The sequence below is a fragment of the Impatiens glandulifera genome, chromosome 1 (assembly GCF_907164915.1).
Source record: "Impatiens glandulifera chromosome 1, dImpGla2.1, whole genome shotgun sequence".
NCBI lineage: Eukaryota > Viridiplantae > Streptophyta > Magnoliopsida > Ericales > Balsaminaceae > Impatiens > Impatiens glandulifera.
Window position 1 is genome coordinate 49,464,471 of NC_061862.1, and position 72,089 is coordinate 49,536,559.

The following is a 72,089-nucleotide window of genomic DNA, read 5'->3' on the forward strand; positions in this document are numbered from 1 at the left end:
CTTATATCATTATATATGTTATATTTTATTATCAAGAGATAAAATATATTTAAGAGAAATAAAAGTTTATATATATATATATATATATATATATATATATATATATATATATATATATAAAATATGAGAGAAAAATATAAAAAATAATATATTATTATTATATATATGGTAAGAGTGAAAAATAAAATAATAATAATAATAATAATTAATTTTTCTCTTTAATTTATTAAAATATTTTATTTCTCTTTATATATATTTATATATTGTATTTAACTTTACGTCCCTTTATTAATTTTTTTCTCTCTCATTATATATAAATTATAGATATTCATTTTTATTATCTAGAGAAAAAATATATTTAAGAAAAATAAAAGTTTTTTTTATATATATATATATATATAATTTGAGATAAAATATAAAAAGTAATATATTATTATAATATATATTGTAGGAGAAAGAAAATAAATAATAATAATAAAATTAATTAAGAAAGATAAATTTTTTTAAGAGACAATATTTATTAGTTTAGGAAATATTACTTTCTTAATTAATTTTTTTTTTATGTTTCATTATTTAGTTATTATTTGATTATTCATGGTTAATATCAGATAAAATAAATAAATAAAATAATAGATTATTTTATTAGTTTAGAAAATATAATCAATGATTGTGCATGCAGAGTGCAGTAAATTTCTAAAATATTAGATTAGACATTATATAGATTATATATGTAGATAAGAACCAGAGTTAGAATCCTTGCAAATGAGAAGTGGTTAGATTCGATTGGTAATGAACATAATAAGGTACTTCTCTTCGCGAATAATTACAGCTCGGATAACATTGGATATATATATATAAATAATAATAATAATAATAATAATAAAAATGGGATAGTTGGGTTGAGACACGTTGTTAATTTAGATTTTAAGGAAAAAGTAATGAGTCAATTCGTGGATCGGTTTGAATAATAATATAACACTTTTTATATTTCTTGTTTTATTTCTGTCTCTAATTAAAGAATGTATAAATTATCATGATTTGATTCATGAAGTAAAGTGCATGTGTTATTTGAGATATTGGGATTAATAAAAAAAATTATTCACTTTAAAAAAAATAAAAAGAAATATCTTAATAAAATTTATGTTACTGAAAAGAAAAATAACTCAAATTTAATATAATTATTCATGTTGTTAGAATAATTTTTCAAACCAAATTAGACTTATTTTAGATTCACACAATCTTATCCATAGTGTAGACCACATCTATTTATTCTTTTTATTTTATATTTTATATTATATATATATAATATGAGAGAAAAATATAAAAAATAATATATTATTATTATTAAATATACGGTAAGAGTGAGAAAATAAAATAAAAATAATAATTAAATTTTCTCTTTAATTTATTTAAATATTTTATTTCTCTTTATATATATTTATATATTGTATTTAACTTTATGTTCCTTCATTAATTTTTTTCTCTCATTATATATAAATTATAGATATTCATTTTTATTATGTAGAGATAAAATATATTTAAGAAAAATAAAAATTTTTATATATATAAATAAATAATGAGAGATAAAATATAAAAAGTAATATATTATTATAATGTATTGTAGGAGGAAGAAAATAAAAAATAATAAAAAAAATAATTAAGAAAGATAAATTTATTTTAAGAGAGAATATTTATTAGTTTAGAAGAGATAATAATGATTGTACATGCACCACTATATAGTAAATCTCTAAAATATTATATTAGACATTATTAAATATATATATATATATATATATAATTATATATGTGTATATATATATATATAATTATATATAGATTATATTTGTGGATAAGAATCAGAGTTAGAATCCTTGCAAATGAGAAGTGGTTAGATCCGATTGGTCATGAACATCGTATGAACATTGTAAGGTACTTCTCTTCGCGAATAATTAGAGCTCGGGTAACATTGGATATATATATATAAATAATAATAATAATAATAATAAAAATAGGATAATTGGGTTGAGACACGTTGTTAATTTAGATTTTAGCAAAAGAGTAATGAGTCAATTCAATTCGTGGATCGGTTTGAATAAGAAAACATATAACACTTTTTATATTCCTTGTTTCATTTCTATCTCTAATTAATGAATGTATAAATTATCATGATTTGATTCATGAAGTAAATGTGTTATTTGAGATATTGGGATTAATAAAAAAAAAATATTCACTTTAAAAAAAATTAAAAAAACATCTTAATAGGATTTATGTTACTGAAAAGAAAAATAACTCAAATTTAATATAATTATTCATGTTGTTAGAATAATTTTTCAAACCAAACTAGACTTATTGTAGACTCATTGTAGATTCACACAATCTTATCCATTCATGTGTAGACCATATCTATTGGGTCAAATTATTTTGACTAAGTGTTGAAATAATTTAACCATTGAGATTTTGATGATGAAATGACTTATGAGTTTTGATGTAGGTGTATTGAAATCATATTTAATAAGACTTTGCTCTAATGAGGGTCATCAAACCGATTTTGGCATTAGATGCATAGAATTAGACATACAGTCTAACACAACGGAGTTAGACGTGTAGTCTAATGAATGCATAGAATTAGACGTACAGTCTAACTCAACGGAGTTAGACGTGTAGTCTAATGAATGCATAGAATTAGACGTACAGTCTAACTCAACGGAGTTAGACATGTAGTCTAATATAGTTGTAATTAGACGCAAGTCTAATGTACTCGAAATTAGACGTACAGTCTAACTCAACGGATTTAGACGTGTAGTCTAATATATTTACAATTAGATGGACAGTCTAATATATTTGGAATTAGACGTGCAGTCTAACTCAGCGGAGCTAGACGTGCAGTCTAAAATATTTATGCGGAATTAGACGTGCAGTCTAACTCAGTGGAGTTAGATGTGTAGTCTAATATATTGTGAATGATTAGACGGATAGTCTAATTAAATGAAAGTTAGACGTGAGTCTATCTCCTTTAGACAAGTCTGAGGTAGAACCGGAATTAGACGTGTAGTCTAACTCAGTGGAGTTAGACGTGCAGTCTAACTCAGTGGAGTTAGACGTGCAGTCTAACTCAGTGGAGTTAGACGTGCAGTTTAATGGTTATTGGATAATTAGACATGTAGTCTAATTAAGTGAAAGTTAGACGTGAGTCTAATTCCTTCAGATTAGTCTGAGGTAGAACCGGAATTAGACGTGCAGTCTAACTCAGTGGAGTTAGACGTGCAGTCTAATGGTTAGTGAATGATTAGACGGGTAGTCTAATGCAAAGTGAAAGTTAGACGTGAGTCTAACTCCTTCAGATTAGTCTGAGGTAGAACCGGAATTAGACGTGCAGTCTAATGGTTATTGTAATTAGACGTAAGTCTAATTCTATTAGACCAAACGGTCTAATAGACTCGGTTATTAAAAGGAGATGTTTGATTTCATTAGACTGATTTTCACAATCCGTCTAACTAAAATACGTCTAATGCTCATCTTAAGCAGTATGCTTGAAGCTAGCATTCACCTACCCACGTGCTGTTGCTGTACCCTACTCCTGCTCCACTTTCTAGTGAAGATCAGTATAACAACTATATGCAACCAATCAACGAATGCCATGTAAGAGAATTTTCCTCATATTACTTGTTTTGCAGGTACATTCCTGATGGAATATTCGGCGCACTACCAGTGATGTACGGCCACGATCCTTGTGCTCAGAACCTGCTGTGTACAATGGAGGCTTTCCAATGGAAGAGTGCCACGTATCATTCTTGAAGATTCGACCGTTTGTCTCTGCTCAGTATTTAACAAGTCTAAAGGACAACGGACAATCTGCCTTATGAATTTTGCCAAACACAACGAACAATCAATCTGATTTTACAGAGAGAGAAACTATTTGATCATCTTGCTTACTGAATTCAAGCCTTTGAATATTCATATTGTGAAGTTGATTTCTGATTGTATTGTGTGTGAATCAAGAGCGAACTAGAATCAAAACACACCTTTAGGTGAGTGATATTCTTCATCTTGTAATTGAATAGAAAGTGTTCTATTTAATAGTGAACTAAATGTGTGTAAACTGTATTTGATTTGAATCATATTATAGTGAATCCTTCCGATGGTTGGAAGAAAGGGTGACGTAGGAGAGTTTCTCCGAACATCATAATTTTAATTGGTAATACTAAATCATAATTTTATGATGCATGCATATATTCTCTAAGAAATGTCATATCATATAAACTTAAATTAGAGAGATTGAAAAAAATGATAGAATCTCAATTTTAAAATAACAATTATTCTGTAAGCTTTTAATAAATTATAATTAGTAAGATTATTATTAATTAAGAATATATTTTATATATATTATTTCAATTATATACATATAATAATAGTTAAATTACTTAAATATTGAATTGCCATTTGAATCTTAGCGTGACAATAAATGCAGGGTGTTTGAATTTTAGTGCGAAAGTAAATGGGCTTGTATGAGTCAAACCGCGAGTAAGTTTAATAAGAAAACGAATAAGATTTTTTATAATTCTTCTTTAATTTCTCTCTAATTAATAAATAAAATGAATTGTCAAACATTAATAATTTAATACATTTTAAGAATAAAAAATAATTTAATTATATTAGAATAATAAATGTTTATTAATATATATATATATAACATTTTTTTAAACTATTTAAATTAATAAATTAAACAAATAATTAAAACTTTAAGAATTAATCAATTTTAAGAATAAAAAATTAATTTAATTATATTAACACATATTATAAAATTTATAATATATATATATATATGTATATATATATAATTCTATTTGTATTAATAACTTTATATTTTTATATATTATATATATATATATATATATTATTATATATATAACAAACTATTTAAAACTTAACTCTCGTTATATTTTTATAAAAATTAAATATTATTTTTGATTATCGGTATACCATCTATATTTAACGGGTAACTAATATTTTTTTTATACTGAAAATATAGTAAAAAATAAATTAATCTTTTTAATTATTTATCTATATTTTATATTTAATACAAAATAATAAATAATAGAGTTTATACTGAAAATTAATCTTTTTAATTATTTATCTATATTTTATATTTAATACAAAATAATAAATAATAGAGTTTATACTGAAAATATAGTTTAGCTTATTAATAAAAAGGTTATTATCTGTGAATTTTATAAAAAAAAAAAAAAATCAAAAATTCAAAATTTTTTTAGTTATAATATATATAACATGAAATGCATACCCAAAATTATTAATAAAACACATCAATAAGTGGTATGATGGTTAAAGTGATCATCTTTTACACTGGAGACAAGAGTTAAAATCCTACAAATAAAAATTTAAATAAATTATATTTGTGGATAAGAGACCCACACTCGAGACAAGAGATTCTAGTAATATTGGATTGTGATCTCTATTGAGTTTTATGACTAGTTTGTGGATAAGAGGTCGGTAACAAAGGATCGTGAGGTCTCAAACTGTGTGGATCGTTTCGAATAAGAAAATGGACAAGACTTTTTATATTCCTTTTTCATTTCTCTATAATTAATAAATAAAATGTATAATCAACCTTAACAATTTAATAAATTAAAAAAAAATTATAAAAAATAATAAGCATCTTTTTTTTAAATTATATAATTTTTTTTATTTTTATCTTTAAAAAATAAATGAAACATTAAAAATTTAAGAATTATTCAATTTAAAAAAAATTAATTTAATTATATTAACATTTTCTTCTATAATTTATTTAATAAATATTTATATGTATATATTTAATTTTATTTGTATTAATTATTTTTATATTATTATATTATATATATATATATATATGAACCATTTTTAAAAATTATATTATATATATATATATATATAAATATATATAATAATCTATTTAAAAATTAATTGCGATATGTTTAAATGAAAATAAATTATTATTTATGATTATTTGTCTAAAATTTATATTTTACGGTAACTAATATTTTTTTTATTGAAAAATAGTTAATTATTAATTAATTTTTTTATATTATTTATCTACATTTTAAATTTAACACAAAATAATAAATAATATTTATATATTGAAAATGTAATTTTAGTTTATTAATATAAAAAGGGTACAATGTTATTTTTTTTTTGAATTTCACTAAAAAAAATAAAAAATTCGAAATTTTTCTTAGTTATAAAATATATATATATCACTTTGCATACACAAAATTATAAATAAAAGATATCAATAATTATACGTGGTTTGATGGTTAAAGTGATCATCTTTCACACTCGAAACAAGAGTTTGTAGTAGGACTGTGCTAAAAAACCGGAAAACCGATAACCTTACCGAATCGATAGCTTACCGGTTTCATATTATCGGTTTATTGGTTAATCGATTCTAATGATTTCGGTTAACCGGTTTTTTATCGGTTAAACGGTTCGGTTTTTGATTGAACTATTTTTTTAACGGTTTAACCGATAAACCGGTAATAATTTAATCATATATTTATATTAGTTATTTTGTAAATATATATAAGTTATTTTAAATTTTAAATTATAATTGTATAGTTTTTTTAAAAAAAATTAATTTATATGACTATTAGTATAAAAATGGAGACTTTTAAAATATATTATATTATTGTAATATTATATTGTTATAATTGTAAGGTATAAACAAGAATTTTAAAAAGAAATTATTTAATAAGTTTAATACTTAATTTAAAAAATTGAATTATTAATTAACGGTTAAACTGGTTAACCGACTAGAACAAGTAAAACAAAAACTAGTAAAACTATACCAATATTGACCGGTTAACCGATTTGTAAAATAAAAGGTAAAACCGAACTTAACCGATTTGTAATATTGAACACCCTAATTCGAATCCTTGCAAATGAAAATTTAAATGAATTATATTTGTGGATAAGAGGTCACACTCGAGATAAGAATTCAAATTTATAAAAAAAAAAATAATTTAAAATTTATATCAAAATATAAATAATCAAATTTATAAAAATAATAATTTAAAATATATATATCAAAATATAAATAATTTAATTTATAAAAATAATAATTTAAATATATTAAACTTATAAAAATAATAATTTTAAAATATATATATATAATGAATTTAAATGTAATAAATTAATAAATTTTAAAAAAAATAATTGAGTTTGAATAGTAAAGTAGGTTAGTTTTGGAATTAATAAACAAAGTATGTTAATTTGAGAAGTTGAACGGAAAACTAGGTTAGTTTGAGAATTAGTTCATGGATGTGTTAATTTTTTTTACATCATTATATATGTTATTTTTTATTATCAAGAGATAAAATATATTTAAGAGAAATAAAAGTTTATATATATATAAATATAATGAGAGATAAAATATATACAAAAATTTATTGTTATTATTATTATATATATATATATATATATGGTAAGAGTGAGAAAATATAATAATAATAATAATTAATTTTTCTCTTTAATTTATTTAAATAATTTATTTCTCTTTATATATATATTTATATATTATATTTAACTTTATGTCCATTCATTAATTTATTTCTGTCATCATATATAAATTATAGATATTCATTTTTATTATCAAGAGATAAAATATATTTAAGAAAAATAAAAATTTATATATATATATATAAATAAATAATGAAAGATAAAATATAAAAAGTAATATATTATTATAATATATATTGTAGGAGAATGAAAATACAAAATAATAAAAAAATTAATTAAGAAAGATAAATTTATTTTAAGAGAGAATATTTATTAGTTTAGAAGAGATAATAAATGATTGTACATGCAGAGTATAGTAAATCTCTAAAATATTAGATTAGACATTATTATATATATATATATTTATATATATATATATATATATATATATATATATTATATTATATTTGTGGATAAGAACTAGAGTTAGAATCCTTGCAAATAAGAATTGGTTAGATCCGATTGGTCATGAACATCGTAATGTGCCTCTCTTCGAGCTCGAATAATTAGAGCTCGGATAACATTGGATATATATATATATATATATAATAATAATAATAATAATAATTAAAATGGGATATTTGGGTTAAGACACGTTAATTTAGATTTTAGCAAGAGTGTAATGAGTGAATCCGTGGATCGATCGGTTTGAATAAGAAAACATATAACACTTTTTATATTCCTTGTTTCATTTATGTCTTTAATTAATGAATGTATAAATTATCATGATTAGATTCATGATGTAAAGTATATGTGTTATTTGAGATATTGAGATTAATAAAAAAAATTATTCACTTTTAAAAAAATAAAATAAAATATTTTTAATAGGATTTATGTTACTAAAAAGAAAAATAATTCAAATTTAAAATATTTATTCATCTTGTTAGAATAATTTTTCAAACCAAACTAGACTTATTGTAGATTCATACAATCTTATCCATCCATGTAGACCACATCTATTTATCCCTTTTATTTTATATCTTTTACTAACAAAAACTAATTAATATTAGTGGGTGGCTCTTACTTTTTTTTTTCAATATAAATAGTTTGAAGTTAATCCTTAAAATCTCATCAAACTTTTCTCTTATTTTATATCTATACAAACACTATGACAAATCTCATATTATCAAAAGCTCTCATTTTGATGGTTATGGTTATATGTTTGATATTCACAGTAGACTTAGGCCAGTCTATGACACTAGAGAGCCACATCCTTTCACGAAAATATGGGTTCCAACTAACTGAATGGGAGAAGAATCACCAAAGTAATTCCGATTTTCAGTCCTTAGACATACATACTCAAAGGTTGGCACCAGGAGGACCAGATCCTAAGCATCACGATATACCACCGAAAGAGAACTAGCCGCAAAATCAAACAAATTATATATAGTTAAATAAGTTCACAAAATTGTATGATGGGGGTTAATTATCTATGTTATATATGATCAAATTCAAGTTTTATGGAATTTTATTTACATGCAAACATGTTGCTTTAACCGGTAATACTAAATCATAATATTTTGGTGCATGCATATACTCTCTAAGACATGTTGTGAATTTCACTAAAAAAAATCAAAAATTCGAAATTTTGTAAGTTATAAAATATATATATCACTTTGAATACACAAAATTATAAATAAAAGATATCAATAATTATAAGTGGTTTGATGGTTAAAGTGATTATCTTTCACACTCGAAACAAGAGTTTGAAGTAGGACTGTGCAAAAATCTGAAAAACCGATAACCTTACCGAATCAATAGCTTACCGGTTTCATATTATCCGTTTATTGGTTAACCAATTCTAATGGTTCCGGTTAACCAATTTTTTATCGGTTAAACGATTGGGTTTTAGGTTTAACTATTTTTTAACGGTTTAACCGATAAAACGGTAATAATTTAATTATATATTTATATTAGTTATTTTGTAAATATTATATATATTATAAATAATATTTAATAATATATATAAGTTATTTTAAATTTTAAATTATAATTTGTATAGTTGTTTAAAAAAATAATTTATATGGCTATTAGTATAAAAACGGAGACTTTTGAAATGTATTATATTATTGTAATATTATATTGTTATTATAATATAATATATTATAATATATTTTTAAATATATCTAGGAAATATTATTATAATATATTATATTATATTATATAAAATATAATATATATTATAAGATAGACAAGGAAGAATTCAATAAAAGTTAGGTACAAATAAGAATTTTGAAAAAGAAATCATTTATTAAGTTTAATACTTAAATTAAAAAATTGAATTATCAGTTAACGGTTAAACTGGTTAACCGACCGGAACAACGGAACAAGTAAACAGAAACTAGTAAAACTAATACCAATATTGACTGGTTAATCGATTTGTAAAATGAAAGGTAAAACCGAACTTAACCGGAATTATTTAACCGGTTAACCGACCTGTTGAACACCATAATTCAAATCCTTGCAAATGCAAATTTAAGTAAAATATATTTGTGGATAAGAGGCCCGACCACACTCGAGACAAGAGTTCAAATATTTGAAAATGCAAATTTAAGTAAATTATATGTGTGGATAAGAGATCGGTAATAAATAAGAGGTAGTTGATTTGGCGCGGGATACGAGTCTGATGACATTGGATTGTGATGTCGATTAAGATTGACAGTTGGTTTGTCGAGGGATAATAGACCGGTAATAAATGAGCGTGAGGTGATGGTTGATTGAAGAGGGATAAGAAGCATATAATATTTGTTTGCTAATGATAAGAGACACGTGAAAGTATGATTGAGATTTATTGTTGGTTTGTCGAGGGATAAGGGGTCGGTAACAAAGGATCGTGAGGTCGATTGAGATTGGTAGCTGGATTGCTCATGAATAAGAGGTCGATTGTGATTTTGTGGTTGGTTTGCTAAGAGGGATAAGAGGCCAATAACATTGGTTTTCCAAAAATAAGAGACTTGTGAAATTGTTTATTGAGGGATAAAAGGCGTGTGAAAGTCTGATTGAGTTTGGTGGTTGGTTTGTCGAGGGATAAGAAGTCGGTAACATTGGTTTGTCAATGATAAGAGATTTGTTGTTGGTTTGCTCAGGAATAAGATGAGAGATTAGTAATATGAGAGACTAATTGGAAAACTACAAATATTGGTGATTAAATATATAAATGAGATTGTTAGTCTACCGATGAAGTTAAGGTAAAGAGGTTAATGATGTGATGAGATTGTTGGTTTGTCTGAAGTGAAATTAAAAGATATTGGCACTGATAAGATAGTAACCTGGAATTATCTTCTTAATAATAGAATTAAATGAACCTATAACCTGGAATTATCTTCTAATCATACTTATATTCTTAATAATAGAATTAAATGAACCTATAATCTAGAACCATATACATTCTTCATCTTCACATCATAATTCATAACCATATTTTCACTTTCACTCTTCTTCATTCATAAATTTCATTATTATGCATCATAAATAGATAAAATATAATATTATTTCATTAATAATGAAATTATTTTTAAACATATAATTCTTTCAAACTCTTCTCAACATCAAATCACTTTACACAAGTGAATAATTTAACACTTTAAAAAATGCTAAAATAATGTCATTTCACTAATTAATTGAATAATTATAAAAACTTGATAAAACTTAATTCAATAGCAAACTAGTAACGTTATGTTTAATTAAAAAAAAATAATAATTTTCTTTTAAACATTATTTCAAATAATCACGCATTATCTCTCCTTAAATTTCAACAAATATTTACAATCAGATGATACGACAATGAATTAACCTTATATCCATACCTTTAGGCCATTAGGATTTAGGCATACTAAAGCCCAAAAATATAATTAACATCTTTCATACATCAAAAAACACTTTATAATAAACTAATGAAAAGATTAATTTTGTTGATTAGGTAATCACAAAGCTTAATTACAAGTAAATGAATTATAAATTTTACGCCAAATGTATGTCATCAGTAGAGGTCATCTTATGGACGATTAGGATGTACCTGTAGGCGAATTAAATATTCGAAATCATTCTCTCTTTTCGTAACCGAACACATACCTAGACTTATTCATTTTTTTAGTTTAGGGTTTAAAATAAAACTATGTAATCAATCTTAAAATTAAAATTTGAATTAGAGATTAGTATCCCTTTGACTATTTTAATCTCTTCAAACGATCGAGACTCTCATAGACTTAAAACATTATTTTCTTTTGATTTTAATATGCGAGATACATGGGTTGTAACAAAAAAAAAAAAAACATGTTTCAGCCTCATTATTTCACCTACTGCACCAAACTGATGTCCTTATGTATACCAATTTTCAAGGTTATTTGTTTCTTTATGAGATTTCACCTCAAGCCATAAATCTCGACTTTTAATTTTTTTATTGAAGCCTCCTTGCGATTCATGGTTCAATAGTATTCATAATCTATGTCTCGAGCATTCAGCTCCAGCTCCTTCAATCGGTTGAGGACACGATTCAGTAAAGTCAAATTTTATTTTAGTTAACAAACACTTAAATTCCAACCAACTTGAGACTCATGTGAATCATTTTATTTTTTCCATGTGAAAGTAATATTTTATTTATTGTTTATTGTAATTAATTTTTACTCAAATATTTTTAAAGAAATTGAATATTTTTATATTTTAAAATAATTTATACTTTTTATTTTAGAAGTTCTAAAACACGATCAAACATTTATTATTATATTTTTAGCGTTGTAATACAAACGACTCAATAATAGTTTAATATATTTATTCATGTTGTTAGAATAATTTTTCTAACCAAACCATACTTATTGTGGATTCACACAGTGTAGACCATATCTATTTCTCCACTTATTTTATATTTTTTAATAATAAAAACTAATTAATATTAACAAGTGGCTCTTAATTTTTTTTCAATATAAATAATTTACAGTTGATCCTTACAATCTCATTAAGCTCTCTAATTTCATATCTATACAAACACTATGACAAATCTCATATTATCAAAAGATTTCATTCTGATGGTGTGGTTATAAGTTTGATATTTACAGTAGGCTTCGATCAGTCTATGACACTAGAGAGCCAAATCCTTTCACAAAAATATGGGTTCCAACTAACTGAATTACATACTCAAAGGTTGACACCAGGAGGACCAGATCCTAAGCATCACGATATACCACCGAAAGAGACCTAGTCGCCAAATTAAGCAAATTATATATAGTTAAATAAGTTCACAAAATTGTAGGATGGGGTGTAAAATAGTATGTTAAGTTTGTTCTATTTATTAAGTTAGGTTATATTTTAATACATTGTGTTGTTCATATACCTAAATGTAAACAAAACAATCATTTAAGGATTGCTTTGTAATTATTACATTTTAATATTAAAAGGCAGGGGAGCTAATAATCCTCATAGTCGTTTCTCATTTTTCTCTCTGTAAACCCTAATTCAACATTCTCTCATCTTGTTGATTCACCATTGTCAAGGATTCTTTCATGGTATCAGAGCACAGGGTATAAGGTACTCTTGATGCAAACATATTGTGGTTAATCTAGTCATGGAGACAGGCGACAGTTTGACAGCAAATCAGAAGAGAAAATATAATCTTGATCCTTTGTTCCTTCATAGTGCCGACAACCCCAACTCAATCATCTGTTCGACAATTCTAACAGGTAAAAATTACTTTTGTTGGTGCAAATCGATTAAGCTAGCCCTAACTGCAAAAATAAAATTAGGGTTTCTAGATGGGTCATGTCCTAAGCCAAAAGATCCTCTTGAAGCTCAACAATGGAATATTGTTGATGCTATGGTTCGATCTTGGATTATGAATGCGATATCTGAAGATCTGAAACAAAACTTTCAAGAAAATGCTACTATACAAGATCTTTGGTCTGAACTTAAAGGGCGTTACGAAAGGAATAATGGACCAAGAAGATATGGAGTTAAGAAAGAAATTAGCAGCATCAAACAGGGTTCTCTAACCCTAGAAAAATACTATTCAAAATTTAAAATGTTATGGCAGGAGCTTAGAGGACTTAAACCTTTAGCCTCTAGTAAGAGAGAACAACCAAGCTCAGATGCTATTGAGGTTGGACAACAAGTGATTCTTGATGATGAAGAAGACAGACTGCTTAAGTTTTTGATGGGTCTAAATGAAAGTTATGAACATATCAAAGACAACATACTGACTACAGATCCATTACCTAGCATCCACAAAGCTTTCACGATCCTTTTAAATGTGGAAATCAAAAGGGAGGTAGACATGGAGCGCACTGAAAACTTCAATGTTATGTTCACAAAAGACAGTCATGGGTACAAAGAACAAAACATTGGAAAGACTACTGCTTCTGAAGGGATATCTTCTTTTGTTAAGAAAAAAATGGAACTGATAAAGGTAAGAATCCCTACAAAAATGCAACATGTCAACACTGTAACATGTAAGGTCATGTTAAAGAAGGTTGTTTCAAGATAATAGGATACCCTGAGTGGTACAAGCAACCAAAGGATCAAAGGAGGAAAAACTTTGTTAATGCAACTGCCTCCAATCCACTTGATGCCAATAGCAGTCCATAAAATGCATCAGATTTGGATTTCAAACTTTTCAAAGCCTTCATGAAGAACATAAAAGATTTAAAAGGAAATGAAGGAAACAACTCCAACTTCAACTCAGGTAAACTTTTTTCATATTCTCAAGAAAGTACCCTCAACAACTTATTTTAAACAAATAAACTCTGTTATGAATTACAGTTTATGTCTTAATTATCTGAACAAATTAAATACTACATGGATTATAGATTCTGGTGCTAGTATACATATTTGTAATAATAGAAATCTAATGCATAATCTCCATGTTATTAAGAAACCTCTAAGTTTATATTTACCTGATGGTACTAAGAAAACCATTACAGAAATGAGAGCAGTTTTGTTAAATAAAAATATACACCTCATAGATGTTATGTTTGCACCAGACTTCAAATATAATTTGTTGTCTGTTGCAAAGCTTATGTAAACTAATGAAATTCAATGCAATTTTTCTTTAAATGAATGTCTTTTGCAGGACCTTAAAATAAATGTTATTTTGGGAAAAGGGACTAGGAAACAGAATCTATTTCTTTTTTATAATGATCACTCATATGAAGAAGTTTTTGAAAATGAGAATCTAGTATCTTGTAGACAATGCAGTTTAATTCCCGTTGCTAATGTAAATGAAAGTCTTTCATATGAACAACAATGTACTTTTGAACCTTTGGCAAATATCAATGAAAGTCTTTCATTTTGTGCAAATATTGATTGTAATATTCTTCATAAAAGACTTGGTCATCCATCTGATATTGTTTTAAAAAAAAACATTTCCTTTACTTAGTGGAAATCTACAACATTGTGAAACCTGCCCTATTTCCAAAATGACTATATCCCCTTTTTCAAACAGTATTTCTAAAACAAAGTCTATTTTTTATATGATTCATATTGACTTATGGGTCCTTACAAAGAACTTTCCATTATTAATACTCCATATATGCTTACTTTAGTAGATGATTATAGTCAATCCACTTGGACTTTCATGCTTAGTGACAAAACTATTGTCTTTAGCACTATTCAAAATTTTATTAGACTAGTTAAAAACAAGTATAACAAGTCTATTAAAATAATTAGAAGTGATAATGGATCAGAATTTATTAACTCTAAATGTCGAGAATTTTTCTCATATCTTGGTATTCAACATCAAACTTCTTGCGCTTATACACCCCAACAAAACGGAGTGGTAGAACGCAAGCATAGACATCTTACCCAAATGGCAAGAGCCTTAATGTTCCAATCTCACTTACCAATTGAATTTTGGCCTTTCTCTTTACTAATGGCAACACATCTTATAAATAAACTTCCTACTAGTGTTGTTGATTGGAAAACACCATACTTTATGCTCACTAATGAGAAACTTGAATATCTTACATGAGAATTTTTGGTTGTTTATGTTACATTGTGAATGTCTTACCATCCAAAACTAAATTTGACCCAAAAGGCAAAAAATGTGTTTTCTTGGGTTACCCATTTGATAAGAAATGTTACATTGTTTATGAAATTGAATCAAAAAAGATCTCCACATCAAGGGACGTTAGATTTTTTGAGATCATCAACCGGAAAAGAAAAACAACAAACAAAATTCACTCCACCTACATTTCCCTTTACATCTTCTTCTCATGATTACGAATATAAATGTTTTCTGTCCAATATTTCTAACTCTTCAGAGCCACGTAGTTTTGAAGAAGCTAACCAGAATTCTAATTGGATAAAAGCTATGAAATCTGAACTTAATGCCTTAGAACTTAATCACACATGGGACATTACTAATTTTCCCAAAGGAAAGAAGGCGGCGGGTTGTAGGTGGATATACAAGGTTAAACATAAATCTGATGGTTCAATTGATAAATATAAAGCTCGATTAGTCGCAAAAGGCTATAGTCAAATTAATGGTGTTGATTACCATGACAGTTTTGCACCGGTTGCAAAATGTGTAACTATCAGAATTCTATTTGCTATAACCGCTGCCAAACAGTGGCACTTACATCAAATCGATATTGATAATGCTTTTCTAAATGAAAAACTTGATGATGAGATTTATATGTCATTACCTCCTGGTTATATTAATGATAAACCTAATCAAGTTTACAAGTTGAACAAAAGTCTTTATGGTCTTAAACAGGCTTCGAGACAATGGAATATTGAAATTAATCAAACCTTTTTAAAGATGGGTTTCTTGCAATCATCTCATGACCACTGCCTCTATATTAAAAGGGCAGAATGTGATGTTACTGTTGCACTTTTATATGTTGATGATATTTTGATTGCAGGTAACAATCTGAATGAAATTTCTAGTGTTAAAAGACAACTTAATTCTAAGTTCTAAATTAAAGATTTAGGTGATGCTAAATTCTTTTGGGGACTTGAGATTCACAGGAACAAAAATGGATTGTATGTTAATCAACGAAAATATGTTTTGGATATTATTAATGATGCTGGACTAATGGGAGCAAAACCTGCAAAAAAAATCCCATGTCCAAAGACATTAAACTTGAAATGCATGATGGTGATCACTCATTGGCTGAACCGGAAAAGTATAGACGACTTATTGGTAGATTAATCTATCTAAATTTGACTCATCCTGATATTACTTTTGCGGTTCAACAGCTAAGTCAATTTATGCAAAAACCTTCCATGACACATTGGAAGGTAGCCTTGCAAATTGTAAGGTATTTAAAGGGTTGTCCTTCTCTTAGGACATACTACTCTGCTAATAATGATTTGATTCTTGAGAGTTTTTCAGATTCAGATTGGGCTTCTTGTCCAGATTCAAGACGATCAATCACAGGATATTATATTAGATTGGGTAATGCAGCAGTTTCATGGAAAACCAAGAAACAAACAACAGTCTCACGATCATCTACAGAGGCCGAATATCGTAGTCTTGCGACTACGGTATGTGAGATCCAATGGATATGTTATCTTCTAAATGGCTTGGGAGTCAAAACAACATTTCCAGTCAGACTTTGGTGTGACAATCAAGCGGCGATCCACATCTCCGAAAATCCAGTTTTTCATGAAAGAACGAAGCACATTGAAATTGATTGTCATGTTGTACGAGACAAATTTAAAGCTGGAATTATTTCGTTGCAGCATATTCCGTCCAAGTCTCAGCTTGCTGATATTTTTACAAAAGCATTAGACTGCCATCCATTTTCAGAATTAAGGAACAAACTTAGTCTTCAAGATGTCCATCTTGAGGAGGGGATGTAAAATAGTATGTTAAGTTTGTTCTATTTATTAAATTAGGTTATATTTTAATACATTGTGTTGTTCATATACTTAAATGTAAACAAAACAATCATTTAAGGATTGCTTTGTAATTATTACATTTTAATATTAAAAGGCAGGGGAGCTAATAATCCTCATAGTAGTTTCTCATTTTTCTCTCTGTAAACCCTAATTCAACATTCTCACATCTTGTTGATTCACCATTGTCAAGGATTCTTTCATGGGGTTTAATTATCTATGTTATATACTATCAAAATCAAGTTTTTTGGAATTTTATTTACATGTATATATGTAGATTTAATTGGTAATACTAAATCATAATTTTCTGGTGCATGCATATATTCTCTAAGACAAGCCATATGAACTTAAATTAGAGAGATTGAAAAAAATAATAGAATCTCAATTTTAAAATAGCAATCATTCTGTAAGCTTTTAATAACTTATAATTAGCATGACATTTTCAGAATAAAAATAATTGGCTACAGTTAAATGCTTAGATTAGTAACAAATTTTATAATATTTGACTTAGATAGAAGAGATAATATTATAGTAGATAAGGAATAGATTATATTGGATAATATTAGAGTAGATAAGTAATAGATTACATTATTATTAATTAAGAATATATTTTTTATATATTATTTAATTATATATATATATAATAATAATAGTTAAATTACTTAAATATTGAATTGCCATTTGAATCTTAGCGTGAGAATAAATAGGTAGCGTTTGTATGAGTCAAACCATAAGTAGGTTTGAATAAGATAACCAATAAAACTTTTTATAATCCTTCTTTAATTTCTATCTAATTAATAAATAAAATGAATTGTCAAACATTAATAATTTAATAAATTTTAAGAATAAAAAAATAATTTAATTATATTAGAATAATAAATGTTTACTAATATATATATATATATATATATATATAATTCTACAACATTTTTTAAAATTATATAAAAAAAATATTCTTTTTTCATTTCTATTTAAACTAATAAATTAAACAAATAATTAAAATTTCAAGAATTATTCAATTTTAAGAATAAAAAATTAATTTAAATATATTAACACATATTATAGAATCTGTAATATATATATATATATATATATATATAATTCTATTTGTATTTATAATTTTATATTTTTATATTATATTATATTATATATATATATATATTTAAATTATATATTATATATATAACAATCTATTTAAAACTTAATTTTCGCTATATTTATATAAAAATAAAATATTATTTTTGATTATTGGTATACAATATTTCACGGGTAACTAATATTTTTAATAATGGGTTTATATTGAAAATATATTTTAGCTTATTAATAAAAATGGTCTAATATTATCTATGAATTTTATCAAAAAATAAAAATAAAAATTTATTTTTTTTTAATTATAATATATATATATATATATATATATATTATAACATTCAATGCATACAAAAAAAATTATTAATAAAACACATTAATCATAAGTGGTATAAGAGGTAAAGTGATAATTTTAATAAATTATATTTGTGGATAAGAGACCCACATACACTAGAGACAAGAGAGTCTAATAATATTGGAGATTGTGATCTCTATTGAGTTTTATGACTAGTTTGTCAAGAGATAAGAGATCGTTAACAAGGCAAGACTTTTTATAATCTTTTTTCATTTCAATATCTAATTAATAAATAAAATGTATAATCAACATTAACAATTTAATTTTTTTTTTTAAAATATATAAGAATAATAAGCACTCATGTTTTTTTAAATTATATAATTTTTTTATTTTTATATTAAAAAATAAATAAAACATTAACAATTTAAGAATTAATCAATTTTAAAAATAAAATTTTAATTTAATTATATTAACACGTTCTTTATAATTTGTTTAATAAATATTTATATGTATATATTAAATTTTATTTGTATTAATTATTTTTATACTATTATATTATATATATAAACCATTTTTTAAAATTATATTATATATATATTTATAATAATCTATTTAAAAATTAATTTATGATATATTCAAATAAAAATAAATTATTATTTATGATTATTTGTCTAAAATTTATATTTGACGGTAACTAATATTTTTTATTGAAAAAATAGTTAAAAATTAATTTTTTTTTATTTATCTATATTTTAAATTTAATACAAAATAATAAATAATATTTATATATTAAAAATATAATTTTAGTTTATTAATATAAAAAAGGTCTAATGTTTTTTTTTTTAACCTCACTAAGAAAATCAAAAATTCGAAATTTTGTTAGCTATAAAATATATATCACTTTGCATACACAAAATTATAAATAAAAGATATCAATAATTATAAGTGGTTTGATGGTTAAAGTGATAATCTTTCACACTCGAAACAAGAGTTCGAAGTAGGACTGTGCAAAAAAACCGAAAAACCGATAACCTTACCGAATCGATAACTTACCAATTTCATATTATCGGTTTATTGGTTAACCGATTCTAATGGTTCCGGTTAACCGGTTTTTTATCGGTTAAATGGTTTGGTTTCGGTTGAACTATTTTTTTAGCGGTTTAACCGATAAACCGGTAATAATTTAAACATATATATATTTGTTATTTTTTTAAATATTATATATATTATAAATAATATTTAATAATATATAAATTATTTTAAATTTTAAATTATAATTTATATAGTTATTTAATTTTTTTTAATTTATATGACTATTAGTATAAAATGGATACTTTTAAAATATATTATATTATTATAATATTATATTGTTATAATAATATAATATATTATAACATATAGAAATATCATTATAATATATTATATTATATTATATTATATAAAAATATAATATATATTATAAGATAGATAATTGAGAATACATAAGGTACAAACAAGAATTTTAAAAAAGAAATTATTTAATAAATTTAATACTTAATTTAAAAAATTGAATTATACGATTAAACTAGTTAACCGACCGGAACAAGTAAAATAAAAACTAGTAAAACTGATACTAATATTGACCGATTAACCGGTTTTTAAGATAAAAGGTAAAACCGAACTTAACTAAAACTAACCGGTTCACCGACCTGTTGAACACCCTAATTCGAATCCTTGCAAATGAAAATTTAAGTAAATTATATTTATGGATTAGAGGCCACACTCAAGACAAGAGTTCAAATTTATAAAAAATAATAATTTAAAATATATATCAAAATATAAATAATCAAATTTATAAAAATAATAATTTAAAATATATATCAAAATACAAATAATATAATTTATAAAAATAATAATTTAAATATATTAAATTTATAAAATAATAATTTTAATATATATATATATATATAATGAATTTAAATGAAATAAATTAATAATTTTTAAAAAAATAACTGAGTTTGAATAATAAAGTAGGTTAATTTGGGAATTGTTTCGTGGAGGTAGTGTTAATTTTTTTTATATCATTATATATGTTATTTTTTATTATCAAAAGATAAAATATATTTAAGAGAAATAAAAGTTTATATATATATATATATATAACTGTTTTATTCGAAACTAGTTTAATACCTAGTTTTATAAAGTATATACAGTATAAATAAATGAACATCTTTGAGTAATGAATTTCTCTTTGAAAGATTCAAGGTCCATATCATTATCTGTATTGAAATTGACAAAGTTTTTTTTTTTAAGATACATGAAACTCTAAGGTTTAGATAAAATTTTATAATACCCTTTTATCTCATCCTTTTAATTGACATAGCCCAAATCCTCTGGTAAAATTAGGATGATTCATCGGGAATAGTCGGGATAGCTCAGCTGGTAGAGCAGAGGACTGAAAATCCTCGTGTCACCAGTTCAAATCTGGTTCCTGGCACATGATTCATTTGTATGAGTATCTATTCTATAAATTTGTTGATATGGCTCAACATACATATTTATTAATAGTCTTTATTGTAATACATATTTATCTCGTTTAGAGATATACCCCATCTATTTTATAGATGGGTCTCGAATATCTTCTAGAAAGGTAATTCTATTTTATTTCCGATTATTGTTAATATTGGATAGAATTATCAAGTCATCCATAACTGTTTTATTTCCGATATTAATAGAATTAGTATTGATAATTCTATTTTATTTCCGATTATTGATAATTCTTGTTTTAACTAAACATTTATAGATGACTTGATAATTCAAAATATGTGCGAATGGGATTAGATACCCCAGTAGTCCTAGCCGTAAACGATGGATACTAGGCGTTGTGCGTATCGACCCGTGCAGTTCTGTAGCTAACGCGTTAAGTATCCCGCCTGAGGAGTACGTTCGTAAGAATGAAACTCAAAGGAATTGATGGGGGCCCGCACAAGCGGTGGAGCATGTAGTTTAATTCGATGCAAAGCGAAGAACCTTACCAGGGCTTGACATGCCGCGAATCCTCTTGAAAAAGAGGGGTTCCCTCGGGAACACGGACACAGGTGGCAATTGTAGAAAGGTCTATCCCTCGCCTCTACCCTTTTTTGATGAAAACTTTCTTTATAGCTAGAATGGTCTATCTATCCAATAATCTAATATGAATGACTCACTCTTCACTCGCTTTTGGGTCATAATCATTATGTAGGAGAGATGGCCGAGTGGTTCAAGGCGTAGCATTGGAACTGCTATGTAGGCTTTTGTTTACCGAGGGTTCGAATCCCTCTCTTTCCGTACCTTTCCTTAAGAACATGTCTAGTGCATAAGATCTCTGCCCATTTATTTTGTCAAATTCCACCTCAGCTGAAAACAGGCACATGTTGTACTGGGTCAAAACACTCCAATATTTTCGTCCGCCATTTTCTGAATAATTAAAATGTTATTTTTATTTTATACTATTTTTAAGTATTATAAAATTAAATTTTTAAAATTATTATAAAAATATATTTTTAAAAATAATAAAACATGTTAATATAATTAATAAAAAAAATATTAATTTATTTAAAACATATATTTATTAATTAAATATATAACTAATATTCCTATATTATAGAAAATTTGAGAATTTAAAATATATTATAATATTAAAAACATTAAATAAATTGGAAAACCCTTAAAACGTGTTAATATAATTAATAAAAAATATATTAATTTATTTAACATATATATTTATTAATTAACTAATATTAAATAAATTAAAATATAAAATATTTTTATAATTTAAAATATATTATAATATTAAAAATATTATAAGAATAATTTTAATAAAAAATATATTAATTTATTTAACATATATATTTATTAATTAAATATATATAACTAATATTAAATAAATTAAAATATAAAATATTTTTATAATTTAAAATATATTATAATATTAAAAACATTATAAGAATAATTTGAGAATATATAACTAATTTTTCTATATTATATTATAGGAAAATTTGAAAATATATAACTAATATTTCTATATTATAATAAAATATAAAATATTTTTATAATTTAAAATATATTATAATATTAAAAACATTTTTATAATTAAATATATAACTAATATTAAAAAATTTGAGAAGTTGAGGTACTTAAAAATAAGAAAAAATAGGAGAAATATATTAATTTATTTAAAATATATATTTATTAATTAAATATATAACTAATATTTCTATATTATATATTATAGAGTATATTATATTATATAATAATTAAAAAGTCAAGGGCATGCAGCTATATGCCCTCTTTTTGCTTTTATATACAACGCATCAAATTAAAAAACGCAATGACCTGCCCTTTGCTTTTACATACAACGCATAAAATAAAAAAAGCAATGACTTGTCCTTTTAACGCTGTCCGATGCGGGCACCGGTCATGCGCTGCATATGCTCTAATGTACAGATATTACTAACTGTAATGGCTCAAATAGCCATACTTATTGCAAGAGTTTGACCTTTCTTTAATATAGATTCTCTATTTCTAATTGATGTGGCACGGAAAATGCCGGAACTAAAAAGGGTAGACAAAGAATGAAAATACACCGGATGGTCTCTGATATAGAAATTGGAGAAAAACCCAATCCGGGTCAACGCCCCTTTTTATCTTAACTTTAGGTCAATTTACTTCGCCGAAAGGAAATAAAGTTGTCCGAACCCTTATTATTTTAGTTAGCTTTAAGTCTGACGAGAATAATATTCTACCACTAGTAATTCATTTATTTTCAAACCGACCCATTTATTATGTATTATTTGATTAACTAATCCTTTATATTGGAATGGGTAAAGAGTCAAATGTTTTGGTAATTCCTCATGAGGGGATGAATCAAGAGAATTCTGAATCAAAGCTCTGGATTTTTGTTCATCCCTCGCCGTAATAAATACGGATAGACCCAATATGTCAAAACTCATTTCCCATGAATAAAGAAAAACCGTTTCAACATCAAAAACTAGAACAAACATATAATAACGAATTCTAAATGGTAATCAAGCGTCGCCCATAAGTTCTATACCCGATTCATAACTAGAGAATTTTTCTTGTCCTTTGCTAATCTGGGCCCGAAAATCAAAAATGCCAAAATAGGAATAAAACTAGATATTATTAGAAAGAGAAATGATTAGGGGAGGGAATAAGAGAGGGAATGACGTGGTATAATCTGATTCGCTGAAAAAATCAAATAATTTCTCTCTCTTCTCCCACTTTTCCATTTTCCAATCAATGAAGGTGATGCATGGTCATTATCTCTCTCATTCCCTTCCCAAATTCCCTCTTTCAATCACTCCTCCAAAACCTTTGATAGAAATGCCCAAAAATATCATATTCGTAAAAAAAAAAACATAGACGCACTCCTATAGACGCACTCCTATAAATATCAAAAATATACCATATCTAATTAGTCAATTTAAATTATCAAGTCATCCATAACTGTTTTAGTTAAAAATAATATATTATTATTATTATTATATATATGGTAAGGGTGTGAAAATAAAATAATAATAATTAATTTTTCTCTATAATTTATTTAAATATTTTATTTCTCTTTATATATATATTTATATATTATATTTAACTTTATGTCCGTTCATTAATTTTTTTCTCTCATTATATATAAATTATAGATATTCTTTTTTATTATCAATAGATAAAATATATTTAAGAAAAATAAAAGTTTATATGTATATAAATAAATAACGAGAAGTAAAATATAAAAAGTAATATATTATTATTATTATATATATTGTAGGAGAAAGAAAATAAAAAAAAATAAATATGTAAAATAAATTTATTTTAAGAGAGAATATTTATTAGCTTAAAAGAGAGAATCATTGATTGTACATGCAAAGTGTAGTAAATCTCTAAAACATTATATTAGACATTATTATTATAAATATATATATATTATATTATATTTGTGGATAAGAACTAATCTTTGCAAATGAGAAGTGGTTAAATAAAGCTACCGTAACATTGAATAATAATAATAATAATAATAATAATAATAATAATAATTAAAATGGGATAGTTAACTTGAGACACGTAATTAATTTAGATTTTTGCTAGAGAGTAACGAGTCAATTCAGGATTGGTTTGAATAAGAAAACATATAACACTTTTTATATTCCTGGTTTCATTTTTGTCTCTAATTGATGAATATATAAATTATCATGAAGAAAAGTAGATGTGTTATTTGAGATATTGAGATTAATAAATAAAAAAATTATTCACTTTTAAAAAATAAAATAAAATAACTTAATAGAATTTATGTTACTGAAAAGAAAAATAACTCAAATTTAATATAATTATTTATGTTGTTAGAATAATTTTTCAAACAAAACTAGACTTATTATAGATTCACAATATTTAACCATTCATGTGTAGATCACATCTATTTATCCCTTTTATTTTATATTTTTTACTAACAAAAACTAATTAATATTAGTGGATAGCTCTTACTTTTTTTTCAATGTAAATAGTTTGAATTTAATCCTTAAAATCTCATCAATTTTTTCTCTTATTTCATATCTATACAAGCAATATTATAAATCTAAAGCTCTCACATTCTAATGGTGATGGTTATAAGTTTGATATTCACAGTAGACTTCGGTCAGTCCATGACACTAGAGAGCCACATCCTTTCACGAAAATATGGGTTCCAACTAACTGAATAAGAGAAGAATCACCAACGTAATGCCGATTTTCAGTCCTTAGACATACATACTCAAAGGTTGGCACCAGGAGGACCAGATCCTAAGCATCACGATATACCACCGAAAGAAACATAGTCGTAAATCAAGCAAATTATATATAGTTAAATAAGTTCACAAAATTGTATAATGGGGTTTAATTATCTATGTTATATACGATGAATATCAAGTTTTATGGAATTTTATTTAAATGCAAACATGTTAATTGGTAATACTAAATCATAATTTTCTTGTGCATGCATATACTCTCTCTAAGACATGTCATATCATATGTATTTAAATTTGAGAGATTGAAAAAAATGATAGAATCTCAATTTTAAAATAGCAATTATTCTGTAAGCTTTTAATAACTTATAATTAGCAGGACATTTTCAGAATAAAAATAATTGGCTACAGTTAAATGCTTTCTAGATTAGTAATCAAATTTTATAATATTTGACTTAGATAGAAGAGATAATATTATAGTAGATAAGTAATATAATATATTGGATAATATTAGAGTAGATAAGTAATAGATTAGATTATTATTAGTTAAGAATATAATTTTTATATATTATTTCAATTATATATATATATATATAATAATAGTTAAATTACTTAAATATTGAATTGCCATTTGAATCTTAGCGTGAGAATAAATGCAGGGTGTTTGGAGCTTAGCGTGAAAGTAAATGGCACGGTAGGGTGTTTGTATCTTAGCGTGAAAGTAAATGGGGAAAGTAAATGGGCAATGTTTGTATGAGTCAAACCGTGAATAGGTTTGAATATGAATTAAAAAACGAATAAGACTTTTTATAATTCTTCTTTAATTTCTCTCTAATTAATAAATGAAATGAATTGTCAAATATTAATCATTTAATAAATTTTAAGAATAAAAAAACAATTTAATTATATTAGAATAATAAATGTTTACTAATATATATATATATATATATAATTCTACAATATTTTTTAAAATTATATAAAAAAAATTATTCTTTTTTCATTTCTTTTTAAACTAATAAATTAAAAAAATAATTAAAATTTCAAGAATTAATCAATTTTAAGGAATAAATAATTAATTTAATTATATTAACACATATTATAAAATTTGTAATATATATATATATATATAATTCTATTTGTATTTATAATTATATATTTTTATATTATATATATATTTAAATTATATATTATATATATAACAATCTATTTAAAACTTAATTCTCCATATATTTTTATAAAAATAAAATATTATTTTTTATTATTGGTATACAATCTATATTTGACGGGTAACTAATATTTTTTATACTGAAAATATAGTAAAAAATAAATTAATTTTTTTAATTATTTATCTACATTTTATATTTAATACAAAAAATAAATAATAGAGTTTATACTAAAAATATAGTTTAGCTTAATAATAAAAAGGGTCTAATATTATCTGTGAATTTTATAAAAAATCCAAAATTCAATTTTTTTTTAGTTATAATATATATAACATGCAATGCATACACAAAATTATTAATAAAACACATCAATCATAATCATAAGTGGTATGATGATTAAAGTGATCAATTTTCATATTGGAGACAAGAGTTAAAATCCTTTTTATTTCTCTCTCTAATTAATAAATAAAATGTATAATCAACATTAACAATTTAATAAATTAAAAAAAATTAATTATAAAGAAAAATAAGCATCCATTTTTGTAAAATTATATAATTTTTTTTTTATTTTTATCTTTAAAAAATAAATGAAACATTAACAATTTAAGAATTAATCCATTTTAAAAATAAAAAATTAATTTAATTATATTAACATGTTCTTCTATAATTTGTTTAATAAATATTTATATGTATATATTTAATTCTATTTGTATTAATTATTTTTATATTATTATATTATGTATATGAACCATTTTTAAAAATTATATATTATATATATATATATAATAATAATAATCTATTTAAAAATTAATTTTGATATATTTAAATAAAAATAAATTATTATTTATGATTATTTGTCTAAAATTTATATTTGACTATAACTAATATTTTTTTATTAAAAAAATAATTAATAATTAATTAATTTTTTTATATTATTTATCTACATTTTAATTTTAACACAAAATAATAAATAATATTTATATATTGAAAATATAATTTTAGCTTATTAATATAAAAAGGGTCTAATGTTTTTTTTTTTTTAATTTCACTAAAACAAATCAAAAATTCGAAATTTTGGTAGTTATAAAATATATATATATATATATATCACTTTACATACACAAAATTATAAATAAAAGATATCAATAATTATAAGTGGTTTGATGGTTAAAGTGATCATCTTTCATACTCGAAACAATAGTTCGAAGTAGAATTGTGAAAAAAAACCAAAAAACGATAATTTTATCGAATCGATAGCTTACCGGTTTTATATTATCGGTTTATTGGTTAGCCGATTCTAATAGTTCCGGTTAACTAATTTTTATTGGTTAAACGGTTCGGTTTTCGGTTAAACTATTTTTTTAGCTGTTTAACCGATAAACCATAATAATTTAATCATATATTTATATTAGTTATTTTGTAAATATTACATATATTATAAATAATATTTAATAATATATATATGTTATTTTAATTTTTAAATTATAATTTGTATAGTTGTTTAAAAAAAAATAATTTATATGGCTATTAATATATAAATAAGAGACTTTTGAATTATATTATATTATTGTAATATTATATTCTTATAATAATATAATATATTATAATATATTTTTAAATATATCTAGGAAATATCATTATAATATATTATATAAAAATATAATATATTATAAGATAAATAATGGAGAATACCATAAAAGTAAGGTACAAACAAGAATTTTGAAAAAGAAATTATTTAATAAGTTTAATACTTAATTTAAAAAATTGAATTATCATTTAACGATTAAATAGGATAACCGACCGAAACAAGTAAACAAAAACTATGAAAACTAATACCAATATTGACCGGTTAACCGATTTGTAAAATACAAGGTAAAATCGAACTTAAACGAAACTGTTTTACCGATTAACCGACTTGTTGAACACCTTAATACGAATCCTTGCAAATGAAAATTTAAGTAAATTATATTTGTGGATAAGAGGCCACAATCGAGACAAGAGTTTAAATTTATAAAAAATAATAATTTAAAATATGTATCAAAATATAAATAATCAAATTTATAAAAATAATAATTTAAAATATATATATCAAAATATAAATAATTAAATTTATAAAAATAATAATTTAAATATATTAAATTTATAAAAATAATAATTTTAATATATATATATAATGAATTTAAATGTAATAAATTAATCAATTTTAAAAAAAATAACGAATAGTAAAATAGGTTAGTTGTGGAATTAATGAATAAAGTATGTTAGTTTGGGAAATTAAACGACAAACTAAGTTAGTTTTGGGAATTAGTTCGTGGAGGGAGTGTGTTTATTTTTTTTTATATCATTATATATGTTATTTTTTATTATCAAGAGATAAAATATATTTAAGAGAAATAAAAGTTTATATATATATATATATAAAATATGAGAGAAAAATATAAAAAATAATATATTATTATTATTATATATATGGTAAGAGTGAGAAAATAAAATAATAATAATAATAATTAATTTTTCTCTTTAATTTATTAAAATATTTTATTTCTCTTTATATATATTTATATATTGTATTTAACTTTACGTCCCTTTATTAATTTTTTTTCTCTCATTATATATAAATTATAGATATTCATTTTTATTATCTAGAGAAAAAATATATTTAAGAAAAATAAAAGTTTATATATATATATATATATATATATATATATATATATATATATATATAAAATGAGAGATAAAATATAAAAAGTAATATATTATTATAATATATATTGTAGGAGAAAGAAAATAAAAAATAATAATAAAATTAATTAAGAAAGATAAATTTTTTGAAGAGACAATAATTATTAGTTTAGAAAATATTACTTCCTTAATTAATTTTTTTTATGTTTCATTATTTAGATATTATTTGATTATTCATGGTTAATATCAGATAAAATAAATAAATAAAATAATAGATTATTTTATTAGTTTAGAAAATATAATCAATGATTGTGCATGCAGAGTGCAGTAAATTTCTAAAATATTAGATTAGACATTAATTATTTATATATATATAATTATATATAGATTATATCTGTAGATAAGAACCAGAGTTAGAATCCTTGCAAATGAGAAGTGGTTAGATTCGATTGGTAATAACATAGTAAGGTACTTCTCTTCTTGAATAATTACAGCTCGGGTAATGAACATAGTAAGGTACTTCTCTTCTCGAATAATTACAGCTCGGGTAACATTGGATATATATATAAACAATTATTATAATAATAAAAATAAAAATGGGATAGTCGGGTTGAGACACGTTGTTAATTTAGATTTTAACGAAAAAGTAATGAGTCAATTCGTAGATCGGTTTGAATAATAAAACATATAACACTTTTTATATTTCTTGTTTTATTTCTGTCTCTAATTAATGAATGTATAAATTATCATGATTTGATTCATGAAGTAAAGTGTATGTGTTATTTGAGATATTGGGATTAATAAAATAAATTATTCACTTTAAAAAAGTTAAAAAGAAATATCTTAATAGGATTTATGTTACTGAAAAGAAAAATAACTCAAATTTAATATAATTATTCATGTTGTTAGAATAATTTTTCAAACCAAACTAGACTTATTGTAGATTCACACAATCTTATCCATAATGTAGATCACATCTATTTATTCTTTTTATTTTATATTTTATATTATATATATTATATATATATATATATATATAATATGAGAGAAAAATATAAAAAAATAATATATTATTATTATTAAATATACGGTAAGAGTGAGAAAATAAAATAAAAATAATAATTAAATTTTCTCTTAAATTTATTTAAATATTTTATTTCTCTTTATATATATTTATATATTGTATTTAACTTTATGTCCCTTCATTAATTTTTTTCTCTCATTATATATAAATTATAGATATTCATTTTTATTATGTAGAGATAAAAATATATTTAAGAAAAACAAAAATTTATATATATATAAATAAATAATGAGAGATAAAATATTAAAAGTAATATATTATTATAATATATATTATAGGAGAAAGAAAATAAAAAATAATAAAAAAAATTAATTAAGAAAGATAAATTTATTTTAAGATAGAATATTTATTAGTTTAGAAGAGATAATCAATGATTGTACATGCACCACTGTATAGTAAATCTCTAAAAAATTAGATTAGACATTATTAAATATATATATATATATATATAATATTTGTGGATAAGAACTAGAGTTAGAATCCTTGCAAATGAGAATTGGTTAGATCCGATTGGTCATGAACATCGTAATGTGCCTCTCTTTGAGCTCGAATAATTAGAGCTCGGATAACATTGATATATATATATATATATAATAATAATAATAATAATAATAATAATTAAAATGGGATATTTGGGTTGAGACACGTTAATTTAGATTTTAGCAAGAGTGTAATGAGTGAATTCGTGGATCGATCGGTTTGAATAAGAAAACATATAACACTTTTTATATTCCTTGTTTCATTTCTGTCTTTAATTAATGAATGTATAAATTATCATGATTAGATTCATGATGTAAAGTATATGTGTTATTCGAGATATTGGGATTAATAAAAAAAATTATTCACTTTTAAAAAAATAAAATAAAATATTTTAATAGGATTTATGTTACTAAAAAGAAAAATAATTCAAATTTAATATATTTATTCATCTTGTTAGAATAATTTTTCAAACCAAACTAGACTTATTGTAGATTCATACAATCTTATCCATCCATGTAGACCACATCTATTTATCCCTTTTATTTTATATTTTTTACTAACAAAAACTAATTAATATTAGTCGGTGGCTCTTATTTTTTTTCAATATAAATAGTTTAAAGTTAATCCTTAAAATCCCATCAAACTTTTCTCTTATTTTATATCTATACAAACACTATGACAAATCTCATATTATCAAAAGCTCTCATTTTGATGGTGATGGTTATATGTTTGATATTCACAGTAGACTTTGGCCAATCTATGACATTAGAGAGCCACATCCTTTCACGAAAATATGGGTTCCAACTAACTGAATGGGAGAAGAATCACCAAAGTAATGCCGATTTTCAGTCTTTAGACATACATACTCAAAGGTTGGCACCAGGAGGACCAGATCCTAAGCATCACGATATACCACCGAAAGAGAACTAGCTGCAAAATCAAACAAATTATATATAGTTAAATAAGTTCACAAAATTGTATGATGGGGGTTAATTATCTATGTTATATATGATCAAAATCAAGTTTTATGGAATTTTATTTACATGCAAACATGTTGCTTTAACCGGTAATACTAAATCATAATATTCTGGTGCATGCATATACTCTCTAAGACATGTGAATTTCACTAAAAAAAATCAAAAATTCGAAATTTTGTAAGTTATAAAATATATATATATCACTTTGCATACACAAAATTATAAATAAAAGATATCAATAATTATAAGTGGTTTGATGGTTAAAGTGATCATCTTTCACACTCGAAACAAGAGTTTGAAGTAGGACTGTGCAAAAATCTGAAAAACCGATAACCTTACCGAATCGATATCTTACCGGTTTCATATTATCCGTTTATTGGTTAACCAATTCTAATGGTTCCGGTTAACCAGTTTTTTATCGGTTAAACGATTCGGTTTTAGGTTTAACTATTTTTTAGCGGTTTAACCGATAAAACGGTAATAATTTAATTATATATTTATATTAGTTATTTTGTAAATATTATATATATTATAAATAATATTTAATAATATATATAAGTTATTTTAAATTATAATTTGTATAGTTGTTTAAAAAAATAATTTATATGGCTATTAGTATAAAAACGGAGACTTTTGAAATGTATTATATTATTGTAATATTATATTGTTATTATAATATAATATATTATAATATATTTTTAAATATATCTAGGAAATATTATTATAATATATTATATTATATTATATAAAATATAATATATATTATAAGATAGACAAGGGAGAATACCATAAAAGTTAGGTACAAATAAGAATTTTGAAAAAGAAATCATTTATTAAGTTTAATACTTAAATTAAAAAATTGAATTATCCGGTTAAACTGGTTAACCGACTAGAACAAGTAAAACAGAAACTAGTAAAACTAATACCAATATTGACCGGTTAATCGATTTGTAAAATGAAAGGTAAAATCGAACTTAACCGGAACTATTTAACCGGTTAACCGACCTGTTGAACACCGTAATTCAAATCCTTGCAAATGCAAATTTAAGTAAAATATATTTGTGGATAAGAGGCCCGACCACACTCGAGACAAGAGTTCAAATATTTGAAAATACAAATTTAAGTAAATTATATGTGTGGATAAGAGATCGGTAATAAATAAGAGGTAGTTGATTTGGCGCGGGATACGAGTCTGATGACATTGGATTGTGATGTCGATTAAGATTGACAGTTGGTTTGTCGAGGGATAATAGACCGGTAATAAATGATCGTGAGGTGATGGTTGATTGAAGAGGGATAAGAAGCATATAATATTTGTTTGCTAATGATAAGAGACATGTGAAAGTGTGATTGAGATTTATTGTTGGTTTGCTGAGGGATAAGGGGTCGGTAACAAAGGATCATGAGGTCGATTGAGATTGGTAGTTGGATTGCTCATGAATAAGAGGTCGATTGTGATTTTGTGGTTGGTTTGCTAAGAGGGATAAGAGGCCAATAACATTGGTTTGCCAAAAATAAGAGACTTGTGAAATTGTTTATTGAGGGATAAAAAGCGTGTGAAAGTCTGATTGAGTTTGGTGGTTGGTTTGTCGAGGGATAAGAAGTCGGTAACATTGGTTTGTCAATGATAAGAGATTTGTTGTTGGTTTGTTCAGGGATAAGATAAGAGATTAGTAATATGAGAGACTAATTGGAAAACTACAAATATTGGTGGTTAAATATATAAATGAGATTGTTGGTCTACCGATGAAGTTAAGGTAAAGAGGTTAATGATGTGATGAGATTGTTGGTTTGTCTGAAGTGAAATTAAAAGATATTAGCACTGATAAGATAGTAACCTGGAATTATCTTCTTAATAATAGAATTAAATGAACCTATAACCTGGAATTATCTTCTAATCATACTTATATTCTTAATAATAGAATTAAATGAACCTATAATCTAGAACCATATACATTCTTCATCTTTACATCATAATTCATAACCATATTTTCACTTTCACTCTTCTTCATTCATAAATTTCATTATTATGCATCATAAATAGATAAAATATAATATTATTTCATTAATAATTAAATTATTTTTAAACATATAATTCTTTCAAACTCTTCTCAACATCAAATCACTTTACACAAGTGAATAATTTAACACTTTAAAAAATGCTAAAATAATGTCATTTCACTAAATAATTGAATAATTATAAAAACTTGATAAAACTTAATTCAATAGCAAACTAGTAACGTTATGTTTAATTAAAAAAAAAATTCTTTTAAACATTATTTCAAATAATCACGCATCATCTCTCCTTAAATTTCAACAAATATTTACAATCAGATGATACGACAATGAATTAACCTTATATCCATACCTTTAGGCCATTAGAATATAGGCATACTAAAGCCCAAAAATATAATTAACATCTTTTATACATCAAAAAACACTTTATAATAAACTAATGAAAATATTAATTTTGTTGATTAGGTAATCACAAAGCTTAATTACAAGTAAATGAATTATAAATTTTACGCCAAATGTATGTCATCAGTAGAGGTCATCTTATGGACGATTAGGATGTACCTGTAGGCGAATTAAATATTCGAAATCATTCTCTCTTGTCGTAACCGAACACATACCTAGACTTATTCATTTTTTAGTTTAGGGTTTAAAATTAAAACTATGTAATCAATCTTAAAATTAAGATTTGAATTAGAGATTAGTACCCCTTTGACTATTTTAATCTCTTAAAACGATCGAGACTCTCATAGACTTAAAACATTATTTTCTTTTGATTTTAATATGCGAGATAGATGGGTTGTAACCAAAAAAAAAACATGTTTCAGCCTCATTATTTCACCTACTGCACCAAAACCAAACTGATGTCCTTATGTATACCAATTTTCAAGGTTATTTGTTTCTTTATGAGATTTCACCTCAAGCCATAAATCTCGACTTTTAATTTTTTTTTATTGAAGCCTCCTTGCGATTCATGGTTCAATAGTATTCATAATCTATGTCTCGAGCATCCAGCTCCAGCTCCTTCGATCAGTTGAGGACACGATTCAGTAAAGTCAAATTTTATTTTAGTTAACAAACACTTAAATTCCAACCAACTTGAGACTCATGTGAATCATCTACTAAAAAAAGGCCAGCATCATCATACATTAAATTGTTAATCTTTCATTTACTGTTTTCCGTATATAAATACTCCTCATTGTAATTGTAATATTGTTCGTCAAGGAAATTAAAATTCAATACAAGTCTTTTAACTACTGATTTTGTTCTTCCTCTAATGTTCATCTAAATTTTTGCCTCTTGTGTTGGTATTTATTATATTTTAAAAGTAGTAAATACAAATTTACTATAAATAAATCATTCACTTAGAAACAAAATGTGTGACTTAATAGTTTCTATTAATACACTGAAACATCACTTCTCATCCATATGCATTAGAGCTCTACTCCCATTTTAGTAGTCATCTATCTATAACTCATTTACTCCAACTCTCATCACTTCCATCAATATGCATTAGAGGAACGTGTGAAAAAGCAAAATTATGCAAGCCTATCATATCATCCTGAAAAAAAAAAATGAATGTCTTATATTCTAACTAAATAGAGAACTCATAAATAACACTTTTCATCAATTTTTTTTCTTGTATTCAAAACTGACAAAAATTATTTGTATTATCTCCCAATTATCTTGGTTAATGAACAATTGTTTTGTGTTACTTTTTCTCGCATTATATGCAACCTTCCTTATCCAGAATTAATCAAAAATATTGTACTTATAAGGAAATGACATATCGACTTACTTAAGCCCGATGGATTTGATTCCAAAATATACCTTCAGATTAAGATGACATTTTCCTGTCAACAAATTTCAACTTAATATGTTTATGTAAAACACTATAAACAAACCAACAAATCATTGATTATAAATCAACAAGGAATCTCATCAAGAGTTATAAAAGAAGTGATAGATATACTACAATTTTTAACAAACAATTCTTCACAATATTGACAAATTTGCATTATCATTTCGAAACAATGAAAGAAACTTGGAAATAGACAGACTAACCATGAAATATCTCATTATTATATATATATATATGTATATGTATATATATATATATATATATGTATATATATATATATGTATATATATATATATGTATATGTATATGGAAACTGAAAAATAAATAAGAAAGATAAATTCATCACCTATATGACCAAAAAAAATATGAATTTTTCCTAGTAGTACTCACACACTTTATCAATTGAAAATATTCTGCATTATAATTGTCAAAACAATGAAAGAAATTTAGAAAAGAGTGACTAGTCAAAAAATTAAAAAGTAAACTAATGCATGTGATGTAGTTTTCATTTCAATAAAGAGAAAGCAAGAAAATAGTGCAAAGAGTTGAGATGCAGTCATAAAAGTGTACCTGATATAGTAATAAAAAAATTTATATCACACTATTTTGTAATATGGTGACAATAGAAATAAGTACTCTTGCAGAATAAAATATATATTGAGGACCATTGAGTGAGTTAGTTTTCATTTTGAGGAATCAAAAGATAATATTGATTATGTACAGAAGGATGACACAATGTAATTAATGTTGCAGTAATATTAGACCTTTGTGTTGTTATGCTCAAATATGATGACAAAAGAGATAAATGTGTTTGACAAATAAACTTCAATACTAGGACAACATAATGTATCATCATGGATGACTAAATTTTCTTAACGAATAAAGTTCAATACAATATATTTCTATTGACAACAAAGTGTATATCAATTGAGATGTCGAGATGCATGAAAAGATCATAACAGTAACTGTATATTTCTTTCATATAATAAGCAAGCAGCTCTGCGTAGTGAATTAATGTATAAACATAAACAGTATTACCCTGAATTGAGCAAACAAAGTTGGGAGTTAGTTCCAATACTTGATTTTTGAAGGTTTTTGAGCCCCATGTGGTCTTGTATTCTGGTACAGCTATTGTGTCCTTCACAACCCATAAGGAATCCCATGAAGAGAACCTGTAAATGAGAACCATATTGAAGAGAAAACTAAAATATGACAATTACCTCTTCTTTCTGAAAAGAGAAAATCCAGAAATTTCTACTTTATAAGAAAACTAAATAAAAAACCTTATGTTTCCATAAAAAACAAAGAAGAAGGAGAAGAAATGGCGAAGACCAAACAAACAAAGTTTAGATAACATAGCACCAAGAAGTGAAAAGTCCATAAAAAAAACCTTCTGAAATAGTCCAATTAGTGAAAAGTTCAGATAACATAGCACCAAGAAGACCAAACAAAGCTCCAGAAGCACCAACTGAAATATTCTTCTATATAAACAATGAAGATAATATGTTTCCACCAAATCCAGACAATAGAGAAATTCCTCCAATCCAAACTGTTCATCAAAATCAAACAAACAATCATAAACAAACTCCACAAGAAACTAATCAATTCATTACAAATCAAAGAAAACAAACGGAATCTAAATGGTTGTTCAAGTCGAATTCCAATGACAACAAGGCTTAACATATTCGCAAACAGATGTATAAGTCCAGCATGTAACCATACACAACTAATCAATTTCCACCGTTGATGTTCATTCACTATCTTACTCCATTCTAATCCTCCTAATTTCTCCAATTTGTATTCAAAAGTATGAGAAACTAATACAATTATACTTCAAATTTCAATTAGCTAGGTTAGGTTTTACGTACGCTGAAGAAGAAGGACCGAAGAGAGGATTCTCTTTGAGAGGTTGAAATGAAATCCTACCGAGGAATCTAGCAACACAAGTTCCGTTCATCTTCGATATATTTATTGTTACTAGGACAGTTGTTGATGAACATGATGGCGATAAACATAGCGATATTAGCTACGACGATCATCGGTACCAGCCAGGACGTCCATTGACGCTCGTATGAATCAAGGAAGTTACTTACTCTGTTCTTATTCAATCCTACTCCATTCTCTGGATCTCGATTCGCCATTATTGCTTGCTATTTCTTCAATTTTTTTTATTTAGTTTGCTAATATATGTGAAGAAGGAGAAGAAACAAAGAAGGAATCAAAATACATATGTAAGGAAAACCTGATTTCATAAATATAAATTTGGAGGGAGAGGCTGAAACGTGGGTTTGGTGATAATAAAAGAGAGTTAATTATAAATATAAATAGTATTTGCGATGGAACTTTTTGGACGGAAATTAACTTCCTCAATTTCGTAGATATATTTGTCAAAAAAATTTGACACTAATCAAGAATTCTAATGGAATTAAAATCCGTTGGAAGGTACATCAAATCAAAAGTACCATAGGAAAATTTCCATATATTTTGTGACATATGTTTACCTTCTATATTAGATATGAAAATGGATATGGCAAAATTTTCTTAATTCTTTTCAACGGTTTTTCTTTGTTATATTAAATTTTTTTGACGTTTTTTAATTCCGTCTCAAATTTTGTGGGTAAAATCGTCGAATTATTTTTTTTTTTCTTTTAGAAATGCCTTCTTTTTTTTGTAGTGTTTGATATACAGATATTGTAATATACATGAATATACACAAAATTTGATTTAAACAAAAGCGGGGATAGCTCAGTTGGGAGAGCGTCAGACTGAAGATCTGAAGGTCAGGTGTTCGATCCACCTTCACCGCATTTATTTTTAACAAAACCTATCTATATAAAAAATCCACTTTTTATTTACATTTCATTCCTCATGATAAAGTATATAGAAAGTGAGTTAATATACCTAAAACATTTTATGTCCTTAAAAAAAGAAAATGATAATTTTAGGCCATCGTTTGATAAAGTCCAATAGGACATTAACCATATTAACTTGGATCATTTTTCAAGCATTTATTAGTCAATCTATTACATAAATATGACGATATTCATATTTTGCTAGATACTTTAAGATAATTTTAATCAAATTTTGCCTTTAATCAACTTTCAAAAAGGGAAAGAATCCTTCAAAACTTACCCCACAATTTTAGATATAAATTGACAATAATTGAACTCAATTCCAACATTGTTCTAGAATATTTCATAGCATAAATTTTGAGCTTTGAAAAAGTAAGAACTTTGAATTAACAAAATATATAATCAATCATTTTCATAAAATAGTTTATCTAGTAACAGAATGAGAACTTACAAAATGTTAACATGTATCCAAATCAATCTAAAGAACCATATGTATGCATCAGATTTTATAACAAAAAGTATTAGGAAATCCTTAGTATACGTAGTAGAAGGGAGTGATACAAACCCCCTCCTCTCACATAATGGCGGTAACAATTTCATCAGCCAGATTAGCAGCAAGGAGCAAGTTTGTACCCTACATGGTCAAGAGCAACATAGGCGAGACAGAGAGATACTACATCGAGAAGCTGGGAAAGTGGAGGGTTGACCATTAATGGTAAGTGGATAAATCAAGACTTTGTCTACTAACATGTACTAAGCCAACAAACCTTCCATACAACTCCTCTACATGTCTCAAAAATGTATTCACCACATGTAAATAATATATTATATCAAAGTGTTATTACAGGTAGCTGCTCAATACATCACGTAAAGAGAGAACGAAAAAAAAAAATGAAGAGAGAGAAAAATTGAATGATGGAGGATGATTTTGAGGAGGTAATGATTATTTTAAGTAAAAAGACTTAAAGGTATTGATATATATAAATAAAATATAAAATAATAATTTAAATTAGAGAGTATTTTAGTATTTTTGTTAATGAAATGAGTGATGTGATTGATTGGAAAATTGATTTGGTTTGAGTTTTAACACAAAATTTGTCAAATTCGAAAAATAAACTCAAAGAGCCCTCAAATAAAAATAAGTTGCATAATTATTAAGAAAAATATTTAAAACCATTTCATATATTTGTAGAAATTTTATAAAATTATTTGAAGTATTTAATAATATAAAATAATTAAAGGAATGGAAATAGGAAGAAAAAAAGACCTAAGCTAGGCTTGAGGTTATATTGGATGAAATCTTTCGGCTGTGGATGTTTGAGCCAGGCTCGGGAGACATCAGAAGACCTAGTAATCTTAGAGAGGCTAGACAACAGGTCTGGGACACAAAGCATGCTCGGAGTCGTTCAACCAAACAGCCTTTATAATGAAATATCGCGACCAAAATCAAATTACACAAATGACAGAAACTCAAATATGCTAAAAATCAATATGAGTTCATAATTCTTAATATTTCGTGGATTGAGACTTACAAACGCTTCGTGAGAACTCCTAGACAACTGGGCAACTATTTATATTTTTTTTTGGAATTAAAGGAGAACTAGCATGACACCCACAATCATGGTTTCATGCTTAAACTCAAAACGTTTTTAGATAAAATCGAATCCGTGACATTTTTGATATTTTAAGACGACTTTTACCACTAACTACCTTGGTGGGCAACTGATGCAATTATTAGCCGAAGGAGAATATGGTTTAGAGGACTTCTCCGAGAATTTCAAATTTTCAAATCAGCTCGCTTGGCTCCAATGAAGGATTTCAATTTAAAGAATTTTCTTCTCTAATTCTTTCCCAAAACAATGATCTAAAGTTTCAATTGATAGTGGGTCCATTTTGAGAGTGTTGAAATTTGGACGAGTCCATTTAAGTGCCTCTTTTCTTAGCCGCTGGATCAAACATATATTCGTAATCTGGTTCGTTGGATGAGTATAAGTAAATCGATATGCTTGTTTCTACTCACACACAATCTCTTCCTATCTAGTCCGTTAGATTAGATTGATCCGATGGCAACTACACGCTCTTCATTGCTTTTGCTACACTAGATCTTAGTCCCAATTCAACTTAAGGTCATTTTGATTTGCTATTTTTTTTTTTATCTATATGACTTTATTTTCTGAAAAAAAATTCAAACACAAATTAATACAAAATATATTTTTATTTTTATTTAATTTTTATATCATTTATTTTATTTATTTAATCACTGATTATATTCTATTTATTTATTTTTGACTTTTATTTATTTATTTTGTTCGACATTTAATTAATTTAGGATCCCATACAACACTGTTTCCAAACTAATTAATTTTATTTTTAATCTCTTGTAATTAGTCTGTTAATGAATTAAAAAAAAATTAATATACTCAAAATTTTTAAAAATTATAAATTTTATTAGGCAAAAAAATAAGTATTTATAGAACTCCAGAACATATTATCAGATAGCTATGAATCTCTACAACAGGCTATAAGTGGGTAAAAATGTTTTTGGAACGGATCCAAATGACTACTAAAAAGCTATAAAAGGCAAAGATATGAAATAAAAAAATAATAAAAAATAAACTTAGTTAATTTGATTCAACATATTCCCTCAATTTTATTATTTATTGGTTCCAATAATAATCAAATAATAATCACACAGCAATTTATGTCTTATCTTTATATATATATATATATATATATATATATATATATATATATATATATATATATATATATATATAATAATAATCAAAGCGGGGATAGCTCAGTTGGGAGAACGTAAGATAGATTTGAAGATCAGTCACTGCATAATTTTTATATTTTGCTAAATTGAAGGGCACGATCGACACATCAACGCCGCCAGAGCTTTTGACGTCGGAATGATCTCAAATTTCTCCAGTAAGTGCGTCTCTTTCCCCCCTACAATCTGACCGAAGGAATTTCAATTTGAACGGAGGAATCGGGAGAAATCACGATTATAGTTTCTAGATCGGATATTTAGGTCGTTTTCGGCACAATCGACACGATCGGCACATTCGGCACTATCGGCACGATCGACACGAACAACACAAACGACACGGATTCTCACCGCGACCGCGCTTCTACTTCGGAAGTCGACCGCCATCCTCCAGCACCTTCGATTGGTTGTCGTGCGCCCTCTGGAACGTGTTCTGTTGTGCAAGGAACGGTCGCGGTCATCTTCTCTTACCGTTGACCGGAACATTTCGTCAAACCCCTTTCTGTAGAGACTTGACGTCGAATCAGCGTCGGTATCCTCCTCTTCTCACTTTTTGTTTACAGGTTAGTTCGGACCTCGGTCGGGACATCAAAACACACCGCGAGGCACGGGTAGGTCTCCATTGAACTTCTTTATCGCCGTTTGAATCAAGTGTTCGGTCTGGAGGAAGCTTTCGTAGCTACAGACCGTTCCAAAATTGCTTAAACCCTTTCTTGTTTGAGCAATTATTTTCAAGCCCCTGTTTCGGTGCGATTAGTTTCCAATCGTGCTGTTTGCGCTCACCCTTTGCTGCAGAATTCCAACCTCTGTGGCACCTTTGAAGATTAGGCAGTTTGCGCTTGATCTTTCTAATGACTGGTACGCGCCCGTCCAGTGTAGTTACTCGGGCAAGGGCGTCCTTCAAGTCCGCCCTGATAATCCTAAGAAGGTGCTGAAGGGGCCATCGACAAGCAGCAAAGCTAGGTTTGATAGACGAACTCGTAGGTCTCTTAACAATCCCAGGAAGCAGAAGCCAGAAATCATGGATGAAGTCCTAAACAGCGGAGAAGATGCGCCTATTGATTTTATGCCAAATACATCATCGGATATGAGTTCTTTTCCACATGCTGATGAATTACATGAGAATAGTTCTATTAGGGATTCATACTGTAACAATATGCATGTTCATAATAGAAGTGATATGATTGAATTGATAGGAAAAGACAATACTGCATATAGAAATGATATGACTTTAATTCCAGAAAATTCTGTTGTTACTGGACTTGCTGCACAGAATGGACCGTTAAAGTCGCTGGTTGGTACCCTAGACCTGACCGGTCATTCTGTTGGGAAATTGGATTTGAAATCTTGTCTTGTTGAAATTGATGACAATCGGGTCGCTTGTGCTGAAAATTCGGTCCCAATGTTGGAGATAATTTGTCAAAAAGGCTCTAAGGTAATGCAGGAAAATGACATAAATTGTACAGGTTTATTGGGTCCTATTGAAAGCTTAAAATTGGGGTCTGTTTCTGAATTGGGTGAAACCATCATGCTGAGATTTATGTCTGTTTTGAATGATCCTACTGAAGTTGGTACTGGTGTTCCTATTCAGGTAAGTATGACAGAGGTGAATAAGACTATTGATCGAGAATTAATAGGTTCAAAGAATATTACAAGGTCGGGGTCAATTTCAGAAGCAGGAAAACATGACAGTTTGGGTAATTCAGGTGCAGAGAAAGATCAGAAAACAAATTTTACCGGTCCTGCTAGAGAGGATGCTAAACTGGGCAAAATAGATCATTTTGAAATTGCCTCTACAGGGTTGGAGATATCAGCTTCTCAAAGTCCATTAGGTCCAAAAAAGGATATAATTTCAGAGTCTTGTTCTACAATGAGAAATCTTGCAAATCTAAAAGTCTCGGGTTCCATTAATGATCAGAATGCTAAGTCTACCTGTCCTGCTAAGGATCAAATGGAAAGTCAGATATCCAGACTATGTACTAGGCTTGAAAAAGGTTGGACAGAAGACACTAAATGCGCCTAGGATTCTTAAATTGAGGCTAAAATTGCAGGATCTTCTAAACAGCCTGCACATCTAGCTGAAATTGTTAAAGGACATAGTCTAACATAATCTGTAAACACTAAAGAAATTGGATCTGAGTTAGAGCTATTCATGGAAAAAAATTCGGAAAAAAATTCAGCTAAATTAGAAACGCCTAATAATACAGATCTAAAGGATGATGAACTGAACATGATTGGTACAACCAATGGTGAAAGCTTAGATGGAAATTATATTGATTCGTTAATTGATGACATCATGAATGACAAACTGGGTCTGGGTATGGATCTCATGGAAGCTACAAATAAGTTGGGTCAGAATATAAGTCAGGGTATAAGAGGTGAAGAATGTATGAAACTGGAAGAATTAGCCAACGGTTTTCGCTTGGCCGGGTCTGATGAGGGGTTAGCCAACGGTTTTCACTTGGCCGGGTCTAATATGGGGTTAGCCAACGGTTTTCGCTTGGCTGGGTCTAAAAAAGATAATTTGGTTGCAAAAAAGATGGGTCTAACAAGGGTGGATAACATGAATATTCAAGTCATCGATCCTGAACACGCCGGTCCTAGACACACTAAAACTACTCATGGCATTGGTCATATCTCTTCAAATTCCGGTCCTAGCTCTTCAAATGCCGGTCCTAGCTCTTCAAACGCCGATCATAGCTCTTCAAATGCTGGTCCTAGCTCTTCTAATGTCAGTCCTAGCTCTTCCAATGCTGGTCCTATCTCTTTAAATGCCGGTCCTGACATCACATATCCACCTTCTACCGGTCCTAATCTCCAAGATAATAAATCTACTAATAAAGCTATGAGCCACCGATCAAATCAAAATAACCAAAGCATAGATATTGATTTGGAATTAGACGATAGCACTGACTATCATGAAACAATAATATGCGACCTTGAATATCATAAGTCCATGAAGAAGATATCAGCAACAAAGATCAAACCAAAAGCAAAGAGGCATAATTTTTCCAAAACAAGTGCTGAAATTGAAAAGATCGATCAAGAAACCGGATCGAATAATTCTAAAACAGCTAAGAAGGGTAAAAATGGATCGAAAATCAAAGAAAGGAAAAACATGAAGGCAAATAACTCAAGTTCTAAGAAGAATGCTAAAGTAAATCCCAAGGACACTATGACACCCGAGGCTAACCCTGAGATATTGAACCTGGGTGCGTTTTCTCCACTTGTTAATTTGGATCCTGAAATGCCAATTGATAACATTCAAAAGAGGAAAACTGATACACAAGAGCACTAAAGGAGATATTCTAAAGAAGATCGGAACAATTGAAGGCAACGGTTTTGTGGGAAATATAAGGGTTAAATGGGCCGAAAAGAACAAACAAGTCAGGAAAGATAGCATCCCTAAAACAGTCATCTCCTCAGCTCCTCCTACTGTTGTAATTCCTGGCAAAGAAAATACTCAGGCTGATAACAAAGATCCTACTACTGGTCCAACGTGGTCAATGAGGAAAAACGATATAGTAAATTTGGCAGTACTGAGAAACCAGATGAAGAAGCTATTTTTCCAAATTAATAAACAAGAGATTACGATGCCCCAAGAAAGAAATGATCAGTTGAATGCTCAGTTCAACAGTCACTATCTAAAGAATTGGAATCTCTTCAACAAAGACCAATATGATGAAGTGATCAAGTGGACGGTTGAGGCCATGAAGGAAATTTCGAAATGTAATAAAACAAAGGTGTACACAATCATGAGCAACCCAAAAAAACCTAGCAAGAAGGAAATGTGTGGAATGAAAATACCATGAGCGATCCAGAAAAGGGAAAATTCCAGATAGACACCTTATTCCCAAAGGTAATTACACTTGATCATCTGCACCGGTTTGAGCTCCCATCAGAAATTGAAGAAAAATGTGTCAAGGCATGAGAGTTGGTCATAGTTGGTCATTTTATGGGCAACATGAAGGCACCATTTGCTGAGGTTAAAAGAACGTTGATGGGTCAGTGGGAATCCTCTGGTCTAGAGAGGATCACAATCAATGATCACGGATTCTACTTTCTATCCTTCAGGAATGGAAGCGAAATAAAGTCGATCATAGAGAGCGAATATACTTTTATCAGGGGAAAAAGATTCAAGTTGTATAAGTGGAGCGAGGAACTTAATACTAATCATAGACCGCCTGAACTTGAACAAATCTGGGTGAATCTCAAGAATGTTCCACACACATGTGCAACCCGATGGGCTTGGCCTATATTTCAAGCATTATAGGCAAACCACTTATGTTTGACCCAGCAATGGAAGGCTACGAGCGTGCATCTATGGCCAGAATTAGTGTCGAAATTCATCCAAGTAGCTCTCTTCCAATCAAGCTTGAACTTAAAGATAGTCTGGGAAATTTATTTGACATTAAAGTACAATACGAATGGAAACCAAATCGATGTATATGGTGTAGCACTTTCACACACGCTACAAATAAATGTCCAGTCAATAATAATCTAAAATCGAAGGCTAATAACAACACTCAAGTAAGCGATATCAATGACTCTAACCAGGCTCAAGTTGAGAGAAATGTGAACAGGTCTGAACTTAACAGCAATGAACTCACTAAGAATGATAAGATGGGCAACCAAAAGCAAGAACAAATAAGGGTAAGGAAGAAGATAGGAAAAAGAATGAAGTGGGTAAGGGTACAAGTTGGCCCTACTAACGTTGATCATATTGGTCATGTTCAGAGAACCGGTCCTAGGGATTCTGTTTTCTCAAGAATATGTCCTGTTCAAAATGTCAGTCCTAGTCAGGGTATCGGTCCTGATAAAGCTGGATATAGACACACCAGTTCTAGAGCTTCTCATAAAGCTACTGTTCCTAGCTATATTGACCATATTAAGCCTGGTCTTGGACTTGTTGATCATGAAACTACTCAAGCTACCGGACTTGTTACTACAGGTCCTGATGAAAAATGTGCAACCATTGCTGATCTCGGCTATATTGGTCCTGATACTGGCACAAGTCCTATTATTGTGGATGATACTATTGTTGGTCCTAACTCCACCGATCCCAATACTGATAAAAGAATTGGTCTTGATATAACTACATGTCCCAGTTCCAAAGTTTCTGAAATTCAAAGATCTATGGGACAGGGAATACTTGGCCCATATGAAACAAGCAAAATTGGATTTGAAGGCACTCCAATAGGTCGTGAGTCTACTCTTCACAGTTCTAGGAATACAAGCAGGAACCGAAAAAATAATGTCATCAAAATTCGAAATGACCTGATCCTTGGGCTCAGAGCCACCTTTCGAGATGATGAACAGGAGAATCTTGGAATAAGTAACAAAGAAGCTCTTGAGAATGGACTGGGAAATCTTGGGTTTTATGAAATCAAAAGATCAAGTGCAGAAGAAGACAATTTGGTCTTGAATAAGGCAGTGAGCCTTAATTCTGAAGTAGGGAGAATTAAAACCGATAACAAACATGAATCCAGTAGTGAAGAGGTTCAAAGTCAGAAAAGACCTAGTAAAGCAGAACAAGATGAAAATCGAAGACAAAGCAAAAAGATCCTGGATCCAGAAGCTACTAAATCTATCACGGGAGAAGATGAGATCTACACGAGGCAACCCTCACTCAATGGCAATAGTATTCCATGTAATCAAACTGTAGACATTGAGGATAGTGAGGCAAGTGATGCTTATGATTTCTCTGATGAAGAGGTCCAGGACAGCCTGGAAAGTCAAGAACCCAACACTTATATTCATTCATGAATATAGTGACATGGAACATAAGGGGACTCAATTACCCTCTAAAATGTAAAGAAATCAGGAGGATCATTGAGAATCAGAAGATCACTATTATGGGTATTCTTGAGACAAAAGTCAAAAGTCGGAACGTTGAGAAGGTTAGCAAACTGTGTATTGATAGTAGCTGGAAATCATTCACAACTCAAATGACAAAACGGGCAGAATCTGAGTTATTTGGGATAACAAAGTTGTTGAGGTGATGACTCTCTTTTCGAATGATCAAGCAATCCTGGTGGAGGTCAAAGACAGAATCACAAGAATCGTGTTTAATCTTGCTATTGTCTATGGTAGCGACTCAAGCACTAACAGAAGACTCCTTTGGAATTGTCTTAGAAACTGGACCGGTATTGATAAATCTTGGGCTGTCCTCGGTGATTATAACGTAACCAGAAACGAATCTGATCGTAGCCCAAAATCTGAAATTACTCGGGATATGATTGACTTTAATGACTGCATCAGAGATATGGGTTGTATCGAGCCTACCAATTCTGGGAACTTCTTCACTTGGTCTTCTACTAAAGGGAATGAACAAATTAGAAAAAGTAGAATTGACAGATGTCTGGTAAATGAGAATTGGATTAACCAATTTTCGAGAAGTCAACTTCATGTTTTGAATTCGGGTATATCTGATCACTGCCCGATTAAATTGTTCTGGGAAAAGGAAGAAAGGTTCAAAAGGCCCTTTAAATTTTTCAATTTCTGGATGGATAATGATAAATTCAAGGGTATTCTCGAAAGCGTATGGTCAACAGATGTCAGAGGTTCCAACATGTACAGGGTTTCTGAGAAGCTTAAGCTCCTAAAGAATCATCTCCAAAGCTTTGACAAGAAGAAGTTCAGCAATATCTCCAATAGAGTTCTGGCTTCTAGAGAAGAACTGGAAGAGGTTCAGAAAAAGTTATTAAGGGATGATAGTGATGAACAACTCAATGAAACAGAAATATATGCGCTTGAAATTTCAAGAAGCTGAGTCTACTTGAAGAGAATTTTGTTAGACAGAAATCAAGACAGAGCTGGCTTTCATTGGGTGACAAAAACACAGTTTTCTTCTACAGAAAATGCAAGGCTAGAAACATGAGAAACAATGTGTACAGGCTGAAGAATGATGATGGTGAATATGTTCAGGGTCAAAAGGGTGTCCAAGATCTGACTATTGATTTCTATAAGCAGCTTATGGGTAAAAGAAAGCAGCATCAAAGTCACCTGAATACCTTGTATCAAATTATTGATAGGAAAATCTCTGCAGAAGATAGTCGCGAGTTGATAAGGGTGGTCACAAAGGTTGAGGTTAAAGAAGCTCTATTTAGTATTGATGGGAATTAAAGCCCGGGTCCTGATGAGTTTAATGCACAGTTCTTCAAAGATAATTGGTCGGTTGTGGGTAAAGATGTTACTGATGGGGTTCTGGAGTTTTTTAAAAACAGGAAGATGTTAAAGCAATAGAATACAGCGGTCCTAACTTTGATCCCCAAAACTGCGGTACCTGAGAAAGTACAAGATTTTAGACCAATTTCCTACTGCAATGTGATTTATAAAATAATTTCAAAAATCATTTCTAAACGTTTTAAAAATGTAATAGGAAAAATAATAAATCTTAATCAATCTGCATTCATCCCCGGTAGGACAATCTCTCATAATATTCTTATCATGCAGAGCCTATTAAAAGGCTACGGGAAAAAGAAAATATCCCCGAGAGTGGCTTTTAAAATAGATATCAAGAAAGCTTTCGACTCTGTTAGATGGGAATCCATTCGAGACTTTCTGGTTGTTTCTGCTTTTCCTATGATTTTTATCGATTGGATTATGAAATGCGTTTCATCATCTTGCTTTGTTGTTAGCGTCAATGGAGTCCACAGAGGCTATTTCAAAGGTGAAAACGGGGTAAGGCAAGGGGACCCCCTCTCTTCTTACCTTTTCGTAGTTATCATGGCGATCTTTGAGAGCATCTTCGCGATGTTCCGAAAGAATCGTCCATATATCTTTCACCCATTCTGTGAGGTAGAGGAGGTAACACATTTATGCTTTGCTGATGATTTTTTCATTCTAGCACACGCAGACGTTGATTCCATTAAAACTATTATGGCTGCACTAACGTTCTTTTCTGAGGTAACAAGTTTAACTATTAATGAAAGCAAAAGTGTGGAATTTTATGGACACGTGAAGGACGAAACAAAGCAGGACATCTTCAACATCATGGGCATCAAGGAAGGTAGCTTTCCAATAAGATACTTAGGAATTCCGTTAACTACGAAGCAGATCGAGATCTCACACTACAAGCCGCTGATTGAAAACGTAAAAAAACACGATATCTGGCTGGGCAGCGAAAAAAATTTCTTATGTAGGGAGAATCGAACTTATCAAAACCGTGGTTATGGGCATAATTGACTATTGGGTGCAGCAAATGGTCATTCCGAAGAAGGTAATGAAGGAACTCGACACGCTGATGAGAAACTTTATCTGGGGTAGTAGTGGAAGAGGAGGAAAGAAAGTCAAATGGACTGCTCTCTACAAACCGAAGGACGAGGGAGGCATCGACTTGAAGAACTGTATCGAGTGGAACAAGGCTCTAACCTTCAAGCATTTGTGGGCTTTGGAGCGCAATCAGGAGTCACTATGGAGCAAATGGGTGCATACGAGGTTTATGAAACACGAAACCAGCATCTAGACCTGCAAAATTCACGAAGGTATGAGCTGGTCTCTAAAAAAGATTTTTAAACTAAGAAGCGATATTGCAGATCTTTATGACATCCGACTAGGGGACGGGAAAGGCACTCTATTCTGGAACGATCCTTGGTTTGAAAACCAGCCTATCATCGACAAGGAGGAGTTTCAAAATACTCGTATCAGAAGGGACTGCGCAAAAGCGAAAATCAGAGACATCAAAGACGAGAATTGGAACTTGCTTTTGAGAAGAATTCCAGAAGGAAAGAGGATACTTGATCATATAAGTAACATACAACTACACGACATACCGGATATTCATGAATGGAAAGCTGAGGACAATGGGAAGCTGGTATTGAAGAAAATATGGGAGGTAATCCGGGAAAAAGTGTAGAAAATAGAATGGGCTCCTCTTGTATGGTCAACAAAGATTATCTCTCGACACCAGTTCATCCTATGGCTCGCCTTCTGGGAAAGACTTAGCACTCGTGATCGTATCAGTAAGTATATGAGCATCCCGGACGCGAGCTGTCTTCTATGCATAGGAAATGAAGAAACCATAGATCACCTATTCGGGAGCTGCTTTTTTGCTTCGGAGCTTTGGGACAGATTCTATAAAAGCTTAGAGCTGATCAGTTTCCCGAGCGAATGGAATGAAATCAAAGAAGCATCACTACTCAAAGCCAAGGGAAATAGATTTGCAACAAGCGTGTTCAAGTGCGGCTTTGGAGCAGTGGTGTATAACATTTGGCAAAAACGGAATGCAAGAGTATATGACAGAACCCGCAGGAGCATTGACGAGTTATGGAAAGATATTGTATCGGATTGCAGCGCCCTCGCGGGAACGTGGAGAAGAATTCCAAGCACGGAGCAGAACTGGAATATCTGCAGGAACTGGAATTTACCGTTTTTTAAACTCACTAGAATTGAAAGCATTGTAAACAGATAATTCATTTACGTTTTTAGCTTTTTAGCTTTTATTCAGAATGTTACGATTTCAAAATCATTCTAGGCCTGTCTAGAATGATCTCTTAAATTCGTGGTTTTTTTTCCCGTTTTTGGGAATTTTTAATGAAATAACGCTAAGTCGTTTTTCCCAAAAAAAATTGAAAAACTAACTCTATACTCATATTTTGCAAGACACTTTAGATAATTTTAATCAAATTTTGCCTTCAATCAACTTTCAAATAGGGTGAAAGAACACTACAAAAAAACGCCCAATTAGCGACGCATAATTATCGACGTTTAATCAACGTCGGAAATATGCGACGAATATTTCGATGGTTTAATTCACGAAAAACATGAACAGTTGCAAAATATTAATGAGTGAAGAAAACTTGGTCGTAAAAAACAAAGATATTTACCTATAATCAATCATCGTCGCTAAAATAAAAGGTAAATTTCTATAGCAAAATTCGTAAATGAATTTATACTATATTTTGGATTAAATTTACAACGAATATTAAAGTTTTTTTAGTTAATCGAAAAAATCATAGAGAATATCTTTTATGGAAAATTCGTCGAAAATTTTCAACTTTATTTTTGATGTTCAACTTTATTTTCCACGCTTATTTTTTTTATTTTTTTATTTTTTACCTTTTTCACTATTCTTAAAGAGAGTAAATTTGAGAGGGTGTTTAGAGTAAATATTGAGTTAGAAAAATATGTATGTCGCAAATTTCATAGAAAAACATAAAAATATAGTCGCTGCAGATTCCGTAGAAAATCATATCCGTCGTAAATTTTGTTGAAAAATATAGTCATCGCAGATTCCGTAGAAAATCATATCTGTCGTAAATTCTGTAGAAAAATATAGTCGTCGCAACTCCCATAGAAATTCGTCAATTGCATATAAAATTATATAAAAGATAATATAATATATTTATAACTAATTATTTAGTTTATATATATTTAATATTATCGTAGATAATATTTAATATTATTATAACTAAATAATTTATATATATTATAAAATGTCACTTAAATAATAATAAAATATAATTATTTTAACTATTTTTTAATTAATTAAGTATATAAAATAATTTTATAAATAATATAAATTAAAAATCAAATAAAACAATATATGGTCGTCGCAAAGACCATAGAAACCTAAATAATATTTATTAATTACTCATTTTCATTCGCGCCTACTCTACCCTCGAACATAGAAAAAAATCATGAAAGAGGGAGAAAACGGATGTGGTTGTTCATTCTCTCAGGTTGTTCTCTCCAAATCTGGAATGCACTAGGTCGTCATCCCGCCTCTTCTCTTTCTAGCTTCGCTCGATCTCTTCTACAACTTCATCACTAATTCAATCTCCATTCTTATCTCTTCAAACAGTTTATACTGAAATTCTTACTATTGATTTAACAAAGTCTATATTAGTTTCAGTTTCTTATTTCTGAATCAATTTTTTATATCAGTTTCAGATGCGTTGATTGATTCTATCAGATTGATATTGTTGTGAATCTAATATTCACAACAATGATGATTCTATTTCCAAAGATGATGATGCTATTTCCAAACAGGAGGATTCTATTTCCAAAGATGAGGATGCTATTTCCAAACAGGAGAATTCTATTTCCAAAATTACTGAGGGTTGAAATAAACGTAGTTATATCTTTAAGGGTTATTTTATAATTTGTTAGTCTATAAATAAGGATAGAATTGTATGGAGAGGGAGATGTTTTTGATATTCTAATTGTTATACTTTCTCTTTCTAATTATCAGAGCCGTCGCTCCTGGTAACCCTAACCCTAATAAACTCCCAATTTCTATTCAGTCTGTTCTTCTATTTATTCTGTTCTTCTATTCAATCTGTTCTTCTATCTATTCTGTTCTTATTCTGTTCTTTTACTCATTCTGTTCTTCTTTATCTATTGTACGAAACTATTATTGTGAGATTTATATCGTGATTGATAGTAAGGTCACGACAAGTGGTATCAGAGCTTACGATCCTCGGGCTTCCGCTGAGAATGGTGAATTCACGTAGCAAAAGTAATGAAGAGATGATCCAGAATCTGACCGAACGCATGGAGACAATGGAATCACAAATTAATGATAAGTTCCAGTTACTACAGCTAGAGAATCTCAAAATTAGGGAAGAATCTTCTCGTAACTTCGAGATTATGCAGAAAGATAACGCTGAAAAATTTGAATCTATGATAAGGCTGTTGGAATCCAAGAATTCCAACACAAATAATAAATCAACCGAAGACCAAGGAGGAGGTTCAAATACACCTCCACTACAGCCGAGATCTAGATATGGAACAACCCCGTATGAGAGAGATGGGATTTACAGAAGGCCAGACAAACAGCCAGTCGGACAAAATTTCAGAACAACTGGGACCCCTATCAGTAATCAGAAGCAAACGACAGGTCCTAATTCGATACGTACTGTGGGGGTATGTCTATTAAGCAACCACGGATGGATCTGGACAAATTTGATGGTTCAAACCCTAGGGGATGGATCAGAAGAGTCAATAAGTTTTTTGATCACTTCACCATGCCTGAAGAAGAAAAGGTAAGCTACGTGTCTTATTTTCTTTCTGGTGAGGCTGATGTATGGTTCTACGATTATCTGATAGATCATCCATTACCAAATTGGGAAAAATTTTCTGAAGAGGTGTTATTAGCATTTCAAGAAGAGGGACACCAAGATGTGATAATAGAATTTAATCAGTTGAGACAGACAGGGACTTTGAAAGACTATATCTATCAATGGCGAGAGTTAAGAGCATTGGTTGCAGCTAAATGTTTTCCACAGAACGACGAATACTATGTGAAGAGTTTCATGGGAGGCTTACGACCTGAATTGAGAGAGGTTTTAAAGATGGCAGGACCAGTGACATTAGATCAGGCAATAAAGTTGGTTAAGGTGAAAGACGAGTTCCTCGAACCTCTTGGTAAGGAAAAGAAAGTGTTCTCCAAATTGTCAACTCAGACCTCAAATGAAACACAACCAAAACCTCCATGGAGTAATAACCAACAAGGTATGTTTAAACAAACTATTAACGAAAATACTACTGAAATACCAGTTAGAGATCTCACGTTTGCAGAAATGAGAGAAAAACGTGCTAAAGGTATTTGTTTCAAGTGTGACGGAAAATATTCTAAAGATCACGTTTGCCCCAATCGTCATCAGTTATTCAATATTGAAGTAATGGAAGACGAGATAGATGACTGGTTTAAAGCTAAAGAGGAGTCCAAAGCCGAATATATTTATGATGACTGTCTTAAGACTAAAGAGGGGGCTAGAGTCGAAGGAGTTAACGACGGGGGTTCGATTTCAATGCACGCTCTTAATGGGAGTGCTAATAATGCTACGCTCAAGATTCTTGGGCAGCTCAAGAAAAGGAAAATCACTATATTAATTGATAGTGGCAGTACGCATTCGTTTATTGATAAAGGCACTGCATCTCAGTTGGGTTGTGTTCTAAAGGAAACAATACCTATGGGGGTGACTATTGCAGGCGGAGGCAGAATATTTAGTCGATTCTCATGCACAAATTTGGCTTGGAAAATGCAGAGTCATGATTTTCTACTAGACTTCCGAACGATCAAATTGGGAGGTTATGATATGGTTTTGGGAGTTGATTGGATGACTAAATATGGACCAGTGAGCCTTGATTTCGAGGCGAGAGTTATGAAAGCTAGGTTATCGGGTGAGAAGATTCGACTGTCGGGTGATAAAGAGGGTAGTTCCTTTTATTTAATGACAGGGGACGACGTAGCTCGTAATGTGAAGAAGGGTGACGAATGTTTTGGGGGTCAACTATTTTTTATGGATGCTGAGTCTACAACTCTGTTATCAACCAAAATTCCTAAATTCTGTAAACAGTTTCCGATGCAGAAGCCACGTTCGAAAAGGGCAAGGAAGTTCTTAAGGGGAAGGGGATGTTGTGAATCTAATATTCACAACAATGATGATTCTATTTCCAAAGATGATGATGCTATTTCCAAACAGGAGGATTCTATTTCCAAAGATGAGGATGCTATTTCCAAACAGGAGAATTCTATTTCCAAAATTACTGAGGGTTGAAATAAACGTAGTTATATCTTTAAGGGTTATTTTATAATTTGTTAGTCTATAAATAAGGATAGAATTGTAAGGAGAGGGAGATGTTTTTGATATTCTAATTGTTATACTTTCTCTTTCTAATTATCAGAGCCGTCGCTCCTGGTAACCCTAACCCTAATAAACTCCCAATTTCTATTCAGTCTGTTCTTCTATTTATTCTGTTCTTCTATTCAATCTGTTCTTCTATCTATTCTGTTCTTATTCTGTTCTTTTACTCATTCTGTTCTTCTTTATCTATTGTACGAAACTATTATTGTGAGATTTATATCGTGATTGATAGTAAGGTCACGACAGATATCTACGAGACTAATTCATATTCGTTTAGTATAACAGTTCTGGATTTGATAGATTCAAGCATAGATGGCGTCGGCACCGCCGATGAACAAGATTGAGAGGAATGATCAGATGTATAGGGAAGGTCAGTATGAAGAAGCTTTAGGATTCTCTACTTTGAGGCGCTTTGTATGGCCAAAACCAAGCCTCAGAAGATTGCTCTCCATTGCAACAGAGCCGCTCGCTTGTTACCTCAAATTGCACGATTTCAAAAAGGTTTCAGTTCTCATATCCTTTATATTTATTGTGTTTGGTGATTAGCAATAGTAAAGGTTTGGAAGGAAATTGAAGGAAGGAGTAGGTTAAAATCAAAGGAAAGTTATTAGATCAAAGGAGTTCTTAATTACATTGTTTGAATAATTAGGGATTTTGAAGAATAATCAAATAAGCTTGCAAATCTTTGTTAGATATGTTCTAGAAAATAGGTTCTTAAATACAAAATTGTGATTTATGGTACTACATAGCTTCTGGATTACTTATTGACTTAAAGAGAAAGTTGCAAATCTTCTTATTTTGATTGGTGTCGATGGTGAGAGAGACCATTCTAAACACTTTCATTCTTATTTTGATTGTTAGAGTGGTGAAATCTTTGTAGCTAGCTGTAGTACTGGTTTGTTAGAACACTTTCATTATTTACATTCATTATGCTTCTGTACATTCTTATTTCTTGGTAATGTTAATTATAGTATTAATAGATGATAAGGAATTGAAGCTGAAATTAAATGCGATTGTTTATGTGCGGTTGGCTTGGACTTATGACTTCTTTCTTCTTCATTCAGTTTGCTCTGTTTTAGTACTAGAAGAAGGCAAATAATGCATTATAATTGAAGCATTGTACACCTTATTGAAAAACTTAACAATTGCATCTTGATAAATACTCAAGGAGATTGAGCTACAACCAATGAACTAAATGGTGTTTTGTTATCTGTAATTTGATATTTGCCCTCACTTGTAAAACCTCATAACATTATGTTTTTTTAGGATTCTTGGAAAAGATCAATTTGAATTATTGAACCCACTTTGAAGTGATGGTATTTAGCACCAAATACATTAGGTTAAGAGTTTAACATGCTATAGTGCACTAATCCTCCTCAATTTTGTATTATTTTTAACCATTTCAATCAGAAATACATTTTAAAGTGTTCATCATATCTTCTTCTTCAAAATTTCTCAGCAATAAAGTCAATTAGTTGCTTATTTGATAGTTGAAATACTATAAATAAATATAAGAGTAGTTTTGCAAATTTCTCAGCAATAAAGTTAATTAGTTTTATACGTATCAATATAAGAGTTTAAACTAATTATTAATTTGAATTCATTGCAGGTTCGAATTTTATTTCGTCACCGCTATATATAATATATGGTGCTTCAAGAATTCAAGGCGTTTATGGATGGTGCTCATCAACTACGTTAGTATTAATAACATTTTAAAATTTTCATTTGATATTTAAAATTTATAAAATACGTTTTTAGATTTAATAACTTTGTATTTAAGGTTTAATTTAATAGTATGGAATAACAGAATTGATTATATTATTTTGTTCTAAGTTTATTTTAAATATATTTAATTTTATATTTAGTTAAATGTATTTATTTTAAATAATATTAAAAATAATTAATTATAAATTATAATTATCAAACAATTTAAAAAATAAAATTTGTGACGGATAATCCAATAAATTAATTTGTGGGGAAATTTTCGTCGAAAAACCAGTTGAAAAAGTAAAAATAGGAAAATCCATTGCAAAAGTTTATGTTGAAAAAACCGTCGAAAAAAATAAACTGGAAAATTCGTCGAAACAATTTCCGTCGAAAAAGTTAAATTGAAAAAACTGTCGCAAAATGTTTCCGACACACATTTCTCCATCGGAGCATTAGCGACGCACATTTTTGCAAAAAAAGTTTTTTATTGAAAATACCGTCACAAATCTTTTATTCGTCAGAAAATCCGTCAATAAATAACATCGCAAAAAGCCTGCATTCTTGTAGTGGAATCCTTCAAAACTATCCCCTCAATTTTAGATCTAAAATTGACAATAATTGAACTCAATTTCAACATTGTTCAAGTATATTTCATAGCATAAATTTTGAGCTTAAAAAAGTAAGAACTTTAATTAACAAAATATATAACCAATCATTTTCATAAAATTTTTTATAAAATAGTTTACCGAGTATTATAAATTAGAACTTAAAACAATGTTAACATGTATCCAAATCAATCTTTTAAATAACTACATGTATGCACCAGATTTCATCACACAATATTAGAAAAAAAATGTAGCATTTTGAAACTGAACAAAATAACTTATAACATTTGTGACGACATGAGACTAAACCAAATTATTACTCAAATTCAGCTTATTATGATAATTAGAGCATCAATTACATTAAGGAAAGAAAAAATTACAATTTGCTATTATAATTAGAACATATTTTAAATTGCACACAAAACATTGGTACACAAAAACTTGTTCAGGAACACTACCATATTTTTTTTTACATAAGTTGAATTTCAGACTACATTCAGAACATGCTTTGTCAAATGGCTAAGTTAGATTGTTAAATTTTCTTTATCACACAAACAAATGACGTTCTCTTGTATTGTACTTGAATTTGGTTTAAAAGTCAATTTAAAAAAAAAATTCAATCCAGCCTAATTATCTAACTTGTAATACAATCTAAACTTTAACTATATCTAGAAATCATAATCCAATCTCTTACTCACCATAACTTTTAAACCAAACACATGAAAATTAAAAGCAATAAAGACGGCGATAACAAAGAAATTATGAAAATGAAAAGCAATAAAAAAACATTTTGGTGAATGCACCTAGCATGTCAAGATGTTACCAACCTCTTAATAGGAGAAAGACTTCACTTTATTCTTTACAAGTAATAAAAGATTATACTCCTTAATTGTTGATAACTTATGAGAAAAAATAAGCGTACATTAGTTGAAGATCGATCACAAACGAAGAAGATTTAAAAAAGATATAAAGTAGAGAATAAGAAACAAAATAATGATTTATTATGTTAGTATCGATTTGTGTGTTTGAGAATTAATGACCAAATCGATTTATATACATGAATTTAAGAATCAACCTTAATTAGTAAGTATAAAACTATCCTAATATTCTATTAAATAAAATAGTTCTTAAATAGATAATGTCTCAATATCTTCCCTCAAGATGGAAATATTGAAGAAAAGTTTGGACTAGAGATGTTCAAATGTTGGAAACTCTCAAGTTTAAAAAAAAAAAAATCTAATTTGAAGTCGATGTTATTTCCTTTGGAGTTCCCTGTTCACGACTAAGTTTTAGAAATTTTGTCTCTAATCTATCAATCTTTTGAGCAACTTTTAAATTGTTTTATATTATCCATTAGTTATCTCCGATGGTGCATCTTCATCATTGAAGTATTGATTGTATAGTGTAGACATTCTTCCTCAAGTTGGGTTGGTTTGTTATTGCCTTCATATCGAGCTTTAATATCATCTCATAATTACTGTGAAGTACAATACTATAAAAGTGGACCTTATTCTTTTTGTCATCTGTGTTCATTATTAAAGTCCTTACTGCTGCATCAAAGCATTGTTTTTTCTTTTAAGGTCCTCAAGAATATTGCAAGAACGGTCGATGAAGCATGTCTTCATTTTCAATAGTAGATCAAAACCAAGCCAAATACTAATATTCCATCGAAGTAGTTAATTAAAGTAATAATCGTTAATGTGAGAACACTTGAATCTCCTCCATGTAGATATCCATATAGATACAGATGATCAATTTGATCACGTTTTCTTTTTTTACCATTGATCACTAAAAAACCGTGTTAATTTTTGTTCAAATTGAGTTAGGGTTTCGACTAACTATTTGTTCGACATCAACTTCTATCTAAGAAATAATTGATCAATCTTGAGATTGATCAGTTATAGATGCTTCTCACAATATATAAAATATGATAAATACGTATCTCAATACTCCCCTTTCAGATGAATATCTTGGAGAAAAAACTCTTATCTCATATTCTCGAAAAATTAAACAATCTAGACTTTTGAAAATATGTTTTAAATACCTCACAATATAGAGTGCAACTTTCCAATAAGTTATAGATGATTCATTTGTTAATTAAGATTATTGTTATACAACATCATATGAAATATTATGCTCGCTCTAATTTAGATATAACCATATTTTAATATGTCTCCTCGACTTACTCTGTTCATTAACAGATTTCTATAAATTTTCATGCAGTTTGATACTCTCAATGGGTTCATGATTATATTTTTGCAATTTTTGTATGCAGTTTGATACCCCTCAATGGGTTCATAATTAAATTCTACAATTTTTCCATACAGTTTAATATTTTTCAATGAATTCATAAATAGATATCAACATTTTTGTATGGAGTTTGATACCCCTCAATGTGTTATAATTAGATTTATACAATTTGTTTTATACATTTTAATATCCTAAGCATAGGTTCATAATATGCAAATTTTATTTTATGTAATTTGATACCCATAACCATGGGTATATTAGTAGATTTACTATTCATTAGGCTAACATTATCGATAAATACTATCAGTATCATTTGTAATTTCGAGACCAATAATTTTTTTTAATTCCAAGGTCTTTTATTTTGAGTTTGGATCAATGAATCTTACAAGCATCCATAATAATATTTCCTTTGATTACATTAATACCATCGGTATTATGTTCAATTTTAAGACCAAGCATGAATTTTGCAATTCAAAGATCTTCGATTTAGATTTAGAATCGGTGTATCTTATAAGTATCCATATTAATATTATTTTGGTTACATCATACATGAATATCATCAGCATCATGTTCGATTTTGAGACAATTATTTTTTTGCAATTTTGAGATCTTTTATAGAAAAATTTGAATTAATTAAAATTTTGGTTTCTGTCATTAACATGTCATCTACTTATATGAGTAGGAATGTAATTGTTTTGATTATTAAGTCTAATATATAGACAAAGATCATATTTCAATTTTTATTAATTTGTAACTCAGTCACTAAATCATTATGCAAACTCTTCATTATCTTCGTCTCAAGATGATGATATATTATCATTTTTTCGAGGACTTTCGATCTTTTCATTTATTTTCTCATTGAATGAAAATTATTTTCATAAAATGTCACATCCATTGATGTCATTATTTTATTTGAATCAATTTGATATAATATATGTATCATTTTTTATTTAAAGGATATCCTACAAATATGCATTTGATTTGTGTAGGTTTAAGTTTCTCTTTTTTGAAGATTATTCTTAATCATATAACATAAACATTCAAAAACTTTGAGAATTTTATAATTAACTTCACACTTGTTCAATATTAAATATGGAGTTTTCCAATTTAACACTTTTGCTGGTAATCTATTTAATAAAAATAATGAAGTGAGAAGTGATAATGACCAAATTTTATTGGTAAATTCAAATTATTCAACAAACATCTAATTATTTTGGTTAAATGTCTGTGTTTTCTCTCTACAACTTTTTTATTGTGGGGGTGAAATACGTGTTTTGGTGAATAATTTCCAATTTTTTAAAAACATGTGTATAGCTAGAATTAACAAATTTTGTCCTCAACCCAACCCAAAGTGGGTTGCGAGTTAGACATGCCAGTCAGCGGGTTGTCTCACTACAAATAAAAATAAATAAAAATCATTAATAGTTATAGAAAACAAGAGTTCAAGAACATGATCAAATAGTCATAATACACCAAACAAGAATCTTGTCTATCGTTACACATTAATTGACCAAATAGTTCAACAAAATAACTAAAATTTGAAAAATTCATAAAATATAAATTTCAGTAAAGTCAACCTTCTTTAAATATCATCAATCAAGATATAATCCATGTCAAATCATTCTCCTTCATCGCCTTTTTCTTCAATGTCTGCATCAGCATCCTCTAGAACATTTGATGATTGCTTGGACAATATTGATGTAACTATTACGTTGCCTTCTTGATTTTTATCTACATATGAAATACACAAAAATGAAGGTAGTTAAAAATTCAAATTAAAATAAACTAATATATGAAGTTACAAGTCACAAATAATTCAAGAAAATAATTAAAAATTTGTAAATAAAATTACCGATATCATATCCATATAACCAATTGCTAGTACAAATAAGAGATCGCACATTTTCAGTAAGAAACTACTTCTATACTTGGTAAGCACTCGAGCACCAATGGAAAAAACTGATTCTGATGCAATAGTAGTTATAGGAATAGCCAAAACATCACATTTCATAAGTGAAAGGATTGGGTATCGATTCTTTTGATTCTTCCAATACTCCAAAACATCCAAATCTTGATAATATACAAATTCAAGTTTTGGCTCCTCCAAATAGAGATTCAATTGACATTAACCAGCACTTGTAATTGTCTGGCTCTCATATGCCATCATTTCCTACATTAATTTAAATAGTTATAATAAGAAAATATAAACTAATTAGAGAGTACAAGTAAAAAAACACTAGAAAATAATTTAGCAGCTAATTCAACTCTTGAGTGTGGAGGAGGCATATGAAAAAAGTTTAAGTATCTTGCTGTTCAATTTCCAATCACTGTCAACAAAATGGGAAGTCAAACAAATATACCCTTCACTAGTACATGTTGTCCACAAATCTGAAGTTAAACAAACTCTGTTTTTAATGGTAGCGAAAATATGCTTAAGTTTCTCTTTCTCCCTCATATAGAATCGGTTAATATCAGAAATAACATTATTTCTAGAAATAAAAGCACCATCATGATTTACATGCTTCATCTAGGCTGAGTATTGACTTCTGTAGTCTGGAACCAAGTTTGAATCCACGAACCCTTGAAGACGAGAACGAAGAGAAAAAAGACGGAACAAATAAGAAGCCGACGGTCGATGGGCGAAGTATTGAGTATTGACTGTTGCAGTGATGCTCGGGGAGAAAAAAACAAGGACTATGCAGCATATGACTATTACTGTATAAATCAAATTAGATTTTGTTTTGGCAACCCACAGGCCAACACAAATCCGACCCGCCTAGGCCCACGACCCGAGCGGGCTGGCCCGTGTAGACCCACTTCCAAATGGGTTGCTAATATATTAACTCAACCCGTCTAAATTGTTTGGCGGGGAGGGCCAACTCAACGGGCCTAACCCAAATTGACGGATCTACTCAAGTAGATCATTCAAAGGTTGATCATATTCTTCTATTATTGGAATGCGTATGCATGCAATTGCTATACCCTGTCCAAACTCAATTTTCTTGTACATTTTAATGTTGTCCCAGCATCCCAAAATTGAGAAACCCCTTGGGATATTTCAGTGTACCTTGTACTCAATGACTCGGTCCAAGTAGCACAACTGGTCCATTTGCATTTATAAGCATGTTATCGACAAAATTATATCTAATAAACTTTACTAGTGTAGTTAGATGTCAATTGATCATTTACCAAAAGAAAAGTTAACGTTCAATAGAAAATGACGTTTTATTATCACGTCATTTAAGAGCACTATCCACATAAGTTATTATTGTTCAACTTTTTTTGAAAAGGTAAAACTAAAACCACTTAGAAGTTTTTATGTTATACTTTAAATTAATGTGGAAATGGTCCTATATTCATCGATTACTAGCAATCATACTTGAAAATTTCAGTCCCCACACGTGAAGTGATGGTACAGTGTCTCTGTCTATATCACTATTATAAAAATTAGTCTGTTCGATTCTATCTAAAAGCGCTTTAAGTTTAAGCGGTATGAAAATCAGTCTGTTCGATTCCATCTGAAAGCGCTTTGAGTTTAAGTGCTGGATCATAACTATGGGGTGTCATGCTACACTGGTAAAAAAATCGACCTTTACCGACGGTTTTTACCGAAGGTTTTATAAAACTCTCCTAAATGATCCCGAGAGGAACGAAACTTTCGTTAATAAAAATAAATTCTGAGAGGGGTGTAAAACCTTCGGTTTTACTAATTAGTACCGAAAGTTCTATAAAGAACTTTCGGTTTTGACCTTCCCAAAAAACCAAAAATAATTCTAAGTGTTGGAGGTGGGTAAATTGCGAAGGTTTTTCAAAAAACCTTCAGTTTTACATTTCCAGAAATTTTTAGTTGCGAAGGTTATTCATAGAACCTTCGGTTTTAACACCTCCCAAAAAAATAAAAAAATATTCTAAGTTGGAGAATGTTTAATTGCGAAGGTTTTTTATAGAACTTTCGGTTTTACCTTTTCCTGAAATTGTTAATTGCGAAGATTTATCCTATAAACCTTCGGTTTTGACTCATCCAAAAGAAGACAAAAAAATTAAATCCCGTGATTCTTATTACCGAAGGTTTTTCAATAAACCTTCGGTTTTGATTAATCTAAAAACAGAAGGTTTATTGAAAAACCTTCAGTAAATACCTTTATAAATACAAACCCTAACCCTTCTCTTTTTCATTCGCCTCTCTCCTTTCTCTCCCTCCCGACGCAGCCGCCTCCGACGCTCCTCTTCTTCTCCGTTCCAGGTTAGTTTTTATTTGTTTTTTGTTTGTGTTCTTCTTTGTCGTGATTTATTGGTGTTTTTTTTGTTTTTGTTAATTATTATATTTAGATTTGTTATCATTTAGTTTATATTATCTAGATTTATGCCAGTTAAGATTATTTGTTTGGTAGTTTGATTTAGATTTGTTATTGTTTAGATTAGATTTATGTTATTTTGTTATATATATATGATTTTGTTAGATTTTGTTAAATGAATGATATATTTTTGTTATTGTGTTTGATATATATATATATGAAATTCATTTAAGATGGGTGAGTCATGGCATAGTATTCGGCGTACACCAGATAAACTATCCCGGTCATACCAGAATTTGCTAGCACAATCAAAAACTACGGCACATGAGGAAGAGGTGAGAAAAATGACGCTGGAAATGGAGCAAATCCGATTGAGGGATGCGGAAAGAGGCCAAATGCTTACTGAAATTAAAGCGGACAGGGCTGAAATGGCGCAAAAATTGGAGAATCTCGAACACCAAATTGAACTCTTGAGGAGGCAGACTCAACAACCCCCTCCTCCCCCATCTAATAATTTCTAGATTATATTTGTTTGATTAATTATGTATTATGTGTTCCGTACGAATGATGACATTTTGTTGTGTTTTGTTTATCATAATTATGAATTATTATTATTATTATCCTTTGGTTTTGTTTTTAATATATTGTTTATGAATTCTTTTCCTTTATTTAATACTTTTGGTTTATTATTATCCTTTGGTTCGCTTTTGACTTTTTTTAAAAGAAAAAACATCATGGTCAAAACTGAAGGTTTTCAAATAAATCTTCCGTTTTGACCCATGTTTAAAAAAATCTGAAAAATTTCTATGTATGGGGAAGGGTAAAAATGAAGGGTTATTTGAAAACCTTCAGTTTTGACCCATGTTTAAAAAAATCTGAAAAACTTCTAAGTATGGGGAAAGGTAAAAACCGAAGGGTTATTTGAAAACCTTCGGTTTTGACCCTTGATTAAAAAAACAGAAAATTCTCTAAGTGTTGGGAAGGGTACGAACCAAAGGTTTATTTGAAAACCTTCAGTTTTGACCCTTGTTTAAAAAAAACAGAAAATTCTCTAAGTGTTGGGAAGGGTAAGAACCGAATGTTTATTTGAAAACCTTCGGTTTTGATCCTTGTTTAAAAAAAACAGAAAATTCTCTAAGTGTTGGGAAGGGTATAAACCAAAGATTTATCTGAAAGCCTTCGGTTTTGACCCATATTAAAAAAACAGAAAATTCTCTAAGTGTTGGGAAGGGTAAAAACCGAAGGTTTATTTGAAAACCTTCAGTTTTGACCCTTATTTAAAAAAAATAGAAAATTCTCTAAGTGTTGGGAAGGGTAAAAACTGAAGGTTTATTTGAAAACTCTCGGTTTTGATTATTTAATTTTCGAGAGTTTTCATATAACTTTCGGTTTTACCACTTCCTAATTTGTTAAATTATTTTGTTTTTAACCAACTAGTCTTAACTCCTAACTAATATAATCAATTGTGTGTTGTATTTTAAAAATTAATATTGTGTTTAATGTTAAAATGTTTATGATTGTGTTTGATTATTATAGAGAAGTGTATTTGAATGTTTATGTTTGATTATCTTATGAATGTGTGTAATGTTTGATCATATGGATTGTGCAATATTTTAAGGATATAAAATGTGTTAAATTAATGTTGTTAAAGGTCATTAGAAGGTGAAAAACCAAAGAATTTAACAATTTGTAAAGTCATAATTCCGAAAGTTATATAATTAACTTTCGGAAATAGCTATCAAAACCGAAAGTTTTATATAAACTTTCGGGTTTTACACTTCTCAAGACCGAGAGTTTTGTATAAAACTTTCGGTTTTGATAGCTATTTCCGAAAGTTAATTATATAACTTTCGGAATTTTCACTTCTCAATTTTGTAAATTAACGTATTTTTTCTTTCCAATATAGACTCTTAACTAATATAATCAAGTGTGGGTTATATTTTAAAAATTAATATTGTGTTTTATGTTAAAATGTTTATAATAGTGTTTGATTATATAGAGAAGTGTATATGAATGTTTATGTTTGATTATCTTATGAATGTGTTTAATGTTTGATCATATGGATTGGGAAATGTTTTAAGGATATCAAATGTGTTAAATTAATGTTGTTCAAGGTTATTAGAAAGTGAGAAACCAATTAATATAACAATTTGTCACGTTGTAAAACCGAAAGATAATTAAATTACTTTCGGAAATAGTGATCAAAACCGAGAGATATACATATATCTCTCGGTAATATCTATTTAAATTCAATTGTACATATGTTAAAACCGAGAGATTTAGACACATCTCTCGGAATTTAAATTATCAAGACCGAGAGATATATATAAATCTCTCGGAAATATGAAAATAAAACCGAGAGTTAATCATATAACTCTCGGAATTAATGAAATGACCAAAACCGAAAGGTTTATGAAAACCTTCGGAATTAAATAATTAAGACAAACCAAAAGTTTTAATTAAAATTTCGGAATTGAACTTATTAAAAAAACCCTTTCACTTCTTCTTTTCCCCGATTCACTCTCTCTCACCGATTGTCTCTCTCGCGCCTCCTTCTTCCAGCGATCAAACGACTTCGCCGCCGCCGCTTCCTTCCTCCCTCGATCAGACGACGACGACGCCGCCTTCCTCCCTCAATCAGACGACGACGACGCCTTCCTCCTTCGATCAGACGACGCCGCCTTCCTCCTTCGATCAGAAGACGACGACGACGATTCCTCTTCTGATCAAACAACGCCGCCGTCTACTTGCTTTGCCGCCGCTCTAGCCCCACTTCCGCCGCCTCCTGCTGCCGCCGACATCCAATTCATTTCAAGGTTAGTTTATTTGTTTGATTTTAGGTTAGTTTTTTTTTATTTTAGGTTATATTTTGGTTATTTAGTCTGATTGATCGTTATTGAATTTGATTTAGGTTTGGTTATTAGGTTTGATTGATGGTTATTGATTTTGATTTAGGTTTGGTTATTAGGTTTGATTAATGTTAAAAATTGGTTTATATTGAGTTTGATTTAGGTTTGGTTATTTGGTTTGATTGATGGTTATTGATTTTTATTTAGGTTTGGTTATTAGGTTTGATTAATGTTAAAAATTGGTTTATATTGAGTTTGATTTAGGTTTGGTTATTTGGTTTGATTGATGGTTATTGATTTTGATTTAGGTTTGGTTATTAGGTTTGATTAATGTTAAAAATTGGTTTATATTGAGTCTGGTTTAGGTTTGGTTATTTGGTTTGATTGATGGTTATTGATTTTGATTTAGGTTTGGTTATTAGGTTTGATTAATGTTAAAAATTGGTTTATATTGAGTTTGATTTAGGTTTGATTATTTGGTTTGATTGATGGTTATTGATTTTGATTTAGGTTTGGTTATTAGGTTTGATTAATGTTAAAAATTGGTTTATATTGAGTTTGGTTTAGGTTAGGTTATTTGGTTTGATTGATGGTTATTGAGATTATGTTAGAATTGAATTGTTTGGATTAGATTTGATTTTGGTTATTAGATTTGGTTTGAAATTGTTTGATTAATGTTAGATTTAGGTTATATGTTCAATATTTTGGTTAGATTTTGTTTTTTATATTGATTTGTTAGATTAGGTTTGTTAGATTATATTTTGTTTGGTATATGATTTAGTTTGAACTTTGTTGGATTTATGTTAAATTTAAGTTAGATAATATGGTTTGATTTTTTCTGATTTTGGATTAGGACCGTCCGTCTCTTGAAGATCGCCGAGGTTATTCCACCTTCAGCTGCCTCCTCCACCGTTGCCGCGCCTCTCCACCGTCGTCGCCGCAACTGCTAAAAAAGGTCAGTTTTTAAGGATTTTTATGTTGTTAGGATTATATTGGATTTTAGGTATGAATTGAATTGTTTGAATTAGATTTGATTATGTTAGATTTGGTTTATGTATGAATAAATTAGATTTTAGGTTAGAATTGCATTGTTTGTATTATATTGGATTTTAGGTATGAATTGAGTTATTTGAATTATGTATGATTGAAATAGTGTTTGACTAGGTTTGATTAATTTAAAAAATTGGTTAGATTAATGATGATTGGTTATTTGAATTAGGCCATATTGAAGACTGCCGTGCCAGATTGGTTAGATTAGGTTTGAAATGTTTATGATGAAATATTGTTTGTTTAGGTGGAATTTGGTTTGGATAATGTTAGATTAGGTTTTAAATGTATATGAATAAAATATTAATGTTTGTTTAGGTAGAATTTGGCTTGGATAATGTTAGATATTGTTGAAATGTATATGAATGAAATAATGTTAGATTATGTTTGAAATGTATATGAATGAAATATTGTTTGTTTAGGTGGAATTTGGCTTGGATAATGTTAGATTATGTTGAAATTTGGTTGGATAATGATAGATTAGGTAGAGATTATGTTACGATTATGTAATCCTAATTAATTTAGACAAATTTAAGTAAATAATAATCACGGTTGTTTTCCATTTTATTAGAAATATGGAAGTACCCGATAAAAGCTGGATAACCTTACGTCGAGATCATCCAAATTACGAGAAAGGTGCTGACAAATTCCTCGAGTATGCAATTAGGAATACATCCCAACAAACCGTGAAATGTCCCTGCGTGAAATGCTTGAACACGCCGTTTATGGAAATAGACGAAGTGAAGACTCACCTCATCATTTATGGAATAAATGTTCATTATGAGTATTAGTATTTTCATGGAGAAAAGAGACGTACTACTCAAGTGGTTAATGACGATGTCGATGAAAATGCCGAATACTTCGATGATGATGATGATGATGATGACGATGATCACTCGGAGGATGCCATGCCGGAATTCAACGATGCGAGACCGTAGATGAATAATACAGTTAATGAAGAGGTCAATGATGAACGTTATATGCACGAATTTATAAACGATATGTTCCCCAACGTTAATGATGTCCCGAACAACGATGAACCAGTCGAAGATGCGCATAGATTTTATAAATTGCTTGATGATTGCAAACAGCCATTGTATGAAGGTGCTCGAATAACAAAATCATCAGCACTACTGAAACTACTACACATAAAAAATGTATGTCAATGGACAAATTCTTCATTCGATATGTTGCTGCGTCTTCTTAAAGACTACATATTACCGATTGACGCTCAATTGCCAAACTCATACTACGAAAGTAAAAAATTCATTACTAATATCAGGCTTAAATATGACAAGATAGACGCATGTAAGAACAACTGTATGCTATTTTGGAAGGACGACAAAAATGAAGATTCTTGCAGAGTTTGCGGTCTTTCAAGATGGAAAGTCGACCAAACAAGTGGTACAGTTCGAGAGAAGCAAAATGGAAAATTCATTCCAAAAAAGGTGTTGAGATATTTCCCTTTAATACCAAGACTGCAAAGACTATACATGTCCTAAAAAACGGCTCCAATGATGAGATGGCATAAAGAAGGAAGAGTTGATAGTGATACGTTGAGACATCCCGCTGATTCCTTAACTTGGAAAACGTTTGATGAAAATTATAAAGATTTTGCGTCGGAATCTCGAAACGTAAGACTGGGTTTATCAAGCGATGGATTTCAACCATTTGCAAATGAGAAAAAATCATACAGTGTTTGGCCAATTATTCTCGTTCCTTATAATGTGTCACCCACTACTTGCATGGATTCTAGCAATTTTATTTTATCTATGTTAATTCCGGGTCCAAAGAGTCCGGGAGATGCAATTGACATATTTCTCCAGCCATTGATCGAAGAGTTGCATGAACAGTGGCAAACTGGTGTGAAAACGTTTGATGCACACACCTCGCAATACTTTAACATGCGAGCGGCGTTGTTGTGGACCATTAACGACTTTCCCGCCTACGCGAATTTATCAGGCTGGAGTACGAAAGGTAAATTCGCTTGTCCTTGTTGTAACAACGACACAGTATCTCTTCGATTGGTTCATGGTTCCAAATAATGTTACTTGGGTCATAGACGATTCCTTCCACCAAAGCACAAATACAGAAGGGATAAAGAGTCTTTTGATGGTCGAACTGATTATAGAGAGCCCCCTAGATTATTAACGGGGCAAGAAAGTTACAAGAAAGCACGAGACCTAGAAGACATAATTCTTAGTACGGATCTGAGCAAGAAAACCAAGATATATCATGAAACGCGGGGAGACAATTGGAACAAACTTAGCATTTTCTTCCGTTTGCCTTATTGGAAATCCCTATTATTGAGACATAATTTGGATGTGATGCATATTGAGAAAAATATTTGTGATAGCGTGTTGGGAACAATAATGAATGTGAAAGAGAAGACTAAGGATGGTCCTAAAACCCCGTAAAGACTTACAACTCTTAGGCATAAAATCATGGTTACATCCTATAAATGATGAAGGAGTTGTTCATTATCCAGAAGCGCCTTTCACTTTGACATCCGAAAATAAATTTCTTCAAACTCTATGCCATCCTTGTTTGGTGTTTATCAATCTTTTTCAAAGGGGAATTAATTATTTTCCTATCGTTTTCAGTTGAGATTTTTCAAATAATCTCAGCGTAATCAAATATATTGTAGTGGGAAATCATTAATTAGTTTTTTGAATTTAAGAATTTAACACAAACTTTATTCTAATGACTTCCATTTCAGCTTATGATATTTTAAGTATGAATTGCGAGAAATTATTAATTAATGAAGAATAAAAGCAAAAGAACATAATATGGGTGATGGTTGGACTGTCACAAAAGGTCAAAGGTAGTGGGTCTCAATAATTAGGTAGTATAGTACAGAAATAAGCATGCATGCAGCCGGACATTTGCATCAATATTAGGCAGTAGATGTTGTCCCAATAAAGTTGAGATTGACTGACTTTCATAAATGGTACCAAAGACTATTTTTCACATGTGAACAGATATTAATATATCTAGCCCATATAAATTCATTCATTGATCCTCCATGCCTTAACTTGGAGAGCTAGTTTTATTAGAAGCTCGTATAATATTTATGGGTGGCCATGGCTGATCATCTTTTCAAGCATTTGGGGGTGGCTATGTTCAAGGAAGGAATAGTGGTGGAGGAGATTTTGAGTGGAATGGAGAAGCTTGTTTCTGATATTGATGTTGTCATCTCCTTTGAATGGTAAACTAGCTATAATTATATATTAATTTTACCCTTTTCATTTCAATTCCTTTCAATCATGTATGTTAATTGATTAGGGGACTTGACATTGAAAGCTTGGAAATGCTAAGGCAAGGATGTTGAATAAACTTAAATTAATAAGGTTTTTGGTTTTTTATGTTTGATATTCTTAGAGCAATAATTAGGGGTGAGTGGGATAATCAAGAGATTTGGGTGGGAGCTATTTAATATTCACGATAATTACTTTGTCATTTGAAGAGTCAAGCATATAAAAAGTCTATTCTTTCTTATAAAGAGTTGTAATAATCCATTTGAGATGAATAAGAAAAATATATTTTGCCATCTTGTTACCAACAAATTGGTATTAGAGCTATTATGTGTGAGGTGAGCGTGAGAAAACCTGTTAGTCTCAAAAGAGAAGGTCGCGGTGTGCGATGGCTGAGTGAGAAAAAAGAGCGATCGAAATCTTTGTGAGGTGTGTGTGTTGAGTGTAAACACTTGAGAAAAATAGCAGGTCTAACCAATGGCATCCCGCTACCCAAGTTGACAAAAGGCGTCAACTATGACAACTGGAAGGTGCAGATGAAGACCCTTTTCGACTCCCAAGATAATTGGGATGTGGTTGAGACTGAGTATGAGTAACCGGAGAACACAGATGGGTATTCAAATGCCTAGTTGAACGCGTTGAATGTCGTTCGACCTAAAGATAGGGCGGTTTTGTATCTACTATACAGATCTGTCGACGAATCTGGTTTTAAGAAGATAGCTGACGAGAAATCTTTCAAAGTGGCATGGATATACTCGAAATAACAAACAAAAGAGACGAACGGGTGAAGCAAGTACGGCTTCAAACCCTAAGGGGCGATCTAGAAAGCATGAGGATGAAAGAGTTTGAAAGTATATCTGAGTTCATTACTCGGGTGGAGACCGTGGTGAACAAACTAAATTGGAATGGTGAGAGTCTTTCATCAAATCGAGTTGTTGAAAAGATTCTAAGGTCATTGACAAATAGTTTCGAAAATATCGTGTGCGCAATAGAGGAATCCATGGATCTATCAACGCTCACTATTGAAGAGCTTGTTAGGTCCTTAGAAACTTCTTATGGTAAGTAATTATAATGACAAACTATAACAATAATGATA

At 28.7% G+C, this 72,089-nt stretch overlaps 1 long non-coding RNA gene, 3 other non-coding genes and 1 pseudogene across 4 annotated transcripts; 4 read left to right on the plus strand and 1 right to left on the minus strand.

The window, feature by feature from the left end:
• Window positions 1-21,163: 21,163 nt before the first annotated feature.
• On the plus strand, window positions 21,164-21,236 carry TRNAF-GAA. The gene has a single exon. It is a non-coding gene; the product is annotated as a tRNA-Phe (tRNA).
• Window positions 21,237-21,979: 743 nt separating this feature from the next.
• TRNAS-GGA lies at window positions 21,980-22,066 on the plus strand. Its single transcript has one exon. It is a non-coding gene; the product is annotated as a tRNA-Ser (tRNA).
• Window positions 22,067-36,655: 14,589 nt separating this feature from the next.
• Window positions 36,656-37,960, minus strand: LOC124927312 (annotated as a pseudogene).
• Window positions 37,961-38,503: 543 nt separating this feature from the next.
• TRNAF-GAA lies at window positions 38,504-38,576 on the plus strand. Its single transcript has one exon. It is a non-coding gene; the product is annotated as a tRNA-Phe (tRNA).
• A 13,430-nt stretch (window positions 38,577-52,006) lies between these two features.
• On the plus strand, window positions 52,007-56,796 carry LOC124925092. The gene is made up of 3 exons (XR_007098303.1): window positions 52,007-52,076; window positions 55,272-55,487; window positions 56,596-56,796. It is a non-coding gene; the product is annotated as an uncharacterized LOC124925092 (long non-coding RNA).
• The last annotated feature ends 15,293 nt before the right edge of the window (window positions 56,797-72,089 follow it).